Source organism: Larus michahellis, chromosome 5 (genome assembly GCF_964199755.1).
Source record: "Larus michahellis chromosome 5, bLarMic1.1, whole genome shotgun sequence".
NCBI classification, from domain to species: Eukaryota; Metazoa; Chordata; class Aves; order Charadriiformes; family Laridae; genus Larus; species Larus michahellis.
The window spans coordinates 85,560,138-85,631,361 of NC_133900.1; the positions used below are offsets into that span (position 1 = coordinate 85,560,138).

The 71,224-nt window shown below is 42.7% G+C and overlaps 2 protein-coding genes across 16 annotated transcripts; one reads left to right on the forward strand and one right to left on the reverse strand.

The window, feature by feature from the left end:
* Positions 1-5,250: 5,250 nt before the first annotated feature.
* On the reverse strand, positions 5,251-20,935 carry CEP44 (centrosomal protein 44). Of its 12 annotated transcripts, none has more exons than XR_012587144.1 (13): positions 20,818-20,916; positions 20,355-20,452; positions 17,269-17,416; positions 16,520-16,667; positions 15,404-15,550; positions 14,369-14,476; positions 12,795-12,926; positions 12,203-12,412; positions 9,353-9,422; positions 7,176-7,300; positions 6,877-6,914; positions 5,997-6,108; positions 5,251-5,538 (listed from the first exon to the last, which is right to left on the reverse strand). XR_012587144.1 is itself a non-coding variant. In XM_074588444.1 (13 exons), exons 4-13 carry the CDS (start codon positions 17,355-17,357, stop codon positions 6,051-6,053), a joined length of 1,125 nt encoding a protein of 374 aa, XP_074444545.1. In that variant the 5' UTR covers positions 17,358-17,416; positions 18,048-18,161; positions 20,355-20,452; positions 20,818-20,920; the 3' UTR covers positions 5,913-6,050. The 12 variants fall into 12 exon arrangements, 11 of the variants coding, with proteins under 11 accessions (XP_074444545.1, XP_074444546.1, XP_074444544.1 ...); XM_074588444.1 differs by lacking the exon at positions 5,251-5,538 and adding an exon at positions 18,048-18,161 and having other exon boundaries at positions 5,913-6,108; positions 20,818-20,920; XM_074588445.1 differs by lacking the exon at positions 5,251-5,538 and adding an exon at positions 18,048-18,161 and having other exon boundaries at positions 5,913-6,108; positions 17,269-17,413.
* FBXO8 (F-box protein 8) lies at positions 20,935-38,935 on the forward strand. Of its 4 annotated transcripts, none has more exons than XM_074588452.1 (6): positions 20,935-21,140; positions 25,701-26,037; positions 28,162-28,288; positions 35,481-35,599; positions 37,187-37,383; positions 38,162-38,935. In XM_074588452.1, the coding sequence occupies exons 2-6, from the start codon at positions 25,709-25,711 to the stop codon at positions 38,347-38,349; spliced, it is 960 nt and encodes a 319-aa protein (XP_074444553.1). In that variant the 5' UTR covers positions 20,935-21,140; positions 25,701-25,708; the 3' UTR covers positions 38,350-38,935. The 4 variants fall into 4 exon arrangements, with proteins under 4 accessions (XP_074444553.1, XP_074444555.1, XP_074444556.1 ...); XM_074588454.1 differs by having other exon boundaries at positions 20,969-21,140; positions 25,698-26,037; XM_074588455.1 differs by lacking the exon at positions 20,935-21,140 and adding an exon at positions 21,201-21,540 and having other exon boundaries at positions 25,698-26,037.
* Positions 38,936-71,224: the final 32,289 nt, after the last annotated feature.

Sequence of the window (71,224 nt, forward strand, 5' to 3'; positions counted from 1 at the left end):
ACTCCATTGATATTGTCTGGCTTATCACCTTACAGTTAAACTAAGGTTGAGAGAAGGATTTGTCCCATATTTTTATAATACAGCGTGATCACCTGCATAAAATATTTCAAGTGCCTCACATGTGCATACACGTTTATTACGCAATACCAAAGGTTTCCAAACATATTCCCCGAGGATTGGTTTTGCATTTGCCTGTATGCTTTATGGTCATTTTACATAGTAGCAGGGGAGAATTTTTTATTATTTATTTATTTTTTTAAAAACACAACAAAAAATATGGTTCTAAATACACAAAAAACGACCGGGGGGGAAGAAAAAAAGATCAGAAGCACATTTAATAGACAGAGCTATTTTAACACTTAAAACTGACCCAATTCCAAAAATGTAGATTCCCTTTAATCCTGTTTTCCATGTTTTTTCAAACACAGATTTGCCCCTTCTCAGTCGATTCAAGCATAAACTAAAGAAAGATGCAATAAAGAATTTTTCACGAATACGTACGACGGGACTCTGCACAGGACCGTCTTCCCTCGCAGCCCACCGGGAGCTCAGAGAGCACATCCTTCACCACTAAAACCCAAACTTGCGCCACTCTCTCTCCTGCTGCCCGGTGACACCACAGCACGCCGCTCCGGCTGGACCTTCGCACACCAATGCCTGTGTGCAGTGTCTTGAGCTGGATCAGAAATGACGTGGATGGAAAAGGAAAAGAAAACAACCAAAACACCCCCCCCCCCAGTACCCTTCGGGATGTATTTTCAGAGGTTTATACTCATGTCCCATCAGCTCCGAACCGCAGTTCACAGCACAGCCAGAGGGGAACGAGCAGCAGTGGGAGGAAATCCCTTAAGCTGCCAAAAACTTCAGCTTTGGGAAACTCTTCTCAGCATTCAAGGAAAATATTCAAGGCGCTCGAACGGCAGCTCTCTTAATCCCACTTCATATTTCAACAGGCGCTCCATCAAGTGCGGCCACACCAGGCAGGATGAGAAGGGACATGCAAGCGGGAAAGTTTACGAAGACCTTGCAGTATGTTTTAGAAATAGAATTGTGTCTTTGATTGAAATACCCTGGGGCATAATATTCTTTGATAACACTTTGCTAAAAATTAATCATTATAAACCTAACATCGGCAAAGTTATATTTCTGCTGATGCCGGAGCCTGTCATCAAAAGTTATTTTGCTTTATGGCATGTGACATTTCCTTTGCAATAACTAGAAAAGGTCAAGGGGAGGGGAAACCCAACACAGGTTGCTGTGTTAAAACATCGGTGCTCCACGCTACTGCGTCTTCTTGTTAACCCAGAATTACAGCAGTTTTCTCCCAGATAGTAAAAAAACCCCTCACTACTTCCAAATCAAGCATCTGCTCTGGATAGAGTCTAACGAGGATGAGGTTTGTAACCACATCTTTCTCTCTTCGACAAGGTCGTATTGAATAAAAAAGCGACTAGGTGTACTACGTCCCATGAAAGAAGCTGTAGGATGCTCAAGTGAAGGAATATCAGTTTTAGTATCACTTCTTTTCCCCCTTTGGAATGCTCAGGTTACGAGTGCTTTAACCAGTACCCTTGTGCTGATTGCATCACCCCCATTACCCTCCAAAAACCACAACAGAGGCCCCTATCGCACACAAATCTGCCCAGATACCACAGAAGCAACGTACTACCAATAAACAATTTTTGCAGATTTAATACCGAAGACATGTATTTTGCTGTCTGAGGGTTGTAAGTGAACTACTTTGGTTTTCCCTACGGAGAGTTAAAAAAAGATCCTAGAAAGAAACTGAAAAGGAACTATAGGTGGCATGAAGTTTTTGGAAAGATAACTGCAATGCCAAATAAATAATTTTAAGGTGGAATATATTACAACTGCAGCTGCTCAAAATGATGGCTAACTTCCAGTGTCAGTACAAGCAGCTGATAGGAAAAGCTGTTTTAACCCTGGTTCACTGATGATTAGTAAGGAATTTTAAGCATCTCTACTACACACATATTAGTAGCTTCTCATACATTTTGATCATCTTTTCTCTTTCTCCAGAAAAACTAACCTTTACAAGCCAAGAATTCACGTCTCAAACTTCAGTGTATCCATATCCTTGATTTTAAAATGGATATCCTTGAAATAAAAATGGATATAATAAATCCAACAAAAATGCCAATGAGCAAGGGAAGGGGGAAGAAAAAAAAATAGGAACAAAATAGCCATGAGAAAAAATGTGGGTTTCGTATGAGCAATAGGCTTTTAGGCTGGTTGTATCGCAGGCTGTAACAGCAACTTCAGCAACACGTAAGATTTGCTGCGGAGCCATCTGGGCAGCAGACAGCTATCCCCACAACTCAACACGCACTCTGGCTTACGGCGTTGTAAAGAATGGCTCATTTGAAAAGCTATCACCTATTTGATCTTCCGCGGGGAGAGAAGCCACTTGCATCAGGTTCAGCTAAACCGAAGTCACAACGCTACGTGCTACCAGCGGCTTAAGCTAAAAAGAAGATTTAAAAAAATTAATCTATACACAGTATTTTTCACATTGGAGTATTTCTTCAAAGCTCTATAATAAATATATCACATTGCCAGAAAATAAGAGCAACAAAATTATTTTTATATTGGAATTTAAAGAAGGTGGCTCTACTAATCACTGCTAGATTGATGGGGAAGGAAAACCAAGTAACCTCCCTCCCCACAGTCTTGAGTTCTGCTAATTATTCTGCTAATTAATTCCATGAGACACGCTCTCTTTATCGGAACTGATTTCAAGACTACAAGTATTCTGTATCAGGCAAATTTAAAAGAAAGTAAAACTTAAAAAAAAAAAAAAAAAAACAAACAAAAAACCAAAACATTTCCAGGCTAGGTTTCTTCTGTACCAGGTTTGCTGTGGGACTGGAAACTGAACTGAGCCTGGCACGGGACATGAGACTAAACCAGGACAGAAACACACGGAAGAACTCCAAGGACAAGTTTAAGAAAACTGGGAAGACATGTAAGGACACAGGACACGCTTCGTAATTAACGCGTCGAGCTTTGAATACCCTTCTGATGACGCAAAACAATTCCAAGTTGGCCACAAAGCCTGAAGCGAGCCCGTCCGGGACTCAGGTGCAGCCAGACCCGAGTCGTCTGCAAGGACCAGATCTTAAACATCAAACATAACACCATAAAAATATATATACATTCCAGTGTCATAACTGCAAGCATTTTCTTAGCATTTATGACTCAGCACTAGCATTCCGCAGCACGTAGCAGCATATACACGAGCTGAAAATATAACTAAGAGTTTATCAGAGTGCTTTTCAGTATGAGAGATCTGGGGGGAGAGAAAATCCTTCTGTTTTCTATAGCATGTTTTAATTTCGGTAATTTAAAGTGCATACTGACCTTAGATACGGCAGAGAAAAAAAAAAACTTAATGGGAATCCTCTAAGTTTTAACAGATTTAGAATCTTGCTAAAAGAATTACAAGTATATTTTTGTAGAAGCTTGTTTTAGCATTCTGCTTTAATGCAATTATGCTTCATCGTCCCACACACTGCATAAATACTTCCAGTTCTAGAAGGTGGAATTATTCTATGGATATTTACGGAAATGGAGTTGTCAGAACATTCTTAACTATAAAATTAATAATAAATATTTTTAAACTAACCATTAAATTCAGTAACTTTAAGAAGTTCAATGAATGATCTATAATCCTAGAGCAACAGGAATTTTTCCCGGCCATTGGCTAGAGCTAGGCCTGATAGAAACTATAGTGAGGAACATTCGCTGGATTTAATTTGCGTTTCGGAAGGTATCTAACGCTTCCTGTCACTCAGCAAGATCCACCCATCCAACTGTTTGCACGCGTAGGATGTCAGCTCTGACTGCTGTGACGATGCTGGATGCAGCGCTGCACCAGGAATTATTCAAAATCCTCTATTTTCAGTCTTGAGACGCGTATCTCCCGGCTCTGCTGAAGTTTTGCTGTGCCATAGACCCTTACCAGCACTGTTTCCAATGACGGAACTAAGTAAAAACAAGTTATAACTCACACATAAAGAGGGTCTGAATGCGCTATGATTTTTTCTTTTCCAGAAGATGGCCCTATCTTCCAAAACCAAATTTAATTTAAAAAACAAGAAAGCAAATGTAAAAGACCTTTAGAAAACCAGCTCTGCTGCGCCGGCAGTGAAACACCCCTGGGCTTCAGTCGGATCAACTGCCTGGGCCTGAAAAAAGAACAAAGCTTTTAATTACAAAGCCTGAATCCTGTCCTGCAGAGACAAGTGCCACATCTAAGCCTCCGGAAGAAGAAAAGAGCTGAACAACTCTGGATTTTCCATTTTGCAGTACAAAATAGAGACGATATTAAATCACACACTCACAGAAAGACCTTTTTCTAACACTTGCTGCCTCAATCAGATGCGTTCAATGATAAATCCCTGTAACTCAACTCATTTATATTGACTCACAAGCCTCCCCTTTGTCATAACATCGACAAACAGACCCATTGCTCTGGCTCCCGCCACAAACATCGTCAAATATCACACAGAATAATTATCTCACCTCACATAAAAGCCTCCTCGATTCCAAGGCAAAGAGGAAAAATTAAAGAGAAGTACTATTTCAAAATATTTGATCGTTACTGGTTTAAAGCAGTAACTTTAACTATACAGGAATATACTTTTTCCCCTCCTTTGGCGATTACTTTATATAGATTCCCACAAGATGGTGCTGTAGTCCTATTTTCTGGTGAATTGGTCAAACATTTAGAAGCAAACCTCATTTAATTTGGTTGTTAGGATAACGAACAGTGATTTGCAAGGTCTACTTTCAATTAAAGATCAAAGTGTGTTCACATCATCTAACCGTCCAATTTTTTATTTTTGAAACAACTGGCAAAGTAAGTTCTATTGCAAAAGTCCAAAACCCCTCAACTAACGTTTATGTAACTTAATGGATCACCGTATGTTCTTCTGTTTGTATGTAAAATAAGAGTCAGTTTATATTCCGTATGGCTATAGAAAAAAATATATCATAATTACTGTTAAAACATATAAATCACTTTTTACAGCATAATGTCAAACAGCTGCTTTCGCCTTCATTTGCAAACTCTGCCAAAAAAACCCACTGGTTTTGTGATATTAAAACCCCCAAAAAATCGTTTAAAGTGAAGCGAGTATTGATAGCACAAAGAAACCTTGCTGGGACAGGCTACCAATTTCCAGAGCAATAAACAAATAAATCTTATCAAACCTCACACATCTTGGGTTTGATTATACGGTTATGGAAGTCTGACATCTACTTGGGTCTCTAAAGAGGAATTTTAATACGGCTTCAAATCATAAAGATGTTGTGCATCTTTGTGTACTGCATGGTCTCCATCTGTGCTGCTGGTCTTAAAACGTGTTGGGTAAGAGCACTAAAACACTCAGCACATCTCCTGCACTCAAAGGCTCCAGACTTACTTGCACATTTTGGCGTTTAGGATCAAACTGACCCTCACTTTGTCAGTGTTAATGGAAGCCGTAATGTTTCGTGCCAGCTCAGCATGAAAATCTATATTTAAAAAACAAAAACAAAAAAAAACCTCAAAAAAAACAACAACAGCAAAAAAGATACACATTTGAAATTGCGTATTTAAGTTTTCATTAAGACTTATTCAAGGGTACAGATGGTACGACGGTATGTAAAAAAGCCTCTTGGGTCTAATACGCAAGTCCCAGCTGGAATGTTTCCAACAGGATGTAAACCACGGTCCTCAAGCCTGCACTTTAAAAAACATATTACTTAGCACACTGCTAACAAATGTCAACACAAAAATACACCGCTGTAATGACTTCACTTCACAAAGTGAGGGGGGAAAGCTATTTGAACAGTTTTTAAAACCAAAAATTGGGGGGGGGGGAATGAAATTAATACACAGATTCATTAAAAAATATTTATTCAAAGGAATAAAAGCACTGGTGATCGTTACAAATTTGATATATTAAAAATTTAATGCTGTACAAACATACATATTAGTTCCGATATCCATAAGTCTACGGAGAGAGGTCTGCAGACCTGCGCTTTCAGGTCTTCTCGGAGGTGTTGCTTGATGTTTTCAACAATTCTGAGGTTTCTTCAATTCTGAAAATAAAGTTTGTTTACACACACACACTTATCAAAATATAGTAAAAAAAATAGCTGACTCACCTTTAACTTTCTAATGAAGCCACAATACTAACAAGCAGCATGAAACCTTAAATTTCTTCTCATCCCTCCTCTGCAATCGGTTTGCATTTAAATGTCTACCACATCTCAATGAATTTTATGTTTACACAAAGAAAGAAGTAACCCACGCAATAAAATTAAATCACAAAAAAGGCTACAGCTTTTTTCAGGCCGGGCAAAGAAACATTACACAGCGTTGCATTTCTCCAAGTCTAACAAAAAATATTTTTACCAAAAAATGTCATTACAGATCTCGGGACTAATAGCAAATACACCTTAATACAGTGAGCACAATGCTTAGGCTGAAACTGGTTTTACTTTTCCCTAAATAATAAACAAGTTAGTTACTGCAGTTATTTTTTCAGGAAGAAAAGTTCCAGGGAATTCCTATCAGAAGATAAATAATATTCCTATTCCTGGTCAACCAGCTTCTGAACGCTCTTTAATCTCCAGTTAATACTATTAAGAATGCTTTCCATCGCTTTTTAGAAACCAAAACAGTGACTCATCCCACAAATCCAGAACTGTAAGTGGATTTATTATCCAGTGGGGTCAGAAGGAAATGCCACACCTGATGCGGAGACCTTTGAGGTTTGGAACACATATGTACGTTCTCTCTGTGCCTTAGTCCGGTACAACTCCCTCCTGGGAAATGAATTCCTCCTGCTCTTTCCTATTACTTACATTTTACTTATCCTTTCCATTCTTTGTCTTGTTGTCTCCTGCAATTTAAAAGTAACAAAGTTAGTGAACTCTTCAAAGCGAACATTCTTTGGATGGACTTTCAACCTGAAAAATTCGTAGAGAAAATGCGACTTTAAGCACTGTTTACATATCGAAAGGATTTTTATGAGACAGACCTAGCTGTAGTTTTGCACAGTTCCCTTGTTTTTCACTAGTAGTATATACAACTACAACTAATGCTTACTTGTTCTCTTGACCTCAGAAAGGAAACCGACTAAGCATTTGCCAGTTTTACTTACCTTTGAAATGCCTGTCAGATCACGAGAATTAATGGTCGCGGCTTTGGGAGATGGGTCTGTGGATAACAGTGAACTGCATCCAGCCGACTGATGGATCTCTGGCATCTCCTCCTTCCTCTCCCGATCTGTGGAGAAATACTCGGGTTTGCCTCACCTTTGCCTTTTTGCTCCCTTATTGCAAGGTCAGCTATCACATAGCTTGATTTACAGGATGTAATAACAGAAGAGAACGCATTGTTTAGAGAGGGGAAAAAGAAAAGCTACCGGTGAGGGTCCAAAATAGGCTTCTCATTTTCTTAAAACAAGGTAAGTGCAGTATATTATGTATAACACACACAAGACAAATTCCAAGAAGATTACTAGGAATGCTACCTTTATCCTGATTACAGTAAAATCAACACTTACGAAAGCCTAATTACTGGGTGAAACATTTTAGAGTCATTTCAAATAGTTTACATGATTTTTATTGTAAAGTGCCTGTTCAAACACATCTTTAATTTGCGCTAAGTAAACTGTCTTACAAGCAGAAGAAATATAAACAAAATAATCACCTTCTTGCTTAGCTTAAAATTTATATCAAGCTCTTGCTGTTTCCCTAGCTCTCCTTTGGGATAGGTTTAGCATCCACGCAGCGGAAACACTTTTCTTTTACATTGGGAAGGCTTTGATATTCTTTGCAAGTTTAAAATACTGTTGTCAGGGAACGTTTAAAATAGTACTGTTAGTATCTAGAGAGAAAAAGTGTTCCCACACCCCTATTCTTAGTGAGGTCACCATCTATGGATCGTACCTTTGGAACATGTTTAACTACATTACTCTGTATTTAAAAATCAATTAAAATTAAAACTTGTTTCCTCTGTACAGCTGCGATTCCTGAAGAGCACTACAACCAAAAGGAACAACGAAGCATTCCAAGTACCGCACATCTCAGGTAGAAGAGTTAAGATTGGCCGCACAATTTGTATGCCTAAAATTTCCTGAATCATATTTTAGAAATGCAGCAATAATAAAATCAGAAAAATTCTAGAAGTCTGAAAATATGGAAATTCTTTTTTAAAGGCCATCAGCCTGCTTGCTGACTATGAGGTCCTCAAGCATCAGTAACACACCACTGAACTTAGGAAAGGCAGTAAACACATTGCAAGCTTTCTAAGGTCTGTAAAAAGAAGGGCCCATTTCTGGGACTTCAAAATTAAAACAAACTTTGATATAACGAAGAAACTGCCTTCCTAATTTCCATGGAAACCGGGTTACTGACACTCCCTTTTAATTTCAATGCAACAGCCCAACACTGGACAAAAACATCTGATAAGTGAGAACGGGAAATAGAATATCCCCCTTACTACTGGTGGTAGGAATAACGGCTGCCATAGGGAAACAGGCCCAATTAATAAAGATAACGATGTAAGGTAAGGGCTATAGAGCTACCATCGAGGAAGAGAGAAGAATTACATATGGTCAGGGGAATGTTTTTAATTTCTTTCCCGCTTAAGGCTGTTCCATCTACTTCTTGTACGTTATCAAACTTAAGTTGGAAATGGAAGGAAAAGATTTTGTCTTGCTCTTCAAAATAAGAAAGTTTAGCAAAAACGCTTGTTGGATAGCTGCTAACTGCCTCTAAAGCAATGAGGCTACAGAGAACGTCCAGCACTGATTTGAAAAGCAACATGGATTATGAATGAAAAAGTCCTGATTTGTCCTGAGCCCCATTACAGAAGTAACAAACGTCATCATAGACGTAACACTGTTTTGATTATAACAACCGTATGGTAGCAAACATAAGTCCTGCTGTGCTGTTGAATAGCTTATTTTTAAAACATCATGATAACTGCCCTGAAGCGCAGATAGCAGTACTGGTTTTTAGAGCTTTAGCTATAGCACCTTAATTAAATCTGCAGCTTTGAGATTTTTAGTAGAGTTATTTGTAACTATTAATTACTATTGCTATATATTTTCATTAATGCTTTAAAGACTATTTATTTCAGTAAACAAAGCTTCTAAAAAAATAAAATACAAGCACGAAATGACTAGCAGGTTAATTTCTAATTTGCAGCATGCATTTAAATTCAGAGGTCACTAAAATTGCAATTGCCTATTTAAAACCCACTATTTTAGTCAAAGTCAGCAAGAAATGTTTAGTATACAATGTAAATAAAAAGAAAATCACTAATACTCACCAGGAGAAACTGGAATCCTACTACAAGTACATTCTTGACTTATATTGCTGAACTCTGGAGTTAAGTCTCTCTGAAATGCAAATTTACTGCACTTTAGACATACAACCTGTTTAAATCATCTTTTGATTGAACAAAAGTATATTTAAGTACTAATTATGTATGCATTTGCTACACCATCCAGGTATGGTGGCACTGCACGAATGTCTTTACAGGACTACAAGAATCCAAAATTTCCATACAGCTACTGCATTAAAAAACTAGTTTATCTTATGGGGGCCTTTTTAGTATCAATATTGCTGTTCATAAACAGGTCAAAACTTGGGTCCAAATATCTATCTAACCTGGGTGTGAGCAGAATGAGCAATCAGACTGTTCTTGGCCTGTGCTAACAATTACATCTTGACATTAGCTGCCATTAACCTTCACAAAATAAGCGTACTTTCTACTTCTGGCTGATATTCAGAAACGTACCTCCTCGGTCCTAATAAGTTAGCCTATGGATGAACTGAAATTCATTCCATTTAAACGCGTAGAAGTCAAGAGTCTATTTTAAGCTAGTTTCCTGGGGTCCTACATGAGAGCGGGCTCTTTTAAGAAAGGTTCTCAGTTTAACTCAATCTAGCTTAGGAAAGGTTAATCATAAGGAATGAGATAAAACTAACGTCATACTAACAATAAATGTTTTTGACTGCCATTTTCTAATTTCAAAATAAAAAAATCCAGACTTTTTTCACCAATGAGTCATCATTACAATTTGAAGTCTCAGCCTTTGGTAACGTATATCACTTTATGTACTAGAGTAACCATACCAGTTAATGGGAATATTATGCCAAGTACGTGAACGAGGGAGAAACAGAAGGTATTGTGTGGGAATAAGCTGGAAAAAAATGTAATAATGGATACGTCTTTTAAAAAAAAATTAAAAATATAGATATCTGCACTGACTACTTCTGCTCAGTTCCTTTCACTGAAATGGATTTGGTAGCTTTCAGACTTTCCCAGAGCTAAACGCACAGCTGCTGCTGCTTTGGCAACGGTGCAAGACAGATCTGAGAGTGTTCCCGCTACGCTGGCCAGAGGCCAAAGCTTCCCTGAAAAACGCAAGAGGAAGAAGAAAGGAGTAATTCTGAATTGCTTCTCTATCTGGGGAAGCACGACTTGGATGGAATTTCATGAAACAAAGAAGCAGCAATTCTCTGGCCCAAAGGATTATTTCTTGGCAGTTTTCAAATGCCTATTGCAAAAAAGTTAGGGTTTTGAAGACTTTTTTTTATTTTAATATAAAAAACAGCTTATTTTGCTTTGAAAAAAGACAAGCAACAATGCCACACACAAACTACATTTAAACTTGTTTCTGCAGATGACTTCTTTCAGTAACATGCAGTACAGAAATATCTTACTGGAAATTTTTGAGTGATATTAACGTTAAGTATTTTCCAAATGCTATTCCAAACCTTTGAACAACTGCAATAAACATGTTACTGAAGTAATAATAAGCCAAATTTACAGGAGTAAAAGAACAAGCTTGGTCTAAAATACAAGCTTGAGAATGTCAAACCTTATCATTTGAGCTCCAGCCTTTAGAAATAACCTAGTGCTCAGTCTGAACCCTTCTCCATGGCAAGACTTTGCACACCCAGCATGCTTTCAGGGTACACAGGGAAAAAAAACCACGCGTCTTGCATATAAGTATTGACGACATTTTCAAATTTACAGGGCCAGCACCACACACAGAGCTCCCGGTTACAAGTAAATTCAACATTTTTACAACTACAGAGAAAAACACAACACGGATTAACTGTTTTCCACAAGGGTTGTCGACTTCTAGAAAGCATCTGAAAGTATCTGAAGGGTACACGAGATACATATGCAAGTGTCTTTGAAATTAAGCGTGTGATCACAAAGTTGATGCGATGGTTCACTGCATCTCAAAATACTGACACATGTACATATATGAAACTATATAGTGTGCATACAAGGACTTTTCAACAGCATGAAAAATAATAGAGCCTTAACGCAACAAAATACTTGATTTGCTCTGACAAATATGCCAAATGTAGCCATATCACAACTGTAGGACTTTCACGCATTTAAAAGTGCGACGAACATCACAGACAAGAAATAGGAAAGCAGGGAGGGGGGTGCAAAAAGGAGAAAGACCATCAGTTAGGGTAGAAATTTCAAAGAGCCACAAACTAAGAATAGGACTAATAAAGAAATTCACTTTTCCATTAACCTTGTATTTTCTATCAAGCCTGCCATCTATGATTCTATGATTCTATTTTTGTCAATGTTAGTTATATAGAATGAAGACTTAATCTTCCAAAGGGAGTATCTGTATCTGATTAGAGTCTGGAGAATTAAAAAAATTCAACTGTATCGACAGCAACAACACTTGCAGGCCAGTAATTCAGAAATTCAGAATAATGCAGACCAGAATAAGGAAACCTTTAAATGTGTCACTTGCATGATGAAACTCTCAACTACAGAAACATTAAGTTTTCAAAGACAGCGTAATTAAGAGTCTTCAAAAGCTTCCTCCTACAAGTTCACTAGGAAATAACAACACACACAGTCATTACTAATGAAAATAGGCTTAGCTAAACCTTCTGTTTCTGCAAGGAAATGATTTCCAATGGAGAGCTTTGCTTCAGAGAGCATGAGGAAAACAACAAAATTTAACAGTTAAGAAAAAAAAATGCCACCAACTCCTTAAACAGCTCTTCCATTCAGATCATGCCTTTAAAATAGCGACAAAGCACACATCAGGAGGCAGGAACAGCAGAAACAGGCTGAGAAAATTGTGTCTGGGCAGTTTTTGGTATAGAAGAAAGCCTGAAGTTAACATACCTTTTTGGATTGCAACAACAGTTGCGTTTCAAGAAGCAAAACTCGACTCAACAAGTTATTCCAGTCCTTCTCATCTATGATCACCTTTCCCTTCAGCTTCTCTTCTAAACCGTGAAGTTTATCTTCCATCCAATCCAGCTTATGAAGCTTTTCCTGGCAATCAGCAAGCTGACTCTTTAGGAACTCAATCTGAGAATTATCTTCTGCGACCTGAAAATATGGATAAGAACACCTGTCCTCTACTTTCAAACAGATATAATTTACCATTTGATCAATGAAATTAAGTGGAATCTTCCTCAAGTTCAGTAACCACATTCTGCTACATTAGAAAATTGTTTTACTTTCAGAATTGCCATAATATGCCAATTTGTGGAACTCGGTTTTTAAAAGGAAGCGTTGAGAGAACTGGCTCTTGAAAGGACAGTACAATTTAACTGACTTTTTTCAACTCTTCCAATACATTTATTATATATCTATTAGTTATACTTAAGGAGCATCCAGCTATCTTGTTAAAACCTTTATGCCTTTAGAAAACTCCTCTAAGAGAAGATAAGAGCACATGCAGATGGCATCTTAAAATAAAAGTTCTTACTTGTTCACATTTCACTTCCACAACATCATGATCTAGGTGCAATTCTTCTTCTCTACCTCCCTGTGCTGGAAGGGGTAGTGGATGAAGGTCATCACCAACTTCATTTCCTGAGTGCCGTTCTACTAGAGGCTTCTTTTGAGTACGTTAAGGAAAAATAAAACCACTGATGTTACTCATTACAAGAACATTTCAATTCATCAGCCAAGTAACTGACAGAAAAGACCTACCATTTTAGTATTTATTTATTCAAATCTGACAATCTTATCCCAACTAGTTGCAAAACACAGAAAGCAACAGCAGGCAGCTTAATTTAAAAAAAAAAAAATAAATCATGTAGACATGAAACCATAAAACAAACATGCACTGACTTTATCACATGTACCCTGGTTCCCTTCCATAAAGAGTAATGAAGGCATTAGTGTCCTCTCTATTGTAAGGCTTGTTAGATTTCTAAGCATGAATTAGGAGGTATGAATCTCACTGTATGTATTAACATACGTACGGACAGTTCCAACACCAAAACCACCACTCAAACATTCAGGGGGAAAAAAAAAAAGTTTAACCAGGAAGATTAGAACTCTCTCTTCTCCTTGACAATTGTTGGCACAAAAGCGCTACTAACTACACATTTCATTTCCTTTGAATGCTTCCCTTAGAGAGAACAAAATAAGAGACAAATTTTTCCTTTCTTTCCAGGTGGATCAAGTCCTGTGATCACTGGCCGCCACAAACAAAAATAAATTACCTAATGATTAAGAAGCCACAATTACCAGTTTTGTGCAGCATCTTTACACTTACAGATTCCTAGATGCTTTAGTGAAGCTCAAACTTTCCACTTCTACAGAATTCTTAATACACTCACATACACCCCCCTTCAGTTCTACCATTCAGCAACCAGAAGTGCCAGAGAAGTCATTCCACATATTTTCTTTGTGAAGTTTTTCTTCAGTATTTTCCTTCTAAACAGAAATCACTGACATTTAATGGGCAGTCACAGTCCTAAAAGTTTTGTGCAATTTTACTTTGCATCCTTTTAGCAGAAAATATTAGGAAAGCTGTCTCTTCCACAGGCCAAGAGTAGCATAACGCATAAAATCAAGTGTTACTCTTGCAAAACTGAAGCCAAGAGGAATGTTACATTAAGAAATCTTTGCTGAACAGATTCAGACAAAAAAGTAGAGAGTGTTTTGAAAGCTATGTTGAAAACACTGCAATGTTAGGCCAAACACATCAATCTCCAAACAGGATATATATTCTTTTTCCAGTTGAATCTTCACTTTCCTCGCTGTCCCTTCATTTGATATAATTCAAACAGCAAACAACAGTACTAGATCATTCCCAGCAAGACTTTGAGATCAACTACTCAGCATAAGAGAAAAGCAATATCCTCTGTATTTTAGCTACTATTTCAGTCAACCACACTTTGAGAGGAAAAAAAAATTAAGCAAACAACAGAACAAAACTGGTCTGATCAAACATTAAAACCTAAACAAAAGCAGATATTCCAGAAAGAGCCTGACTTGGTACAAACAAGATTAACCTTTAGACATACAACTTAAAAACTATTTTCATACCTGTTTGGAATTCAGAGCACTGCCATTAGGAAGAGTAAGGACATTATCACAATTTGACCATACTTCACATGTAAAAGATTTGAGTTTTTTCCTTGTTTGGGATTTAACCTTCAAAGTAAAGAGAAAATATTATATATTACGCTTCTACCACAGGAATATTTTCAGGGGAGGGGGAATGGGATGACACATCCCATTTTCTGCAATCAGTAACAGGCAGGAATATTGCATGGCGCACACAAACACATGTAAACCTCTGCAGCGTAATAATGTCTAAAAATATTTAGGTATGACCCAAATTTACAGAGAAAACAGTTCTGGAAGTGAATGACATATTCATACACTCATTAATAGCTAAGCAAGGCTACATCAGAGCTAGTCATAAAGAGAAAAGGCAACTTGCACCAGAGTTTAAAGACAAACAAATATGAAAAAATGTGATTATGCCCCCTGAAGCAACAAATTAAATATACAGAAGTCCTGAAGACTGTTATAAACTCAAACAAAATCCTGTAAAATATGAAGACTGAAAATTCCCTTTAATAAAGCATACACTGATACACAGCATACACTGATGAAAAGTAATGCCTTAACAATGAAGACAAATATGATTAATGAAAATAATCAGATTTGAGATGTATACCACTGAAACACGAATACAAGTGTCACATTTTAATTAAACTTTACCAGAACTTCAACATATCAGATGGTTTTGCTTTGTTTTTAAATCTATCTGAAAAGTTTACCGAGTTACACAAACATTCACTACGTTAAGAAGTGTAAAAGAAAAGATACTATGTATTAGATTTATTTTCATTCTAATATATTTTTGTTTATACTACAAAGCATTGGCAGCTTCCCATCTTTTGTATACCTGATAGCGCTCAAGCTTGCAATGGAACTTTATACTCATTTTCCCCCCATTTTGACTATCAGCAACACCACACCTTCAAATAAACGGGTCATCAGCCTTCACCTGCAGCACCAGGCATGTCAAAAGACACTTATCTCATAACAAAGTTACTACTTAATCAGTACCTTATTCGAGTTACTTAATTCCTTATGTTTTTTCACCACACAGTTGATGATGTCACAAACAATCTGCATTTTTCTTTCCGCAAAGCCAAACTGAAGAAACTGCTGTTTTGTTAAAATTGGTTTATATTGAAATTGATCTCGAAGAACCTGCAACAAGGTAAGAGTTTGCTTCACTTTCAAAAATCACCACGCAATTTGTTGTAGAAATGGCATGCTCACGTTCTTAATTTTCTACAGTCTTTTCTTTCATTCTGCACTTCAGCAGTTAAACCTTTTCTCATTTGGTTATTTATATATTCTCAGCTGTTTCTTCCGACTAGACTTTCAACGTTCCTCTTCCAGAAACATTTCATTCACATCACTCTTCTAAAGTTTAACTCACAGTCTTAAGATTCATAAAATAAATGACTGTAGACATTAATATTTAAAAAGTTAAGAAGTTTCCGAAGTGAACGCACAATAAGAAGTTGTATTCATCTCAGCAAATGCGTCAGAGGGCTAAGCAAGGCTCCCACTGAGCCTCTTTGTAAAGGAGTCTCTGTCCTCCTCGGGTGGAAAATGAGTCTAAATAAAACAGTATGCGTTAAAAAAGCAAGTCACCTTTTATAAAAATGTGCTTATGGATATTTTTAATAATAGTTCAAAATTCTTTTCATTCAGTTAAGAATTTGATTCCAGTTTATAAACTGTTAAATATTATACTTTATATATTAATACGGTGTGGTATTTTAAAATAGCTCTATTTCTTAACTGTACTTTCACTACAATTATTGAGGTTTGCTGTGATTTTTTTGCTGGTTATTTCTTCTAAGGTCACATCTATAGAAGTGTAATATAATATTTCGGTATTGTTCAAAACTAACATAAAACAATGTGTTTCTGCAAGCGTGTCAAAACTGAGATTTGGCTAACAACATCCACCCTTATTTTCATGAAAATCTAAATAAAGAGTTGCCACACGGTGACTTACTACTCATCTTAAATCCTATCACAATTACGATCCACATTCACTGCCAAAAGTTTTCCCTTTCTAGTAATACTCATACTAGATGTTTCACTCTTTTGAGGCCATCCTCAAAACTCTGTCTCCTCTGCAAAGAGCATGAAGGGAGATACCTTATAAATAGCTTCAATAAAACGCAAGTCGCTCTTTGCTGTGAGTTCCACATCGCACTTCACCAAAAGTTCTGCGATATAAGTTGAAAAAGATGTAAAAGAATAGCTGATGATCGGTAAAAACGCAGCTGGATCACCCTTTACTAACCTATTGAGAAACAAAAGTATTTTACACAGCAGAAGATAACAAAAGCCTTTCATTACATGAATTCAAACATTTAACTTGAAAGGTGTTTTAATATCGCAGGGTGTTATATGCAAGTATCTCCTTCAAGTTTTTTTCCAGGCATATCTCATTCAGCAGCCTTTACTGTTTTCTGTAAAATGCTCAAAACAACATTTTTGTGACCCTCCTATAATTATAACATTGTCAGGTCTAAAGCCTACCAGCATTTCCATCTCAAGACTCAATACCATTTTTTCTTAATCTTTACAGGATGAGGTGTCCTGAAGAAAATTTTGGTAGCACTTACAAAGAAATTGTAAGAGAGATTAATCAAAGAAAAGAGAAAAACAGCAGAAGAAAACAGAGCAAGATAATGATACGCTTCAGGATTACTCTAAGGACTGCTCAGCACAGCAACACTGCATCTTTTTATCTTCCCGTTCACACGTATCAAACCCCAGCTTCCCCAGACGTATGCTCTGCTTACTCAGCACTGGCTGCAAGGCTCATATTTATACATATCTTGTTTACACTTCTTGCTGTCATCATGTATTAGCATACATTTATTCACGCTGCCGCTTACACTGTATAATCCACATCTCTTGGATAATTTAACAAGCGAAGTCCTTGTTCTATTTTTCTTAAACTTCCTTTTAGGTCTCCTGTTGCCATTGTTCCACATGCTATTCTTCTTTCAGATTATGAAATGTGTAATACAGTACATTCTCCTGCTTTAAAAAAAAAGATATACACAAAAATTACAAAATGCAAAAGAATTATCACTGAAATTCAAATGGTTTTGCTCCTCTTTTCTAGACACTACTATTTCCAAAGTGTTACCATTCAGCACAGAGCTAGGGCTCGATACTAATTAATATCAGTCATCATTTTCATTCATTCTAAACGGGATCAAGTAGTAATCCTCAATCCAATCAACTATCTAAGATCTTTATATTTAAAGATATCTGAAAGCTTATTAAGAATTTAGGGCTGACTAAATCCACTAAAACTGAGTGAAAACAAGTTTCTTTGCTCTTTCAAAGGAGCAGAAGCTCCGCAAGCAGTGAAAACCTATTGCATTTTTCAGTTTAGAATGCTTCTTACTCTTTTCTTCAGTTGGCCCCAAGCTCAGTGACCAAAACAGCAATGTTTGGGTGTGTAAACATCAGAAGGCAGGACTAGCAACTCATCACAGACGATACTTATCTATTTAGATGATCCATTAAATACACTTAAAATTGTTCAGGGGGGAGGGGGTAATGGACTGTGTAGATACTTCAAAATAGGTGCAAATTTATTTGGATGATAACCAAAAAGATCCTGTTTAACTTCTACACTGTAACATACAAGTTGAGAACCCACTTTTAATTTCTTGGGGCCTTTGATTCACAGAAGAAAGACTCATCTAAGGACTCGGTGCAAACTAACAAAAGGTACTTTTCTCCCTGCAGAACTGTCCTGCAAGGAAACTGAAGACTGCAAGAAAGAAAAAAAAGAGGGCAGGGGAGGGGAGGGGAGGGGAGGGCAGGGGAGGAAAAAAAAAGAAGAGACAACAAAAGAGAATCAGCAAACCATGAAATCATCAAATTGGTTTTCAGGTCTATCAATGGGATAAATAAGAACTGGTTAGTAAATTCTTAAATGGAGGAAGAGGAGACTGGGGAAAACAAACAAACAAAAACAACAACAAAAAAGAAATTGTCCTAAGAGATCTAAAAATACTGGCAACTCCTCCTGGCTGGTAGATAGTAAAAAGACAGACCTGAAACAGTACCTTCAAATATCAGTATTAATAATAATCTTAAAGAACCCTGTCTCTCACTCCATTGCTTCAAAATACATCTATATTTAGAGATAGCCTAAGAGTACTATTTACTGTATCTTGCACCTGTTTGTTTATAAGCAACCACTATTAGTTCTTCTCCAACACAAGTTTTTAAAAGCACAGACTGGATGACAGTCCAGCTCTTAAGTCACAACTGAAAACAAGCGGCCTGCACCTTAGCACTCTGGACAGACTGAGAGAACTTGAGAAAGTCCATTAGCAAACTGCCAAACTCAGTGTTTTTCAAATGGTTTGTAGAATAAACAAGGAAAAAAAAAAGAAGTATGGAAGTACAGAAAGTTGACACTTCTCACAAAAAGAGTTCTCCTTCCTCACACCCTTGAGATTTGCTTGTGACTGGCTTAATCCTCTACAGTATTTCCCCTAAAAACTGCAGTAAAAGTAATGATTTCAGCTATAAAGCCTTAAAACAGACATTTGCTGTTGAATTTTCTGCTATAACCTGGGAGATAATTGCCTGCCACTGTCTTCGCTGAATTTCTTTTCTTGCCAGAAAACAAATATGTTGAAGTCTACCAGTCCAAGCAGTGAAGAGGTATTGCCTGAAAGCCTATACATGAAGAGACACTCAAAATACAGAATTTCATGTCATTTCTCTTGCTGAGACATAAGATTCAGAAAAAAAACCCAAAACCAAATGCTCCAAAGAGATTATGTCTAGCCTTGTCAGAAATCAACTCTGATGGGTACTCCAATTTGCAGCTTTGCTATTTGATCCTAATCGTTAAAGCAATGAGTCTTTTTGAAAGGAACTTCTTGACCACACACTTCACATACAGTAAAAAAAAACAAAGTTACAGTTAAAGCTTGCACTCAAAATAGTCTGGGTTTGTGCATTTTTTTCCTTCTGTCTCTATGGTGTTTAAATCAGCAAGCTTCAAGATTAACATCTTCACATGTGTTCTGCCCTAGTTAAAGTATTTTCTTCCTATTTAATTATTAGGTTCTTCCTCTTTAATCATTGGATTCTGAGTTATTAGCCATGCTAAATATAAATACACAACACACATTGTTAAAGGCTAGGGGCAATTTAACATCAAATATTTGGAAACTGAGGCAGCTATTCTTCCTGCATTACCTTACGAAGTGATCCACCCTAGTTTTGCCAATTTAACCAGATCTCAAGACGAGTTTCAAAGAGTCTGACATAAAACTGAAGCTCTAATCTGCAATGCAAATATTCATAGAGGACACTCTCACAGGAATTCATCTAATCCTATAGGCCATTTCCCAAAAGTATCAATAATCCTTTCTATATCAGACCTCTAGATGCAAAAACTGGCAACTACCCTCACTACAAACTGAATCATAGAATGGTTTGGGTGGGAAGGGACCTTAAAGCCCACCCAGTGCCACCCCCTGCCCTGGGCAAGGACACCTCCCACCAGCCCAGGTTGCTCCAAGCCCCGTCCAACCTGGCCTTGAACCCCTCCAGGGATGGGGCAGCCACAGCTTCTCTGGGCAACCTGGGCCAGGGCCTCACTGCCCTCACAGTAAAACATTTTTTCTTAATATCTAAATCTGAAAGGAGATAGCTTAAGATATCATAAAAATAACAGAGTTAAGTTTGTAGAAAATACTTTAACATCTTGGGAAGGTAAACACTGTAAAAGTGGCACAAAATTTTTGCCTGCGTGAATTCATGACAGAGCAGTTACAGAACACCAGCTACCCAGAATAAAGTCAGGTACAACAAAGGTTTAAGAGATAATAACCCAGAGCTGCAAATGGTTTAAAGAACAAATCTCAAAATTACATATGGTATTCAAAGAACTAATGAAAAAAAAAAAAAAACCAAACCAAAAAAAAAGCATGCCAGTTACCAAGTATCTCGGTATCTCATGACCAAATGGAGAGCAGGCCTCCCCCGCTTGACCCCGGGGCTCAACGGCACAGAGGGGGACGGACAGACCGCCGGGCCCTGAGGGAGAAGTGGGGGGATGGAGAGACCGCCGGGCCCTGAGGGGGAAGGCGGGGAGACGAACAGACGGCCGGGCCCTGAGGGGAGCAAGGCGGGGGAACGGAGAGACCACCGGGCCCTGAGGGAGAAGGCAGGGGAACGGGCAGACCGCCGGGCCCTGAGGGAGAAGGGAGCCTTGGGCACCGCCAGGCCCTGAGGGGGCGGACAAACTCACAGCCCTTGATGGGGGGCATAGACTGCCGGCCCCTGAGGAGTCGGGTGGGCCCTGAGGGAGGGGGACAAACTCCCAGCTCCTGAAGGGAAGGGACACAAACCGCCGGGCCCTGAGGGGGTAGACGGGGAAGGAGAGAGCCCCGGCGGCTCACCCGTACACCCCCGCCTCCTCAGGCGCCCGCCGCCGCTCCCGGGCTCAGACCGAATCTGCCGCCGCCGCAGCCAACGGCCTCTTCCGCTTCCCGCGCCGGCCCCCCTCCGCGTGACGTCACTTCCAGCAACAACAGCACACGTCACACCTGCTAGGCAGGAGACGGGGCGGCGGCCTCCCTGCGCGCCGGAGGGGCCTCCCTGGCTCCCGCCGCCTCTCCCCGCCGCCGGGGGCTGCCCAGCCCCGTCCCGCCCGGCGAGGCCCACACGCACTGACCTAGGCCGGGCTCGTCGCGGCGGCGGTCGGGACCCCCAGCTCGCACAGGTACAGGCCGCCGCCGGGGCCCCTCAGGCGGGCGCGGACGGACGGGCGGCGCAGCCAATCAGGAGCCGGGGCCGTTGCGGGATGACCAATGGCGCGCGGGGGGCGGTGCCCGCGGGTCAGGCCCGCCGGTGGGCGCTGAGGGAGGGCGGCCCGGCCCCGGCCCCGGCGCGGCTCGGTTCGGCACGGCACGGCTCGGCTGCCTGCGGCGGGGAGAAGCGGGGCTCGGTGAGGCGGCGTCCCCTCAGCTCCGGAGGGGGGTCGGAGCTGTGCCGCTGGAACCGTCGGCGGGGTTGCCTGGAGCCGTGGTGTGAGGGGGAGCGGCAGGCCTCGGGCGCCCGTGCAGCTGCCATGAATGGGGGTTCAGCGATAAGATCGAAGGAAGGGACGTTTTCCTCTTGAGGTACTTGTGGTCGCACAGCAGCGGGCGTAGGGCTCGGCTGCGTGAAGTGTTTCCATCGAGGGTGTGTGTTGTGTTGCGTTTAACACAGAGCCAGGGGCTCACCACCCTCACAGCAGAGAATTTCTTCCTCAGATCTAATCTAAATCTCCCCTCTTTCAGTGTAAAAATCTATCTTACATTTAGCTTTTAGGATCCTATCGTGCTCTGACAATAACGTATTATGCAGTAACAACGTAACATGAAGAAGACATGCTTAAAATTGAAATGAGACTCTGACAGATATCTGACAGAGCCAGAGAAAATCAGCAATTTATAAGCAGGCTTGATGTTATTTCTACTGTGATAGTTATTACAGCCAAACTGTCAAGAGGTTTCAATTATTAGATGAAGTTATGTGATTGGAAGTTTGGAAACATACATTTGAGTGGCCTATTGAATCTGGAAATTGAAAATGTATGTTCAAAATAATTTAAAAAAATAAATGCTGGACACCATTACTTAAAGGGCTTTATAATAACAATGAGTTTACTCATCTTGTTTTATGAGTGAGTTCTCAAAGCATTCATCATGGATTGCTACAAAGCTATAAGTAATTGCGTGATGGGGGAAAATAAGATGTGATTTAACACATGACATATGAGCTGCTGAATTGCTACACACATATTAAAGCTTGTGGATTTCTGTCAATTGGAAAATTTTCCAGTTGGGACTATATATTTTTTTTTATCATTTTTTATCTTTAAAAAGACTTTTGAAATGATTTCTCCAGTGCCATCATCTGTATAAGTATGTGAATACATTATGAGCAGGCTGGTTTCTTGAATGATATAGTATTTTTTTCTCTCTTGGAGCAACTTTCTAGTGCTAAATAATTTAGAAGTGATTATGTTGTTGGTGATGTATCGCAATTAGCTTTTGCGTGGCTAGAAAAACCCCTTGAGCGCCAACGAAAACTGTTGATATTCTTGTTAGCTCAGTATTCCTCAATGGAATGTATTGTGTGAACAGGAACTTCTAGCTGAATATTACAATAAAGATATTAAACTAGCAACTAAAATTTGCATATTTGATTTAGGGCTAAGTAGCCCTAAGTAGCAAAACTTGGTCCTCTGCAACCACTACAGAATTCTTTACAAGTAATGCATATGGAACAGAAAGATAATCTGGCTTTGAAAGAGGTTTGAAAGCTATTATAAAATTGCCAGATGCTTATCTGATAGCATAAAATTCACTTGATAATTCACTAGGCACAGCCTTTCTATGAACTGTATCTGATAATGCTGCTGGTCTTTCTCTCTAGTCTTTCTGGTGTATTATGATGATGAAACTTGTCACAATATGATTCCTAATGATCTTCAGAGCCTTGAATTTCCTGTTACTCCTTTTTTTTTCTCTTTTGTTTAAACTGTGCCCAGATAATTAGTATTTTCAGAAGTTTTTTAACACTTGTGAGTTAACAAATGTGTATAGAAATGTGGCTCTGTTATAATGATATAAACTAATGTCAGAAAAGATGGCAAAAATGCTAGCAAAATTAATTCCTTAATTTATCTTACAAAAAGTTACTTCAACAAAGAGATTTCTACGTTTAACAGAACTTCCATTTCTCTCTACTTGACATACACAGTTTACGTAGAATAGGTTCTCTCATTTCATCTTTTGTAAAATGTCAGGTTTAATACTGCAACATTGTCATATTTTTTGTTGCTGATTTCTATTGTTTTAGTGATTAAGGACTCGAAATAATGATGAGGAATTACAAGCTGGTTTTACTCCTGGTTCTCTCTGTCCCTGAAACTGGTATTTTGCTGTTTGGCTATTTTGTCATTTTGTTTAGAGTCAATGCTGTATTTTCAGGCAGATTTTATTTTCATTTTTACTGAGAAAGTGTGCAAATTCTATTTGAGTTACAAGTGTATGTATAAATTTACATCTTTCAAAACCTTAGATTTTCTTACATAGTTGAATTGAGAGATCATTATTATTACGTCATTCAGGATCATCTGATATCTTCTGAGAGTGAACGCAGCCTCTAAATTTGGCATCTCCATATTTGAAAGTGTAATGCTTTGTTGGCAGCGTTCAGTTTACCCACAGGGGTAAGGTCAAGAATTGGTTGAAGCCTCTCAATATATTTGGAGATATCAGTTTACTAAGTACTGTACTTCAGTAATTAACAACCTTGCATACAGTGCCTGGCAAAATGGGAACTTTATCTTAATCAAATCCTCCAGTGCAGTGATAAAGCCCCTTTTGAAATGTTGTATTTGCTCAGGAATATTCCTTATCTGCTTTTTTCATCCTTTAGGACAGTCTCCTCTCCTCCTTCCAGCCTGTGGCTGTTACTGCCTACACACACAAACTCGTTTTTAGCTTGGTGCTAAAAAAAAAAAGGTGGCACTGAGCAACTGCAGCTGTGGGAATATCTCTTTAAAAAAAGTTGCTACCTCTTACTTACATCTAGCTAGATGATGAAAAATAAAGGCAGAGTTCTTCATCTTGTGAAGAAATACGCTTTATCTACATCCAGAAGTTTCATAAATTACTTGCAAATGCCAGCATGAATTACCTGTTTCATCTAATTGCTCATCCTTGTCTTGCCACTTTTTAAATGTGGTATAACTTTCTCTTGTGAAGCAACTTTACCGGTAGTCCTAAGGACTTTTAAAAATTTTATGCTGGTCTCAAGAAAATGAGAATACCTTCTTTATGCATACATTCCTGCAGCCAATTGTATATCCTATTTATGGCATGACTCAGTAAGCTTTTTTTAAAAAAACTGATAATTATAGCAGTTGATCATTGTTTAACCTGCCTCCGTATGATAAAAAAAATTAAGCCAAATATATAACTATACAAGAAATGAGAATAAAAATAATGATGAATCTATGTAAAATCTTGTATGTAGATAAATTGAATATAATGCATATGACTACAGTTTCTTCTCAACTGTGGCCTTATCTAGAAATTAATTCCTGAACGTCCCCTGAATGGACGCTTATGCAGATAACTGCTTCAGCAGCCACCTGAACCTGGCTTTGGTCTACTACCACCTCGATTATGCTTTTTTTTTTTTTCCCTGTAATTTCTGTAATTTCTCCATTTTTGTCCTATAATCACTCATTGCATCCATGGCTTGCTTCTTTCTGCTTATGTAGAACAATTTCCATTCATGTCTAACCTTTAACAGTTTTAAAGCCCATTTTTAATTCCCTGTGCTAACAGAATATAAATAATTTCAAATACATGTGAAATCCTATCAGACCAGGCCGTAAGGGTTTCTTTATTGAAGTCAGCATCGCAAACCTGCAGATTCCAAGTATGATCACTTTAGTGATCTGTCATCACAGCAAAGGTTGAAAAATAAGATAGATCACCATATATACACTACCTGTGATGGGTTTAAGATGACATTCCTATACTGAATTAATATGATTTATTGTACTTTGATTTTCCCCCTTGGTAAATACAGACAGTTCCTGAAATTTGAGTTGTGGCATTCAGAATTCTTGATAACTGTCTAACGTTCAGGATATGTTCTTTTATTACTATCTGCAGCAAAGTTTGACAAAAAATAACAAGCACAGTGATAAGTAAGATACAGAAGCCTTATCATGAAGCTTTTATGCTGCTGTGCAGGAAAGCTTGACAAGATATTTTGGGTGTTCAGAAACAAGAAACTGAATCCTTAAGGCATTATCATTGAAGTCACTAAGCTATGTCTTAATGTCAGTCACAGCCTAATTTTGTGTGCTGCCCACTACTTAGGACATTTTCATTTCTCCTTACATGTTACAGTGCTTAACTGACTCCAGATAAGTTATTTATATTAAAGACTGAAGATAATAATTCCAAATGTTCTGATGGTTAAGGCTTCTTAACTTGCATAGGACATAGATACATTTCGTACTGCTTGCAGAGTGTTGTTGTTAATTTTGCATAGAAATTTTTGAAAAAAACTTCAAGGTTTTTTTATGGGTTTTTTTATCCAGTACTTATTCAGTTGCTCCATTAGAAACAGATTACATCATCAGCGTAACTTTGATAAAACTCACTTTTTTTTTCTATTCAAGTCAGTCCTACAATTTTCTTTTTCCAGCGTGTCTTACAAGTATTTATAAGTAGCTGTCAACATTTAATTTGGATTTTATGTCCAGCAGGCTCGCAGATGGGTCAGGGACTCTGGAGAGTTGCTAGGAACCAGCAACTACAACACCAAGGATACGACGGACAAGGCTACCTGACCAGAGAACATGGTAGGAGGATAGCTACTAACAACGTTCCCAGTACAAGCCATCGCAAACAAGCCCAAGGAGGCATCGACATCTACCACCTGTTGAAGACAAGAAAATCTAAAGAACAAGAAGGATTCATTAACCTGGAAATGCTGCCACCAGAGCTTAGTTTTACCATTTTGTCATACCTGAATGCAACTGATCTCTGTCTAGCTTCGTGCGTCTGGCAGGATCTTGCTAATGATGAGCTTCTCTGGCAAGGGTAAGCAAAAAAAAAAGTATCACCTGGACATAGTAAAAATAATTATTAGATTTTAAAGTTCTCTCAACATGTGTTTTTTGTCATTATAACCTTAGCAAAGGTTTCCTAAGTTAAATGGGATTTGACATGAATATAGTTAAAAATGTGTTATTCTGGATTTCTAATTACTGTCAGATATTAGTTGAGATTACTACATACACAAGTGTGCTTGGTACGAGTGTGTATGTGTGTAAATACACACCTGTTTGATATATCATGGGGAAAAAACCCAAGGACTTGTTTTCACTTTTGTATTAGCTCAAAGCACATCTCAAATGTTTGTATTATTACTTCTCTGAACTTCAAATGAATATCTGGCTTGAGCAAGCAAACCTGTTCAGCTGAAGCTCCAGGCAGAAAGGGATGAGAACTCATCTGCTGTATTTGTCTCAGAGCAAATTAAGTGTATTGTTTTTCGAAGATGGTGATGGAAGGGGAAAAGGTCAGCTCCTCAAATGTGTCAAGTGGAAACACATTTATATATAACATATACAGATTTAGTTTGTCCAGGCAGTAATTTTCTTTGGTAATTGGTGTTTTACCACATTAGGAAAGACTCATGAAATCATACTTATTTTTAGAGTAGACAACCAGCGGAACTTGTATCTTCTTTCACAACATATTCTTTACCCCTTAACTTAGCAGACAGTGAGCAGTATTGCTGTAATAGTTGGGTGGTTGTACAGGTCCTGTTTCTTTTGCTTTCATTGTGCTCTACGTCTCTTCCTTCCTCATCTATTTCTTTGCCTCTCTGCATTTGAATTAAGCAGCCTCCCTTCCTATTATGCTTCGTGAACTCAGCAATAGCATAGTGCAGTTGTAACTTCTTAATCACAATTGTTCTGCTGTTGGGCACGGTTGCCTTGGCAGGACACAGGAATTCTAGTGAAGATCCTGCTAAGTTGATGTATATCAGATAGCTTGGCAGTTGAGTATGCGTTGTAATGTACTCAGTTCTGGGTATAAAAACCACAGTAAATACAAATAAATTCCCTGGGCCAAAGCTTGAATACTAGAGCTTCTTACTTGTATTCAGTATATATTCTTAACATACAGGGGGAAAAAAATAACATATTTTCCTCAGAGTTCATCTTGGGAAATAGCTCAGTCATTTTCAGTGAGATCTTCCCAAATAGTCAGTTCAAAGTATACACTTTTATAGTGAAAATGTGTCCTGATTTAGCAAATTAATAAAAATCCCAAATTGCATAATCTCTGTAGACATCTTAGTTTTCAATATTCCACACGTATCCGATGTGTTTGAGTTTAGGCATTGGCAGGTCCTGTGGCTGCAGTTCTGAACTCAGTCCAGGTAGGACCCACGTCTCTCCCATGTCTTCAGTGGCTGCCTGCTGGGTCCTAAGCGTTGGGCCTAATTATTTTCAACACAGATGTGTTGAAGCAGAGCTACCAGTTCTATAAGGAATCTAGGTAACAATCGGAGTGCTTAGAAAGAGCAAGGTCAAGGGAATTTCAGATGGTGTCATCAAGGAGACTGATGAAACTGAGACAGGGAATCAGGGTGGGATAGAAGGGAAAGAAACTGAGAAGTGATGGGAGATACAGAGGGATGGGGCTGGATCGAATAATTACGACTGGTGAAGACTGGAAAACGGACAGTCAGGTGGAAGAGGACAGACAGGGAAAGCAGTGAGTTAACGGCATCATTTGTGCCGTTGTGGTGTCCCACTCACTGCACTGCTGGGGCACAAGAAAAACACAATTTTTTATCCTGTTGTACTGCTGCAGGAGAACAACTTGTCCCAGTTACCCAGTGTTCAGATGCCAGGAGTGCCAGAGGTCTCAGCTGTGTGGATGTCGTTACAATGCCACCTACTGGGATATGTTTCGAGATAGCACTCAAATACATCAAAACCCGCATGAGAAGAAAACGATAATCATATAAATGAAGACTTTAGCAATGCACATGCAAAACGCTTATAAACTAAGTGTTACGAGCAACCTGGATCTAACTTTTCCTGTAGTTTGAGTATTTGGCTTTGCACTGTTGATTGCATTTTGCTTATGTAAAATACATGAAATGCAGAAAAGAATTTTGATAAGAGACTAATTCTGTTTTCATAGGTTGTGCAAATCCACTTGGGGTCACTGTTCTATATACAATAAGAATCCACCTCTAGGATTTTCTTTTAGAAAATTGTATATGCAGCTAGATGAGGGCAGTCTCACCTTTAATGCCAACCCTGATGAGGTAAGTGAACTGTTGTTATAAACAGTTAAAATAATTGTGATTGTTGTTTTATAATTATAGCCATATTAAAAGCCAAGTTTTAATAGGTGTTTGTTTTACTGTAGGAATGGTTAATACCCAGTTACAGCCCTATCCTGATCTTTTTTTGCATATGCCACCTGTGCACATCATTTACATGGCTTGCCTCTTAATTGCTTTGTACAGCGGTCTGACCTACGGATGCCAGAAATTCGTAACCACGTATTGACTTAGGAACGAGGCAGAGATCCTAACCAAAGAGACAATGGTGAATTTAAAAAGGACAATAATATGCTCACATAAATTAAAATGCTAAAATGCTTCTGCGGAGTATGAGTTTGATCCCACTTCAGTTAAAGCAGGATGAGGTATAAAATAACACCAATTAATTCTATGACAGTTATGGTTTCTTGTAAGGGATTTTTACATATGTCCACTCTCAAGGAGCAAATCTTGAAATATTATGAAAAAGATGTACTGCTGAACTGTCCTAATGATCAGTATGATTTGGTTTCTGTGGATGGTTTTTATGCATAATCTATCTTCATACTGTATGAAGACAACAAATATTTATTTTCAAAAAATACCCCATGTCAAACTAAAAGGTTTCCATTTATTAATTATTTTAACTAACTGGAAAGTCAGTTTCTGCTTTCATTCTGTCACCTTTCAAAGAAGAAGAGAGTTTGAGAGTAGACAGCTTTTGCCTGGGAGATATGCAGTTAACGCCCAAGAGAGAGTCTTTTGTGTACAAAACCAGACTCCTGCTCCATGTTTCCTAGCACAAGACGGTACACGGTACTGAACGAAAAGTAGCATTAACTTCCTGAGTTATTTATACATACACAAGGAAGTGGTAATTGAATAAATCCGAAGTAGGAAAAGGATTGAGAGACATGAAAAGATACAGTTCTAGGAGCCGACAGTTCGCTCTGCTGATATACAGAAAACATGAACTCGCGGCCACGGGTGAAATAAATAAAGCAGTCTTGTGAATCATTACAATAATGTGATTTTTGTTTAAATTCTTGCTTTATCTCATATTCTGCTTGATAAAGAAACCCACTTCTTTTGTTAGTCGCAAATTACAGTATTTTGTAATTTCTCTGGTAGAGCTCTGACTTGAACTGTGATGTGCAGTGCTGAAACATCAGAATCAGCACCTTGCCTCTGGAGTGATTAGCATGGATTTTCAGCAGGATTTTAGTGAATTTAGTAATAAATGTAAAGCTTTTCAAATGAAACACAATACTTAGGTAACTTAAATGTGTTTTCAAGAATATATTAGGTTTTAATTGGTAATAGCTTTGTCCACCCAGATTTTTCTTTGTCTTCCAATTTGTTTTAATGTAGTTTTTCACTTACTGTCTTAGTTAATAATATGTTGTTATATTCCAACGTAATTTAAAGTAGTCTTGGTAGGTTTAAAGCATTTGGAGCCATCACAAAAGGCACTGAATAAAAGTTTTGTTATTTTTAAAGGAACTTAAGATCTGCAAATTAGAGCTACTTTACAGTATACCTAAATTAGATATTAAATTTATTGTGCGACACTTACTTCTTCTGGGTTCATCATGGTTATATTGTACAATAGTAGTACAAACCGTCTGCTTCAGGCCTAGTGAGAGACGAGAACCTCAGCGTATCTCCTAAGGGCTTCTGTTCCTCTCTCCCTGTGGAGCACCATAGCCTGGCAGGAATCACTCAGGGCCTGAGTTCCAGGAGAATTCACAAATACCATTGCTTTTCTTGTTTACCACTGTGATATTGGCAGAATTATTCTTATAAGGACACTGTGACTGAAATTTATGATATGACATTCCACTATTACAAATTGCGTCTCGAATTTCCTGCCAAACTCTGCTTTACATTTGATAACAGACCTGATCAAATTACTGTAAAAATAGGAATACTTACAGCCACAGGAGCAAGATTCTCCAAAGGACACGTCCCATGTCATGAAAATGGGTAACCAGGCTCCACAGCAACAGCTCCAGAGCTAGCGGTGGCTCACGGGGTAGGGAAGAGCATCTACACACTTTGTGGTAGGATTCTCTGGTTAGCCATTGTTGTGTGCATGGTGTTGTGATATCTGCCGTAACTTCATGTATTGGTTGTGTGCATGAGCTTGCCTAATTCATAGCAGGGGCTCACATTCTGCTGAAAGGATGTGCCTAATCACATTACACGTAATCTGAGAAAAAAATACGCCACTGCATGTTTGGTTTCTCATTACTTTTTTTGTTTGTTTTGTTTTTTTCCTATGGCAGCACCATTGTAGCCAAGATTTTGGAACTTCGTTTTTGTTCCTTTGGGGAAAGGGGGTGATTTAGTGTTAGTGTTAACACTTGAATATGAATATTATGTTGTTTAATCTGCCTACGTGGTCTCTGCTGTATTTTATTCTAAAGAGCGTATGGTGTATGTGAAGCGTTTCTCCTGCAGTGCTCATTTCATATCTCATACGCTTATGACTCAGAATTTGTAAGCAACCAGAAGTTATTTCCCACTGTTTTGTATGCTGTTTCTAACTCCTACAAAATATTTTGTCAAGTTTATTACATGGAGCTATGCTATGTAGTTAAAATTGGAACTTAAGGTGAAAAACAGAATCCTTTGGTTAGGAAAAATGATCTAACTGTTGTTTTATTCCTATGGTAATGATTCTGACTGATTCTGTTTAATAGCATTTATTTTTATGGATCTATTGGAATCTGGACTGGACTGAAATTCTGAGAGTTTAATAAGGTCAGGATTTCCTTTACATAGCATAATAACAATAAAGTACAGTAAGACAGTGCTTATACTAAGCACTTTCCGCTCTTCTGATGGTCTCATTCGTTACCAACTGCCCATACTTTTGGCCAGGGAGGTCAGTTTTCTGACCTTCTCTTGATTATAAATTAATTGTTAACCACTTGCATAAAGCTACCTTACCTGACTTGTAATTATAGATGCTCTTTAGAGGATGGAATATTTACCATGCTGTGTATTTCTAAGCAAACTATTTCAAAGTGATATACTAAGCAAGACAATTTTGAGATGCATTGATTTATCTGTCCTAAGGATATTAAAAGTATGTGTATGTTGTAGAGGGAAGTTCTTTTGTGTGATCTATCTAAAACGTTGGAATGGACCAGACAGCTGAAACCTTTTGAAAACACTATTAAAGCCAGAAAACTTTAATCTTGTAAATTATTAGTTATGGATTCTAAGCAACATGAAAATATTTCTATGTTCTACTTGTGATTTCTGCCATCATAAGCGCGTATCACTGAGAATGTATCTTAAAGACATACAGTGAAAAAGACACTGTTTGAAATGTGTTTTGTATCGTGTCCACATTTGTCACCAAATGACTTGATTAATAACTTAGGAAAAGAATCTTAAAAACTTCTGTTAGCAATATTAGAAAAAAATTAGAAAAAACATCAGTAGTGCTCATTTTGTTCCAGAAGATACACCATGAAATATATTAACATACTGCATTTCCCTCGAAAAATGGGAATAGTAGTACCATACATGTCTAATTATTATTTACTGATAAAGTTAGTGTTACCTAAAAGCCCCAATTAGAAATTGAGGCCCTACTATGCCGGATACTGTACGTACAGAATAAAATGACAGTCGCTGCCCCCAAAGAATTTATCTCAATAACTGAGCTAGTATTTAAACTTGAATTCCTGTATTTCATCAGCTTTTGTTTAAGAGTGGTTTAATTTGGTTGATGATCAAAATGGTCTTTTTTTAATACAATACAGGCTAGAAAAAAAATGAGCATTTTGTGTTGATACCTATGTAATCCTACCAAAATGTAAAAGCATGTAACTCGTAGAATTATGAATCGCCTAAAAATGTTAATATGCTACTAGTGATTTCCTTAGTCACCTTTTGTACAACCATTTATGTGAAATTCGAAATTTCAAATATTAAGTGAAATTTGTCTTTATTGACAAGTGTATTTGTCATTTATTTTCCTGCATTTCTTTTAAATGCGCATTAGGTAAAAATCTTAATTGTCTCCCAACTGTGACTTTGCAAACAATTCCGTTTAAATATTAAGAAGAGAAATCACGTATATATGTAGAAAAATACTGATTCTAAAATATCTGTGCCATTAACTTGGAATATGTGGGGTTTGATTTGTACGCATATCTAAACAGATGTCAGAGGCAACTACAAAAGGTTTAATATTGACTGTGGTACTGAAAAGCTCTGAAAGTACTCTTAGAAGGGAAAGAAATCAATGCAGAAATGAAACCAATACTAAAAAAGAAAATTTTACGGTTTTGGCTCTCCCGTGTGGATTAAATGAATGGAAAAGCTCTTGGGAACAGGTGGAAATGGAGCGAGGAGTGTCAGGGCTGTAACAGAATAGGTTGGTAAAACAAGCGTCCTGTGACTGGGAAGAAAGGAACACTTGTCAAAAATAGCATGTTGAAATACAACGAGTGGCTTTTGTTGTTATAATTAGTCTATAGTTATGATTGTTATTTGCATATATAATTTACACCAACACTTTCATACATTAAGATTTTATCCAGAGCTGTCTGAAATTCAGTGGTAAGATCTGCCTTCAGACAAATCTTTCCTAAGAGAACCACCAGACGACCGATAAATAATCTCAGCCTAGACTTCAGTAGCGTGTAGGGCTACTTATTGCAGTTAGTATACCTGCCACAGGCGACCATTTTAGCTACCAAAAGGGATTTATTTGAAGTGCAGGTTCCGAGAGGAATTCAAGGCAGTGTTTACCGTGTTAGAAAAAGCAGATTCGATGACAATGCCATAAATAAATTTGATTTGCTGTGAGCCAAAATTTAAGAATTTTACAGAGAAATCAGGTTTCTATTGCTGCAAAGTATTTGTGGTTGCTTAGGGGGAAATAAAAAGCCACTAAAAATGGTGGCATGTGCTGAAGTATATTTTATTTATATCCTGTTTATTTGTGAAGAAGATGGGGAAAATGAGTAACGAGGCTGCAGTCACAGAGAAAGAGGTTGTCAAGCATTAGGCGTGGGGGCGGGGAGAGAGAAAGGGAATTAGAGACAGGGAATAAAAATGCTTTGCAAAGGCTTGGTAGTCTGTCAGGTGAAGATCCTACCTTGAGTTGAAATCAAGCGCATGAAAGAAGTTGCGGCATTTACTGTCAGAGAGAAACCAGCCCATTGTCTGTCTCAAAAAAAGGTTATTTTCAGGCTGCCTCATCTATGGCCTGCCAGGTGGTTTTTGGGTGTGTTGTTAAATAATTGCAGCAGGAATGCTATGTAGACTTCTCACCAGGCGTCAGTTTGTATTACCTTAAGCAGATACTAATCACTGAAGCAAGTGCAGAAATCTCATTAAGTCAGGATATATGCAAAGGAGAGGTTCTGCTGCTGGTCTTCTATCAGGTGCCAGAATACTTGAGGAATTAATGGGCAGTTGATGTTCATTTTGGTCTCCCGTTTTTAGTTTCCTGTTTAGCTCTAATTCAATAAAGTACTTAACCTTGTGTTGTCCGTCTATATTATGAACAAACTTAAATATGATCTAATTTGGAATTAACTGCCAGCTTATAGTGCAATACATGTTTCATTAAGGTCCTAAATAAAGAGTCTTCTTAAAAACAGGACCTAAAATTGCCAGGGGGTTGGTTTTTTTTTTTGTCTTACCTGTATAAAACCTTTGTAACTTTATTTATTTTATAAAACATTAATTTAACAAAAAAATAAATGCTGATTAACTGCTATTTTCTATAAATATATAAGCAAAAATTATGGACTGGTAAAACCAGCTAGATAACGTTACAGATGTTTGTTGGCATTTCACTCGTGTTATGGATATCTTAAGCATATATTCTAATTTTTTTTTGCTGGGTGTTAACGGAAACTTTGCTTTACCAATCCACTTCATAAAACAACTCTCCAAACCTGCACTCAGTCCTTTATTTCTTTTTTAAGCAAAACTGAAGAGCACTGGGAAGTTAGTTTATGCACTGAATGACAGGTGGCCCCTACATCTTTATAGAGGTAACGTAAACTCAAAGGGCAGACTTGCAGAATATTGTGAAGTCTGGTAGCAGGAGATTAATGAAAAACTGTTTCAGAAGTATTTTAAAGGTGATTTAGGTTGTGGCCTCGGTACATTATCCTATGCAGAAGTGCACTGTCCTACACGTTTTGCAGTATTTGGACGTTATGGTGTAGCCAAGAGCTACTGGACTTAAGTATTTTGACACTTCTCTGGAACGAGAGCTCAGAGCCACTCCCAGCCCCCGACAGATTGAGTTGAAACTAGTTGCTTAGTTATTCTCAGGTTTAGATTTTTGTTGTTGAAAAACATGAACTTTTTTAAAATCCGTTAGCTTGGGTTTGATTTCTGAGGTCACAAGGAAAATAGTTTTATGCTTTGGGATGCTTCAGTGAACAGAAAGAATCCAGAATATCACTGAAATATTTTAAAATGAAATTTGGCTTCTGTATTCTGTAAGAAATCTGTGCTTGGCAAAGTGTGGAAAATTCTTGAAATTGTAATAGGAATATAAAATACACACAATTGTCCTATCTTTTTAAACTTTTTTTTGTGTGTTAGACACAGTGTTTTTATTTATGTGTATGCATATTTATATATGTTGATATTTACCTCTGCTTTGAAATCAGCGTGCTTGTGTTTATTTGCATTATTACACATTTAAACAAATGCATTTAATGCATCTATTTGAATGTGGTACATCGTATCCATGTGAGAGCATTAGTGTTTTAATGGAAGATATTAAAGACTAAACACATTATGGCTAAGATTTTCTTAATTACAAAAGTTACGAAATTGAAAGTTATGGTCCCCGCAGCATTTTAAAGACTATTATAAAGTATGAAAACCAAAATACTAGCCTACACTGTAAAGAAATTATTAAAGAACCATCATGTTTGTGATGGGGTTCATAATTTTAAATTTCCTCCTATGAGTATATGTAAAATCTCAACCATAACAATAAGCTGTTTCTTTGCATTTGATTTATACTTTTAGAGTGTATTGTGCATGTTGAAATGTGGTTTTGAGGAAGAGGAATTATTCTGAAAAACAAACCAACTAATTTAGTAGGATTATGTTCCTACGTTGCCAAGTACGATACTTGTTCCTAAACACATGATGAAGATTAAACATATTTATACGTACCTGTATTTTATCTCAGGGAGTCAACTACTTTATGTCCAAGGGCATACTAGACGATTCGCCGAAAGAAATAGCGAAGTTCATCTTTTGCACAAGAACGCTAAATTGGAAGAAGCTGAGAATCTACCTTGATGAAAGGTAATTTGAATTTCTCTTGAGACATTTCCTCTTCGTTTTCAGTGTACAGCACCGTTCAACAATACTTTGCTTGTATTGATGTAATTTTGAAGAGGTAAAAATGCAAGAAAATGCAACTAAGTAATGCTGCTGCTGAATCTGAGCACGTACTCAGTTCAAGTATTTATGTGACTATCACCCTTTATGAGAACCCCTGAAAATACCACCTATAACTAGTCAGTCTCACATCTGTGCTTTTTCTGCATTTTTGCTGTTCTGGGCATAAATTGGTTTGAAGTTACAGTGAAGTTACAGTGCTCGGGATAATCTTTGTGCTGTATGTTATTCAGATTTCATAGATATTTTGCTGCTTCTTTTTTTTTCCTATCTTGTATGGGTGTTAATCAGAAAAAGCAATTATCGCTTTACCAAGTGATTGTAGCGTTTTAACTAATGTTGAATCATCTAATCATCACTTGGTTGATCTTTCTCAAACGGAGGTCGCAGCCACCTCCTAGGGTGCTGTAGAGCATCCTATGGGAGATGGCACGAGCTGCAGCAGGGAGCCTTCTCCCTGCTCGAGCATCCTCTTCTGCCTCCACAACGCTTTCTCTCGCCCTCCAGGATACCTTCAGGTTGGGGTAGAGCAGTGTCAGGAGAGAGGAGCACCAACACGGTCAAGCCAAGTTGAGAGAGGAGGAGAGTAATAACGACCTAAATAGGAAGAGCAGAGGGACAGCAGCGCTGCTAGCAGGAATCCTCTCCTGCATCCCATCCTCCTGTACCACTAAAGGAATAAAAGGAGTCATTCCTTAGTGCTATCACCACTGACAGCCCTGGGCTGTAGAACTTCAGATTATCATTTTTTTTTGGCAATAGAAAAAATTACAAAACCATTTAACGCATGAGATTACAAGTTAATAGTAGCAATCCCTACTGCCATTCGTCTTCCCTTCATAAACAGTGTAATCAGGCACTAAAAAAATAAAAATGAGGGTTCTAAATGTTGAAACTCCCCTTTTAGTACTGAAATGTTTAATAGAAAGAGTAAACACACGAGAACATTCCTTGGTTCACTTCACATTTGCTTCCAAATGTCCTTCAGATGTCTCTTGCACATCTGTTCATGTAGACTAGTCTGAATCCCTTAGATGTTTCTGCGTTTGGTGGCAGAGCATCGCACCCTGAGGGACTTAGACTTTAAAGCGTTTTTCTGAGCCTGGTCTTAACAAGATGCTCCTGTAACAGCTTCTACTTAGGCACCAAAATGTGTGGCACACGTGAATCTGTTCCCTTTACTGTCCTTTTTAATGGCTTTGTCAGGCAGTTTAAAGGAAGCGAAGCTTCTGTGTAGACTATAATTGAATAGACACATAAAGAAACTTAGAATTCTGATTAATGTATATTTTTATAGTTTTTGGCTACTATTGTGTCTGAAGAACGTGTGTTTCTATTACCTTTGTGCCATTAGTGATTATTTGTCTTGCAGCAAAAACAAAGCTCATAAGCTATTCTAAAGCTTTCCTTTTTATTTTTAAAACCTGCGTTTTCATATTTAAAAGGTTAAAAGAAACTTCTCTAACGATGTGGGATTTTATATTCTACCAGGCGAGATGTTTTGGATGACCTTGTGACGCTGCACAACTTCCGAAACCAGTTCTTGCCAAATGCACTGAGAGAGTTCTTCAGACACATTCACGCTCCCGAGGAGCGTGGGGAGTACCTGGAGACTCTCATTACAAAGTTCTCCCACCGATTCTGCGCGTGTAACCCTGATCTGATGAGAGAGCTCGGCCTTAGCCCTGGTAAGCAAAAAAAGAGCTTTGATTTAGTGGATTGTTTCTTTCTGGATGATGCTGTTGTTCATGGTCGTTTTAAAATCAGCACCTAAACACGTATTTCTGAAAGAACAGCCGTGGCTTGGGAGGGTTCAGGATCCAGGCACCATCCCACTCGGGTTGAAAAAAACCTAAAAGTAACATACAGATTCTTTTCTTAGACCTAGCTGATAAGCGGGGTTTATTTTCGTGTTGTCTTTCCTTCGCTTTTGTCGGTGCTTAAGCTCTGTAGTGTCTCTAAGTTCCCTCTTGCAAAGACTTGCGCACTTAACGTTTTACCCTGTGGACAGTCCTGCAGAAAAGAGAGGGGATGTTGGGCCTCCCTCAAGTTAACGAGCAGTTCTAATTGAGGGGGAGCCGGGTTTCGGCAGTGGGACTGCTTACATACTTAAAGATAAGCTACAGCAGGACGTTGGCCTTAGTTTACAAGAACTTCTAAAATCTGTTTAAATGATGCGCATAAAGCCCTGGGTGACTTTGGGATAACATCGAAATATGAAGAGATTTGTAAATACTCATTTGGCAATGTGCTGACATTATTACTTGGAAAGTTGCTGTATTAAATTTTATTTCACTGGGATACCCTTTTGAGTTGTTATGTATGTGTGTGTGTGTATATATATATATATATATGAAATTATAAACCCAGATGATGAAGACCATAAAGGTTCTTGGACAGGGAACAATAATGATCACGGTTTCCTTTTTAATTTTTTTTTAATTTTATTTATTCTCTCCTGTCTAGATGCAGTTTACGTACTGTGTTACTCTTTGATTCTCCTTTCCATTGATCTCACAAGCCCTCACGTGAAGAACAAAATGTCAAAGAGGGAATTCATCCGAAATACACGACGAGCTGCACAGAATATTAGTGAAGATTTTGTAGGGCACCTTTACGACAACATCTACCTTATCGGCCACGTGGCTGCCTAAAAGCACAATTTGCTAGCACTTAACATTTGTAATTTTCAAAAACTACATCAATTCAAGAAATTAATTATTTTGTAGAGATGGGGGTTATTTTAGTGCTGGTCATTCTAACCTCTGTATGCAATCAGAGTTTGTGTGTGTAAGTGTGTGTATGTGTAAACTACCTTTTCTATCTATTTACTGTGGGAATGGAAGGATTTGGAGATTTGTTTTTCATAATTTTTTTAGTTTTGCACAAAACAATGCCATTAGTCTGACACGGCCATTTACGAATGTTAAACTGACATTGCAGTCTAAGCTGACAAAGTGGTGAATCTGTGCGTTAGACCCGCTTGAAACTTTAATAAGTTCATTCTTTTTAGAATACCGTGTAATGTGTATATATTTAACTAAAGAGATTTATAATCATAATTATTTTATTGTAAAATATTTTAACTAAAATTTCTCCTTTTATCTCTTAAAATAGTGTTGTAAGTCTTTCTTTTGCATTATTTTTTTTTTTTTTACAATGCTGACTACCTCAGGTGCATAATTTAGAGAAACATTGGTCTGAATACTGCAATAAAGTTCATTCTGGGAGGTGACAGAACACTTGGAAAATATCTAAGCTGATAATTAATACTATATTGACTAACTTATATTAGCATATTGCCAACCTGCTGTTCACTCAACTGTAGAGAAGATTACAGCCTCTATTTTAGATGAACCCCGATGTCGCATAGGGACAGCCTAAGGAAATGGTGCAGTTCGCGTGGAGAGCGCGAAGCGATGTTGCAGCCACGGGTTACTGGGGACAAGAGGACAAAAATGGTTGCGGTCAGGTTGTGCCTTTTGTTTTCTGAAGCGGTAGAATATTAGTGGTGCAACTGCTGTGCGTGTGGAGGAGTTGAGCGAGCCTTCGCCTGGTTTTCGCGTTACTCGTAGAGCAGTGCTTTTCTTAAACTGACATAACGTGTCGTTGAAATCAGAGCTGTTCCTCGTGATGTTTGTTTACATAATATTCAGCTATTGCTATCGTGTGGATTCATCACGGTGACGAGGAGATTTATCCTTTTTCTCTAACACACCATGAGATGAGGCAGGAAGATATTCTTAGCTCTGTTTTACAGATTAATCTGATTTTTTTTTTAAGTAGGAAGCTTATGGCAGAGCCAGGAATTGAATGCAGGTCATACCCCTCATAGGCACGCGCTTTGCCCACGCTGCTGCTTTCTGTTTGGCACCGAGGGGGGGTTACATGTATCTTAGATAGAAAAGCGATGGCAATGACAGTCCACATAAGGGCTACATAAAGGACAGGGAGAAAAAAAATTTAGCTACTGCTGCTACTTCAGCTGTTTAGTACATTGTAGCTCTGGTCTACGTGCAAAAATGCACCTAGAAAAAGTTGTATTTTTTTTATTGCTTTTAATTACCTTTATTACCTTTAATCAAGTGTAAATGCCCTTTGTATTTGTGTAGCAGCCACAGCCAAAGCCAGGAATCTTCCAGACAGGTTTTGCGCTATCGCTGCCCTCTCCCAGGGTGACTTCTCACCGTTTCACCCTCTGTCATTTCTTACATTTCAGAAAGCCCAAGGACGCGTTCCGCAGCGGTCACTTAATCCCAAACACGGGCTAAAGAGCGTATGGCACGCTGGGGAGCTTTGGTTAAGGCGCGGGTATCTGGTCCTGCAAAAAAAAAAAACAAAAAAAAAAACAAACAAACAAAAAAAAAAAAACAAAAACAAAACAAACTACAAATTGGAACACATTTTAACATAAATTGTAAAACTAACAGTAAGGCTGAGTGTCTCTGTGCTCCTTAAAGTGATTTTTCGGGAAGACTGCAAGATATCGCTTTCTAGAAAATGCCCCTCAGAATGTATACACTTAAATAGGAGAATCCAGTGCATTTTGAAATTACTCCTAATCTTATCAGGAAATGTTTTCTTCACAAACCACAACCACAGAGCGAGGCCTGATTCTCTTCTAACTGGTATTTGCGGGGACATCAGGGATACTGGTCGTGATTTTGCACTGATCGGGAAGTACGGGTTGTTAATCTGCGTTTCTCTTCATTTCCAGCTGCCCTCGGTTCCCATCCTCAAACAGATGCAGAACAAAGCCTCCGGGCAGGCACAACGTGGTTTCTGTGGAATAGATGAGTACATCACAAAGTTTAGAAAGCTTCAAGGCCGGTGTAACAGCCAAGACAATAAATTAGAAACAGGGTGATACAGTTAAGGTTTCGGTAAGATGCAAGTCCAGGGGAAGAGAACAAACCCAACCCAAACCAAACTCACGTGCAGGCGGCAGCCTCTGATCCTCGCCCAGGGTTCTGCAGAGCGTTGGATGATGCCCAACGTTGTGTTACCGACTCGGCAGCAAACGCGGCACGCCAAGGGTGAGTTCCCATGGATGTAACCGAGAAACAAAAAATGCCGATAGACACTTCTTCTGGCCTTTTTTCTTTTGAAGTAGTAATTTTATTTTTTTTTGTATTTTAAGAATCTAGACTTTACATTAATTTAGGCAATTTTCCATTTAAAAAAAAAAACCAAACCAAAACAGGTTTTAAGCAGGTGTAACAATACTCTTACAAAGCGAGAAGGATAAAGTTTGAATTCTCCTAGTCGTCCTCCAAAAGTCCTCTAAAAATGAAGTTTTGGGCAGTGGCTTCTTCAATGCACTCTCCACGTATGTTTTAGAAGACAATAGCGGTAGCTAGTTCATTGCCCCGAGTGTCACCAAGGGCCCTCATGGGCGTGGTGTGGAAATAGCGGCTTGACCAGGCACTTGGGAAGTCTTGGACAGAGGATCCCAAGCCTTATTCTGGTCCTAAAAGACACTAAAGCTGGTTCCGAATGGCCATTTCGGAAACGTCACTGACTTTTGTATACACAGATGTGACAAAGTCAACTGCTCTTTGGTCACCGGTGGGTAACGGCGGTACCCGTGTCCATACACAGCGTCACGTCATCCAGCCCGCGTGGGGCTGTGTCAGTTCGAAGACTCATTGTGTTTATTTGAGGAATGTGGTGTATGTTACGTATTCGTGTGGCTTAGTTACAGTCGGTGTCCGATATTCTTTGTTTTCTCAAAGCTCTATTTCTGCCTGGAATACTTTCCATTCAGACTCTAAACAACAGATTTATGCAGCGTTGGCTTTTCCAAATAAATCAAAGCCGCTCCAACACACACAAACCCAGACAATTGTAAGTTAGAGACACGGTTGTCAATTTTTCAAACGGGCAAGAAATTCTCATTCAGGAAAAAAAAAATCAATTCGTTCTCGTCATCGTTTCCCTCCCACCCCCCCCAGTGGAAAAAAGAAAAATTATAAACAGTTTAAAAATACAGATTTAGGAAAATAAACTGTCTAGCTGGGCAAATAAATGTTGCTGCTTCCTCTTCAGTGTAGTGCAGTTCCTTAATGTTCTTTGCATAAACAACTCTCCCAACAGGAGTTGCTCTGTTTTGAAGCCGTACCAGTTTTGTTCTCTGTGTAAGGGCGTCGTTGTGCAATCCGATACTTTTTATAGTTCGGGTTTTAGAAAACAAGTATTAAATTATTTTAAGTGCCCAAGCAAAACTGAGGTCTACCTACTTGATCATGCTAAAATGTCAAAATAACAATATTAAGCGTTTAGAAAAGTCAAATTTAGTTGCCTTATATTGGGTTGGGATTTTTTTTTTTTTCTTTTCACATATTTCACGGAGGCATCAAAACTAATAAACATTAGGGCTGATGACTTGTTCTCTGCTGTTGTAAAATCTACCACTGTTAAAATGGACAAAGGACAGACTTAAAGGATTTCCTGTGTCTCCCGTAGGCACGGTACGGTTTCATTTTGCCTCAAAGAGAAATAGTATACAAACTTTTATAATCTACTTATGACAGTGATTTTTAGCAAGACGAAATTTTATGTGATCTTCTGGTATTATTTATCGGATGTTAGAAGTTAAGACTCGCCATACGATGGGTGTAATTAAATCAAAACGGGCGAGTTGGGATTAGGTACAGAAATGGACGTCTACAGAGAACAGGCTTTGAAGAGATCCCGCTGCTCCCTCGGCATTTCGCCGTTTTTGCTGGCGGAGATGTTAGGAAATTTGCGGTTTTCCTTTCATTATTCGTAGGAGCAAACTCGGAGAAGAGATGGATGAGAAAATATTAACCCGGAACAATTTCAGTCCCTCTGTGAAATTTTCTTCCGTTAGAAATGAACTGTCTGTATTTGTTTTAAAATTCAAAGCAAAAAGCTGCAATTCATTGGAAGGCCGAAGAGGTGCACGTTTTCAGAGATGTGGCTCGCTCAGAGCTGCTGTTACAGAGCAGAGCAAAGCAAAAGGGGCTTTTCACATTTCTAGCAATCCAACAAACGCATTATTTTTTAAGCTGAAAAATAGTACTTACTGCAGGCGTGACAGAAATCAAGCGTATTTATCTCGAAAGCAACGTGCTCAGGGTACCAGCTCATTTCAGAGAGCGTATTCGTTTGTAAAAGTTAGCTTTCTTCTTGGCAGCGGTGGAGAGGAATGTTGGATTTAATTTAAAATGATTAATGAGATTTTGTCAGGCTCCCTGCCTTCCCCGCCACTGCAGTTTGTCAGCACAACAACCTGGGAAACCCGGACGCCGCTCTGTCGCCCAAAACAGCTTTCCAGGAAAAAATAAACCCGAGTAACTAGTGCCAGGTACATGTCAGTGGTATTGTCTTTCAGCTGCTGACAGCTTAACTCGAAGTCGGGACATTTACACATTCTGAGGAAGTGAAGCTCATTTGTTATTTCAATAGTTGCTTTGACAGTGGGTACCAGCGGCAGCTGCAGTTTTCAGAGCAGGCACAGCCTGTACTAGGAACCTCGTGGAAAATCCTATCGTCCGTGGACACCAGAAATTCTTTAAAACGGGGAAAAAAAAAAAAAACCTGTCAAAGCTGGTTCAGGTAAGTTTTTCTAGAGAAAGAGCATCTCTGCCACCCGTCTGGGTTTTGGCTGTATTGCTCGGTGGGACTGGGGACAGGGACACGTGTGCCAATGGCCAAACCCGGCCACGCTTGCAGTCCTGTTCCTGTGTAACCGTAACATCGGAAAATGGGCAATTCTTTCAAAATGTCACGTGGAGCTGTTGGAGCGGGGCCAGAGGAGGCCCCGGAGATGCCGGGAGGGCTGGAGCCCCTCTGCTGTGGGGACAGGCTGAGAGAGCTGGGGGGGTTCAGCCTGGAGAAGAGAAGGCTCCGGGGAGACCTTCCAGCCCCTTCCAGTCCCTCAAGGGGCTCCAGGAAAGCTGGGGAGGGACTCTGGAGCAGGGAGGGGAGCCGTGGGACGAGGGGGAAGGGTTTTACACTGACAGAGGGGAGACTGAGATGAGATGTGAGGCAGAAATTCTTGGCTGTGAGGGCGGTGAGCCCCTGGCCCAGGGTGCCCAGAGAAGCTGTGGCTGCCCCATCCCTGGAGGGGTTCAAGGCCAGGTTGGACGGGGCTTGGAGCAACCTGGGCTGGTGGGAGGTGTCCCTGCCCAGGACAGGGGGTGGCACTGGGGGGACTTTGAGGTCCCTTCCAACCCAAACCATTGTAGGATTCTATGATATTGAAAAATATTAATGATTTGCCTTTTTCGCTTTCCTTGTGGAAATTTGTTCTCTTGGGCTACAGCTGGAGCATTGTGTTCTCTTTACACATGAAATGCACACAAACTGAAAAGAAGGCTTTCATTTCAAAAGCGGCCTTCCCCTCCCAAGAAAACACACCTTTAGGCATCAGTTCTAGCCACTAAAAAGGATTAAAAAATCCTACGAGGCTTCACAGAGATGTAGATGGTGAAAAAGGCTTAGTACTGCCCTGCTACACCAGGCAGAACATCCTCCTTAGCACAGAATGACAGAATCCCAGGTTGGAAGGGACCTCGAGGATCACCGAATCGCAGAATGGTTTGGGTTGGAAGGGATCTTAAAGATCATCTCGTTCCACCTCCCGCCGTGGGCAGGGACACATCGTCTGGTCCAACCTTTCTTGTCACAAACACGGTCTAGCCGAGATGGCCCAGCACCCTGCCCACCTGAGCCTTGAAATCATCCAACGATGGGGAACCCACCACTTCCCTGGGGAGATTATTCCAATGGCTGATTGTTCTCAGGGTCAAAAATTGTCCTCTTGTGTCCAGTTGGAATCTCCCTAGGAGTAACTTGAACCCATCACCCCTTGTCCTTTCCGTGTGACTCCACGCAAAAAGGGAGTCTCCATCCTCTTTGTAGCCACCCTTGAAATGGGCACGTGGTGACAAGGTCTCCCCTAAGCTCCTGGCGGGGCGTGATGGCACAGGTGTTCTTGGCAGGAGCTATTTTTTATGTGGTGGGAGAAGTACTGTCGCAACTGCAGTTTCCCTGTCTTCCCGTCCGGAATTCAGACTAAAGGTCATGATTACGCGTACCGCAATTGAGATATATTTCTGTCACTGGAGAACTTCTTAAATGGGCTTCTCGCCTTCTGCAGCGTCAAGCCCCTGCGTGACAAAAACAAGCAAGGAAGTCAGGGCACTGCTTAGAAGCGCTCGAGAAGCGCGTCTGTGTGGGAGACGAGCAGGAGCCTCACATTAAATGCACATTCGGTGTAAGGTATTTCTGTGCTCCGGCTGGGAATGCGTGTCAGTAATTGTCCTTGTTGCTGTTGCAGCCGTCGAGACTGTGAGAGCCCCTTCTGACTTGTGCCAGCAGAAGGTGGCTTTGGGTTTGGGTGGGTTTTTTCCCTGGCTTGGCAGTAAAGTTACAGCAGCCGCAAAATGTTCATCTGTCACAGTAAGAATGCGGCAACAGGCGCTTGAATCTTTTTCCTTATATATAAGGTTTAGATATGTAATGAAATGTAGCAGTCACATGGTTAGTAATCAGCTTTCATTCTTCTTTTTTTTTCAGGTTTTTCAAAATAAATGTATTAATTTATTATTCCCTTTTCTTGACATTAAGTGTTCCCAGCGTGCATCGTGCTGCATAACATACACTGGAAATCACAGCACTTAAAGGCCTCATTTGAAGACTTAAATAGTACCTAGAGTGACATTGTGCCGACTTCCTATATAAAGTAGATTTTATTTGAAATAATAAAGACCCTGAAACGTATTGAGAATTCTTTTAAACGAGTAATACTCAGTAATATTAAGTTAAATTGTTAAACATAAATCAAGATGTATGGTCTAGGTCTGAAGACCCGAATTAGCAAAGGGGGAGGGAAGCCAAAGCGAGGCCTTTTCTTTGTTAAGACTTTCCATTAAAGGTTTTGTTAGAACTAAAACTGCGTTAATTGTCGTGCGGGTCGGGACAGGAGTTTTGAAGAGGTGAGACTTGCAGTTTCCCTTAGAGGAAATAACAGAAGTAGGTAACAGGAGCGACAGGGGTGGGCAGTTAAGGTGTGCTCTCAGGGACAGCCCATGGTTTTGAAGCACAGTTGTTCAATTGCACAAAAGGAAGAGAAACGGGAGCCCGCGTGGCCAGTCCTACGGCTTTCTGTCAGTAGCTTCAATCTCATAATTGTTCCAAAACCGTCCTCAAATTAATTCCGTGAATGTTGATTAATGATCTTCAGCCACTTTCAGGAGGATTTTACATAGGATAGGAAATAACTCCGGGGAGGCTCGGCTGCGTTATCCGTACAACGCACCCAACAAGACTCACCCCAGCAAAAACCTGGCCCCACCGCTCTCAGCAGCAGGGGGGTGACTCCTGGAGCAGAGCCAGGCTGTCGCTGCGGTTTGGAGGGAGTAAAAGCTTAGAAATCTCTTTAATGCCTTCCCCCTCTGACAGAGCCGTGGCCTCGGCGCTGTGTTTTAGCTGATAAATGTCGCTGCATTACCACCTGCGACACTGCCCTCTTCTCGAGGCCAACAGGTTTTGGCCAACCTGCTCCCGGTAAAGCAGAGACACGGAGGCGGGTTGTTTCTCCGGAGGCTTTGTGCCTACCGCTAGTAGCGCAGTCACTTCAGCCGAGCGCCGCTTGCGGCAGAAAGCATCGAACCTCGGAGAAAAGAGAAATAGCGAAGTGCGATGCCCCTGGCGCACAGGAGATGGGTACAACGAAGCGCAGGGTCCCGCCTCTACGGGCAGGGCAGAGCACTGGGCTGAAAGAAAAGGTGTCTTGGTGTTAGTGATCTGTAACTGAATTTCCTCAAGTGCCCTTTCGGTTTCACCCCCTGGTAGCCCGTGTGGCCAGCAGCCTTTGGCGAGGCAGCGGCATTGCCTGCAGAAGTAACGTCTTCCGGCTCCAGAGGGATTCGTCACCTGCCGTATCAATACTGGAAGTTCTGCTCCAAGGCTGGAGAAGACCAGGTTGGCCGGGGGGCGGCGTGGGGTTTTTAAAGTCAGGTCTGTGTATTCTGTGTATTGTGTACTTCTCCCCCCCCTTTTCCTCCTTTTTCACTTTCTTCATTTCAAAAAAAAAAAAAAAAAAAAAAAAGCTTGCTTCTATCATTCTTCACAATCATTTATCTTGGGGGAAAAAATTTGAAAAAAAAAAAAAAAAAGACAGACTGTGAATCTTTGAGAATAAAAAAAATGTATGAGCTCTCGCAGCTTTTCCGTAACTTTAAAATGCCATTCCTGTGGTTGCCAAGGGGTTTGGCCAATAAAGATGGTGAACTTCACCTGAGCCCAAACTGCTCCATCGATATCCGAGAGCAGAAGAAACTCACAACTACCCGCCCCAGAAGGCTGGAACTGGAATTGGTGCCACTGTGCTTAAAAAAAATACCACATCAAAGTTATCAAACATTTACCGAATTTTTACCTGCTATTTTAATTATTGTGATTTTTTTTTTCATGCACTCTTTTAACTGGAAATTGACAGTTAATACTTTTATCCCTCGTTGTGTCAGCGTTACCCGCCATGGATCGAGGCGAGTTTCTGCGAAAGGACACCGCGGTACGTCTCCGGGGACGGTAACACTTCGGGTTCAGAATAATAAAGCAGGGAGTGATGGAGCTCTCCCCGACACGGTGGTAAGGGTAAATCGCTATATAAAAATTAAAATGACCTTTAAGCGAGCAAGTGACGTGGTCTTTTCTGAACGCCAGTCCTTACAGTGCGATGTAAGCAGACGAATAACCCCGTCCCTATTCTGCTGACGATAAACATCTTTAAACGCGTGCTTTTAAGTTCCTGAGAAGCCAACGAAACCAACCGCCTTCGCTAATTGGGTCTGTCACCAACTGCCGTCGCTAATTGTGTCTGTCAGCCCCAGGCAGCGCGGCCCCAAAGCCACCCCCGCGCCCCCCCCGGGAGCAGGGTTTGGCTCAGGCTCCTGCTGTCGTTCGATTTGACAGATGACAACCGTGGGGTGAGCGTCAGTTTAATACCAAGTTTATTCCTGATAGGAAAACTGGCGCAACAAACGCGGGAATTGCACCAAAAGGAGAATGCGCTTGGTAACGGCTCCGGAGGGGCAGCGCAGCCACGAGGTCTTCCCTGAGCATCCTTCCCCCCTGCTCCGAGCATCCTCCCCCTCTCTGAGCATCCCCCCCCTCGTCGAGCATCCTCCCCCTCTCTGAGCATCCCCCCCCTCGTCGAGCATCCTCCCCCTCTCTGAGCATCCTCCCCCCGCCTCTGAGCATCCCCCCCCTCGTCGAGCATCCTCCCCCTCTCTGAGCATCCCCCCCCCGCCTCTGAGCATCCTCCCCCCTCGCCAGGCATCTTTTCCCCCCTCGCTGCGCATTCTCCCCCCTCTCTGAGCATCCCCCTCTCCTTTGAACATTCTCCCCTCCTCTGACCATCCACCCCCCTCCTTGCTGAGCATCCTGCCCCCACCCCTCCTCCCGCCCCGAGCATCCTCCCCCCATCTCTGAGCATCCTCCCCCCATCTCTGACCATCCTCCCCCCCATCTCTGACCATCCTCCCCGCCTTTGAGCATCCTCCCCCCTCACTGAGCATCTTCTCCCTCCCTGGGCATTCTCCTCACCTTGCTGAGCATCCTCCCACCTCTCTGAGCATCCTCCCACCTCTCTGACCACCCTCCCCCCTCGCTGAGCATCCTCCCCCCCCCCAGCCAGAGCAGCCCAGTGCTTTCCTTGGAGCCCAGAAGAAGGGTCCCAGTGCCGGGTCGCGGCGACATTCGAACACCCCCCACCATTCCCGCACCACCAGCCTCTTCTCTGCTTCAGGGAGACTCCGGATTTCCACCACCTCAGAAGCTGCCCGTCTCTTCCCAGTCCCGAAACTGGATTTTTTCTCCTGAAACTGGGTTTTCTCCTACCTTGACTCGTCGTTATTCTCTCTGCGGCTCCTCTGGTTCACACGCGTCCTCCCGCCAGCAAAAGGCTGGTGTCAGAGAGGGGCACAAGCTCCCTGCTGTGCAGAGCTCTCAGCATCAAAACATCATAAAAAAAAAAAATACAGTGCATTTGCAAGGACCTATCCCTGGCTACAAATATGTTTCAAATTAAAGTAAGACTAGAAATGACTGCAACATAAAGAAGACTCTGCTGACTAGAAAAATCTGGGAAACTCATGTCTTTTCCAGATCTCTCTCTTGCACTGTATTTTAAAATGAGCAGGTTTCAGGTTTTTCAGCCGTGCATTCTTGAAAGCGTGCCCCTGACTGTAAGCATAATAGCATTTTTATTTTTTTTTTTAAGTTTTCAACTTGCTTAGACACTTTTTTTCTTTCTCTTTTTTAACATTTCCCTTGCTGGTATTAAAACATGCAACGTAATGCGTCTTCCCAACAAAACCTCCTACTTTTTCCCTGGGATTTCCTGACTTTGTGGGGATCTTTCTAGGTACAGTTGCTTTTAGAAAGGCTTATAGGAAAAAAAAAAAAAGAAAGAAAGAAAAGAAGTGTAAATATGACAAAGTTGACAGGGTTTATATGTATATATGTATATAAATATGTGTATATTTATATGTCTGTATTTATGCCTGTGCCGCTGGGCTGCTGCTCGCCAGTGTGATTGATTGATCGCCCCCGAAAGGTGTTTATAAAACCCGGCAGGTCCCGAATTTGTGCAGATGTGGAAACACCCCAAGAAAACCCAAAGCGCCCCGTTGGCTCCGTCCCTGCGGGCTCCCGGGCGAGTCCCGGGGCCGCGGTGGCCACAAGGAACAACGCCGAGCCCGGCCGGGCTCCCAGGGGATGGGGGTCCCCCTGCCCCGACCCCCCCCCACCCCCCGGGGGTCCCATTATCATCATTTGCTCCCAGTGTAAGGGGGATTAAAGCGATTAATGAATGAAAATAATTTAATGATCTTTCAATTTCGTGCTGGTTCCAAGCGGGAAGGGCGAGGGGACCCTCCCCGGAGTAACGGAGACGGGGGTTGTGGGGGCTTTTGGAAGGGTTTATTTTTAAAGGAAAGGAAGAAAAGGGAAAGGCGGGGGGGGGGGGGGGGGGGAACCCCCGCAACTGTCAGTTGTTTTCCAGACACTAGATTAACGCTGGCCAGACCTTTGCCGGAACGCGACTGTTTTCCAGTGGGTTTTCCGACCCGTAATGGTTTGTTAAGTCTCAGCGTCGAACAATGAAAGCAAAATAAAAAAAAAAAAACTAAAGGCTCGGGTGCTCTGGGGTTTTGTTGCTATTTCGGAGGTGAGAAGGTGGAGAAAGTGTTCTGTGGGTTTGTTTGCGTTGTTTTATTTTGTTTGGTTTTTCCTGTGACAAGCAAAATCCCTTTATTTCATCATTTGGAATGAAGCCATAATCCTGCCGAAAGGATTTAAATATTTAAAAATAGCAGACGGGTTTAAATCTGATAAAGGGATGACCATTTCTTCCGTCTCTTTTCTTTTTCAAGGAAAGTGCTCTGAACAAGTGACAAAACATTTTGGTGTGTGTGTATATATAGAAATATGTCTCCATATATCTATACATGCACACGCTACAGCTACGCCGTCATTTATGGATCTTTATGAATCCGTACCTCAGTCTCTCCTGGTTTCCTTTGCACGGATAAAATTAAGAGCTTAGAAAAAAGGTAAAAATTCAGAGGTTAATTAGTCGCGAGCACCTCCGCGTTCTTTTCTTTCCTTCCTTCCTTCCTTCCTTCCTTCCTTCCTTCCTTCCTTCCTTCCTTCCTTCCTTCCTTCCTTCCTTCCTTCCTTCCTTCCTTCCTTCCTTCCTTCCTTCCTTCTCTCTTTCTCTCTTTTGTTTTTTTTTTTTTTTTTTTTTTTAGGTGACGCGGACATTAACTATACATCGATACCCAGCCCCCCACGCCCCCCCCCCCCGCGGTGAAATCCGCACGGTGGCGGCTCCGCGACAGAAGGCGGCCGCCGGCCCGGAGCCAGCGCAACCTGCGCTCCTTCACCCCACGCTGGCCCCGCCGCGGGGGGCGGAGGGGGGCAGGCAGGGCAGGCAGAGGAGAGCAGGCAGAGCTGAGCAGAGCAGTACTGGCAGGGCAGGCAGGGCAGGCAGAGGAGAGAGGAGCAGGCAGGGCAGGCAGAGGAGTGCAGGCAGAGGGCAGGCAGGGCAGAGCAGGCAGAGAGCAGGCAGAACAGGGCAGGCAGAGGAGAGCAAACAGGCAGGATGGCAGAGCAGGCAGGGCTGCCAGAGGAGAGAGGGGCAGGCAGAGGAGAGCAGGCAGGGTGGGCAAAGCGGGAAGGCAGGGCAGGCAGGGTACTACTGGCAGAGCAGGCAGGGCAGGCAGAGGAGAGAGGGGCAGGCAGGGGAGGGAAGGCAGGGCAGAGCAGGCAGAGGAGAGCAGGCAGGGCTGGCAGAGGAGAGAGGGGCTGGCAGAGGAGAGCTGGCAGGGCAGGCAGAGGAGGGCAGGCAGGGCAGGCAGAGGAGGGCAGGCAGGGGAGGGCAGGCAGGGGAGGCAGAGGAGGGCAGGCAGGGGAGGGCAGGCAGGGCAGAGCAGGCAGAGGAGGGCAGGCAGGGCAGGCAGGGCAGGCAGAGGAGGGCAGGCAGAGGAGGGCAGGCAGGACAGGCAGGGGAGGGCAGGCAGGGCAGGCAGGGCAGGCAGAGGAGGGCAGGCAGGGGAGGGCAGGCAGGGCAGAGCAGGCAGAGGAGGGCAGGCAGGGCAGGCAGGGCAGGCAGGGGAGGGCAGGCAGGGCAGGCAGAGGAGGGCAGGCAGGGGAGGGCAGGCAGGGCAGGCAGAGGAGGGCAGGCAGGGCAGGCAGGGGAGGGCAGGCAGGGCAGGCAGGGCAGAGCGGGAGGCTGCCGGCAAAGTCACTGGAACCAGTCTGTTCGTTTCACATGGGCAGAGACGGCGACACAACCCGCCCGGCACAGCCCGGGAACACCGAAATAAACCCCAGTTTCCCCCCGGCGGTTCCGGCGCTGGCGGGGCAGGAGGAGGAGCCGCCGCCGGAGACGGGGAGGCACCGCGCCAGAGCGCGTAACGCCTTCTCCTAATGAAGCGTTTGGCAACGGGCGGATCAAAAAAGGAAACCTTGTAGGAAGAAGTTCAGGATCCGCAGGGGAGAAAAACCTTTCCCGCCCCCCCCCCCCCCCATGCAGACGCGAAAATCCCGACAAAAATAAGGTGTCTGCTCCGCTCTGCGCGCAGGCAACGCTGCGCTTCGGTTCGAAAGGTTCTTCTGAAGCCGCAGCCGGGCCCTGCGGGGCGCTGGTACTTTGGAAACGGTGGATGTCTCAGGGTGAAACTTCAGCGTGGAAGTTCCTTCGATGCAACGCGGAGGGAAAACCCTTCGCGTCAGGAGTTAGTTTTCGGCTGCGAGAGAAGTTACTGACTTCAAACGTTTTTTCTTTCCTCTCACAAAAAGTCACTGCCCTGCTTCCCTGCTTACCGAAACGTTTATCCCGGCAAATCCCAGCCTAAATCCCGGCACTCATTTGCGCCTTTAGCAACCACTCGTTGTCCCGCGCAGCTCCCGGTGTCCGCGGGGGTCGTTCATGCCACCCGCGGGAGGGGCCGCTGTCCCATTCCCGGTAAAACCAGGGAAAACGGGCTTTTTTTTTTTTTTGCGACGGCTTTTTGCCCGCCTGGGTTCCGGATCCGCCGTCCGCGCCCTTTTGGATCTTTACGGACGGTAAAAGCGCTCCGGGGCCGCGGAGCTGCGCGGAGGGAGCGGGGGGGGGGGGAGTTCGTCTGCCGCCGTGGGACGGACGGACGGACGGACGGACAGACGGACGGAGAGCTGCGGGGTAGGAACCGACAGACAGACAGACGGACAGCTGCCGGGGAAGGACGGACAGACAGACAGGAGCTGCCGGGGAACGGAGGGACAGACGGCCAGGAGCTGCCGGGGGACAGCGGCGCTCCCCGGGGGTGCCAGAGCCGCCCCCGGCAGGTCCCTGCCCTTCAGAAAACGCCGCGAGGAGGGGAAAAGAGAAGGAAACCCCCCCAATCCCCCCCCCCCAAACCCCTCAAACAAACAACCCCCCCCCAAACCAGCCCCACCGACCCCCCCGACACTGCCCAGACCGGCTGTACCTCTGGTGCCGCCGCTCTCCTGCCGGCGGGGCGGGCTCCCCGCGGGGCTGTCGCTGTCACCGCGCCGTCACGCCGTCGCCAGGGACCGGCAGAGGCTCCCCGGGGCCCTCCCCGTGTCCCCCCCGGCCCGCCGCCGCCACCTGCGCGACAGCCCCCGGGGGGACCCGCCGGTGCCGAGCGTCCTCCCCGCGTCACCCCTTAGGGGACACCCTCCTCCTCCAGCGGGACCCCGGAGGGTGCCGAGGGGTGGCCTGTCCCCCCCCACGCCGTGCCGGCGAGAAGCCGCCCACCCAAGTGGGGGTGCCCGGGCCCAGCCCCGGCCCCGCCGAGGGGGGGTCGGACCCTCCTCTGCCCCGAAGGGTCCTTAAACCCCGCGGCTGCGGCCGGGGGCGCGGGGGAGCGCGGCTCCTGCCGGGCACCGGCGAGGAGAGAAATGCAAATAACTAACTGCTTCGGGAGCAGGGAAAAAAAAAAAAAAAAAAAAAAAAAAAAAAAATATATATATAAAAACCAGCACCAAAACCAAAAATCCAAAAAACAAAAACCAAGCAAAAAAAAAAAAAAAGGAAAAAACCCACCAAAACCCAAAAAGCAACCAACCAAAAAAAACCCAAAACAAAACAAAAAAAAAACCAAACAAAAAAACACAAACAAAAAAACCCAAAGGAAAAGAACCACAAACCAAAAAACAATCAACTAAAAAAAAAAATCCCCCAACCAACCAACAAAAAAACCCCAAAAAACAACCAACCAAATAAAACCTCCCAAACAAAAAAAAAAAAGGAAAAAACCCACCAAAACCCAAAAAGCAACCAACCAAAAAAACCCAAACAAAAAAAAAAACAAAAAAAACCCAAACAAAAAAACCCAAAGGAAAAAAAACACAAACCAAAAAACAATCAAGTAAAAAAAAAATCCCCCAACCAACCAACAAAAAAAAACCCAAAAAACAACCAAGCAAATAAAACCTCCCAAACAAAAAAACTCCAAAACAAAAAAAACCCAAACAAAAAACAACCAAAAAAAAAAAACCACAAAAAACCACCAAATAACAAAAACCAACCAACTGAAAAAAATATCTCCAAAACCAAAAAAACCCCACACAACAAAAAGCAATCAATAAAAAAGCCCAAAACAATCAAACAAATAAAAACAGAACCAAAAAACAACTAAAAAAAAGGAAAAAGCCACAAGCAACAAAAACCGCTCAAACTAAAAAACCCCCAAACCAAAAAACGTCCAACCAAAAAGCAACTTAAAAAAAAAAAAGGAAAAAAAGAACAAACCGAAACCCATCCAACTAAAAAAAAATCCCTAATACAAAACGAAGAAAACCCAAAAAACAACCAACCACAAAAAAAACCCTAAACAAAACAAACACAAAACCAAAAAACAAAACAACCAAAAAAAAAAAAAGTAAAAGAACCCCAAAGCCAACTAAAAATAAAAAAAGAAGAAAAGAAAAAACAACCCCACCCCAAGAAACCCAAACCCCCCCAGAAACCCAGCCCAAGCCCGGGGCTGCAGACGGTGGATCCGCGGGGGGGGGAAGGGCAGAGAGCCACAGATACGGGCACAGACGGGCCGGGGGGGGGGTGGGGTGTCCCTGACCCCGGGGAGGGGGGGGGCGATGAGGGGATCTGCCGCCCCCGGGGGCTCCAGCCCAACCCCCCCCCGGAACGCGAAAACCAGGAATATTCGGAGGAACCGAGTGGCGGGGGGGCGGGGAGGGCTGCGGGGGGGGGGGCGGATCTGGCTTCGGTGGTGGGAAACCTGCCGTGAAAAGCTGATGAAAGGAAGCGTCAGGGGTTTTTTTTCTTTCTTTCTTTTTTTCTTTTTGTTTTTGTTTTTTTTTTTTTTCCCCATGGGCGGCAGCGGGGGCAGCCCGGGCTGCCAGCTGGGGGCGAGGGGCAGCCAGACCCGCTCTCACGGCGGGGGGGGGTGGGGGGGTGTGTGTGTGTTTGGGTTTAAACTGGGGGCTTTGGCGAGCGTGTCCGCACTCGTGTTTCTCTGCGTAAAAGCCAAAGGGTCAAACGGGGCTCCAGAATTCTTTACGATTTGGGGCAAACTCCGCAGCTGCCGAATTCTGAGCCGCTGCGACAAAGGGCTGAAAATGGCTCGCAGGAAAGGGCTGTTTGGTGTCTCTCGCCTGCGCCCACGCGTTTTTTCTTCCTGTCCTTATAATCCCCCCCCCCGAGTAATTGCCCAGACGCAGAGGACGACGCGCACGACCCGACCCTTCCACTGGCACCATCGAGCGGTTGGCGCTGATTCGCGGAACCAGGCTCTCGCTCGACGGGGCGCCCTGGGCCCCCGCGGGCGTTCGATCGGTCACATTGAAAGTCAAACGCGAATCACCTCCTTTCCCTTCCCGCCATCCCTCCCGCACCCCCAGTAACGAGTAACAGCTGCAATTAACAGCTCCGGTTTAATGGCCGATGGTATTCTCCCAGCGCTCTCCGCCGCCGAGCTGCCGTTTGCAGGTTTCGGTGTTGCTACCACACGCGGAACAACTCGCGAACGTTTCTTCTCTCGAACGCGGCCGCCCAAGCTCCCCTCTCCCGGCCACCACGGGGAGCTTTTCCCCACCAGTCCCAAACCAGTTGGCGACTGGACAGGGGTTACAGCAGCCTCCCCCCCCCAAACCCCCCGGCTGGTGGCTCCGCGGGCGGTGAAATCAGTCCCATTCAGTTGTTTCGGTAAGTAAAAAATCAGGCTGTTAACAGACCTGTCCTAAAACTGACTTAAACGTGCACGTGTGTGTATTTCTAGCAAATATTAGTGATTTTTCTGATACCTCCCCTGTGAACATCTGTATATCGTGGACGCGGTCAGAAGCATCCTTATAACTGGTGTATAATATTCTTGGCATGCAGGTGCACGGCTGGGTTTTCCAGGACCGGAGAGGCCGCCGAGGCTCTGTTTAACGTCACCGCCACTGCCCAGCGTCGTTTGCGCGCTCCTAATTAGACGGCGCCGTGTCAGAAGAGCGATGCCCCCTCGCCTCCCTCCGGCCCAGCGCCGCCGGGGCTGCGCAGAGCGGTAAGAAAAATGGCTGTAAGCGTCGCCCGCTGGCGTCGTTTCCCACCCCTCTCCGTTTCCCCACTGCCGGGAACCGTGTTTTGAGAACGCGGTTTTCGTGTGGAAATACGAAGCTCGTCGGAAAAAAGTGTGAAGCTAATTTATTTTTATAAAAAGATGCGACCGTTCGCGAGGTGTGCAAGTGAAAGCGTTTAAGGTGATTGCTTCGAAAAAGAAAAAAAAAATAAAAATCTTCTTACTCAAGTTCTCAAATTCCCGTTTTTAAAAGGAAAGCGTGCGTTTCGTTTACAAGGTCACTTCTGAGGTTTACCCGTGGAAATGGTATTGGATAGAATCTAATGCAAGACACCATTTAAAAATAGTTATCACACCTGTCTGTTCTGCCAGCCCCATTCCCCATTCCTGGTAGGCACGGGCTGGAAGTGTATTTCCCATTTTTTAACAAGTGGATTGTTTGCTGCTCCGGCAGCTATGGACTCAGGAAAAGGGAATTTTGCCCCAAGAGGTGCCACAGGAAAGGATTAAGTTCACGTTTCATTTACAGGTTCACTTCTGGTGCACTGAGTAAACGGAGGTTTGCTTACGGCACCGCTCTGGGATTCCTTGCTGTGCAGGCAGCCACGGACTCGCTGAAACGGAATTTTGCCCCGGGAGACGCCGTGGGTGCCCCCCTGCCTCCGGAGGGATCCCGCCGCTGCTGCTCCATCCTCAGCAGCATCAATCCCGAGCCCAGGTCCTGCGGTTCGGGGCAGGGACCGGGTTCGGCGAACAGCTGTAAATCCCAATGGCTCGGGGAGGAATCCTGGGGGAGCCTGTCCTAGGAGAGGCGGAGGGAGCCTTTTCTGGCTCTGCCATCGGAATGGGAAGTTCCCCGCTGGCCGTAGTGCCGGGGGAGGCACTGGCTGCCGGGGGGGAGAAGGAGCTCCTGGGGCAACGGGCAGGGCCAGCAGTTTGCTCACAGGAGAAATGTCATGCCTCATAGAATCATGGAATCATGGAATCGCCCAGGTTGGAAGGGACCTTGCAGATCATCGAGTCCAACCATCAACCCAACACTGACAAAAACCATCACTAAACCATATCTCTAAGCGCTATGTCTACCCGTCTCTTAAATACCTCCAGGGGTGGTGCCTCAACCACTTCCCTGGGCAGCCCCTTCCAATGCTTGACAGCCCTTTCCGTGTAAATTTTTTCCTAATATCCATCCTAAACCTCCCCTGGCACAACTGGAGGCCGTTTCCTCTTGTCCCATTGCCTGTTCCTTGGGAGAAGAGACCGACCCCCACTACGTGTAGGCGATTACCGTGTTGGTCTGGCTCTCCAAAATCCGTAGGTTGCCTTCTGTTTTTCCAAGAGTCCGGTCAGAGGGACCTTCCTTCCCCCCGGGTGGCCCCGGCTGCTGCTGCTGGGAGCGGGGCACGGGCACATCTGGGCCCGCCGGGGGGTTCCCCGAGGCTCTGGCAGGGCAGGAGTGTGTTTTGCTGCCCATCGCCCTTTACCGCGGCATTTCTGATGGGATCTGCTCCCTCACCTCCTGGGGTGGGACCGTTGTGGTTCCTCCTCTTGCGTCTGCTCGGCTGGAATATGCAGAAAAAGGGGGTGGAAATTTTAGAATAAGGATGAAAGCCATTTTCACATATTGAATTCCGACATTCCTGCTTTTACATGCTTTGGAAACACGTTCTGTGGGCCTTGGCGTGAGCTGGGTGGTGAGCTCTTACCCAAAGGAGAGCATGAGCTGCTGAAGGACCGTCCTGGGGGTAGCCCATGCCGAGCTGGGAGGACGGCGCGGGGATGGGAGCTGGTCTGCGCAGTCAGACGGCCAGAATCACAGAATGGTTTGGGTTGGAAGGGACCTTAAAGGCCACCCACTTCCAAACCCCTGCCCTGGGCAGAGACACCTCCCACCAGACCAGCCGTGAGTCTCCCTTCGCCTAAGCCAACGATCCCACCAAACGCCTCCGGAGCCCTGGCTGGAAGGAGCACGTCTTCTTATTCAACGCTTATTAATTTGGCCGTCTTGCGAACCGCCGCTTTGCGACAGTGACTGTGCGCCTCCGGAGAACAGCAGGGAAAGGGGTAACGCGCCTAAAAGCCGCGCAGTTGGCTGCTGAGCTCTATTCGGTTCCGCCCCACCCCCACCCCCGGCGATGGGCTCAGTGCGCACGGATTTAGGGACAGCCCTCAGAGGGGGAGGTGGCATTGGGACAACACAGGGCACCGCTGAAACGGGGCCACGCTTTGAAGCGCTCGGTTTCTTTTTGCGTGTACGTTGCGGGATATTTTTTTTTTGAAAAAGCAGCGTTGAGTACTGCCCTACTGCCAAAAATGAGATATTTCGTTGTTACAAAGTCGGGAACACCGTTAAAATTAATCCATATCCCAGAGAGGCTCAGGTTTCGGCTCTGTTTCACTTAACAATGACTGATAGGAGATCCAGCCCCCCTCCCAAAGCAGGGTCTGGGTGCCAAAGCCCGGCCCCGCGCCAGACCTGCTGTCCAGGGCTCTCTGCCCTCTCAGACACCCCGAAACGCAGCCATGGTTCGAAGTATCCAAACATTCTACCTACCCTGAGCTTGGCCATTCTTTTTCCTGGGGTACCTTGACCCGTCTGTTTGTCCCTCGCCACCAGAGTTCCCCCGTGGCGTGGCAGCGAGGAGAGGAGAGAGCTGCCGGACTTTTCCTGCGATGAGATATGGGAGTATCGTTAGGGATGCTCTGGGACACCTGCCGCAGATAAATCAGCCTTTTCCTCATCTTCCCGAAGGCAGAAACCCTCTTGATTTGGTGCAACGCTCACTACCCAGATACTCCGGGGCGATTCCTAGGAGGGTAACATAAGAATTCATAAAACCACTAAATTTTGTGTGACTTGTTTATGGCAACTGAAACCTGTCTGTGGGGACAAAACCTAAAAGCCACAACTATGGACTAAGCACAAAAGTTTTAGGATTTATGAATCACAGTTCCGGTCTCGGATGCTTGATTCTGCTTTCAATTTGGGTCCGTGTTACTTCAGTTCCATAACTGGGTATTTTTTTGATTCTGAAGTTTCCTGCATACCTTGAAATTTGACTCTGAATAATCACAACTCAACCCTGAGCCCACCCGGGACTGAGAAAGTGTCAATTTCTCTGCAGGAATTCCCCGAGGTGCCTCATCCGAAAGACATCTTCTGGTCACTGCTGGATCGAGTCCCTCATCAACTGCAACCGGGTTTCTCCCAGAAGGACCGCGCACGGTCGTGCGGTCGTCGCCAGAGACCCAGGGACTGGGAGAGAGAGACTCGGTGCCTCTGAAAACTGGGAAGGCACGAATAAAAATTTAAAACTTTAGGAGAAACCACAATTTCTGTATTTAAAATAAATTTGAGATACGGAGTAGAAGCCACAGAGTTACCTGGCCTCTCCGTGGAGTAATTTGGCTTATGAATCATAAAAAACGGAGCGGTTTTGTCCATCCCCAGGCGAGGCGAGTGGAAATAGGTGGGGTTAAAGACCCGGCCCTGCCCCCCGGGGCCCCGCTGGCCGGCGGGTGCTTTGGGATCCTGGAGCTGCACCCCCACAGGGAACGTGGGCGCAGGATCCCACCCCACGGCCCGGCTCCCGCAGGCACACGCGTGGCTCAGCCCCACCGAGACCCGAGCGGAGAGGCGCTCCTTACCCGAAAAGCATCTCGCCGAGAGACCCAGAGGCGGCTATTCCATGGATCGAAAATTCCTGAGGGTTCCTTCCACCGGAGGAGGGCGGAGGGAGCGGTGAGGAGCTGGGTGAAGGTTCCGGCAGCACCACAGTGGCTGGAGAAACTGTCGTGGTCCTACTTTGGGAGAGAGAAGGCAGAGCACCAGATGGCAGCCGACCAGATGAGCCGAGGTCGAAACAAAAGCCCTGGGAAAAAAAAAAAGGAAGAGAGAAAAAAAAAAGAGCAAAAAAGAAAAAGGCAGCAAAAAAAAAAAAGAAGAAGAGAAAAAAGAAACAAGAAAAGAAGAAGAAAAAGAAGAGGGAAAAAAAAACAAGAAAAAACAAAAGGGAAAAAGAAGGAAAAAAGAAGAGAAGAAATAAAGAAAAATGAAAAAAGAAGAAAAAATAAGGAAAAATGAAGAAGAAAAAAGAAAAAGGAAAAAGGAAAAAGAAAAAAATAAGGAAAAAAGAAAACAAAGTAACAGAAGAGGCAAAAAAAAAAAAAAAAGAAGGAAAAAAGAAGCAAAAAGAAGTAAAAAAATAAAAGAAAGAAAAGAAAAAGCCAAAACCCTAAACAGGGAACTGGTCTTTTAAGGCGACACAGATTTCATTGAGAGGCGTTTAAAAAAACCCCAAAGCCCTCCATGCTGTCCGCTGCTTTTCCAAAGGGCACGTTTCCTCGGATACCTGCCCCAAAAGTCCCGCGCAGTGTTACCTACCTTAAAGAATAAAGAATGAAGAATAAAAAAAAAAAAAAAGAGTTTTCTTCCAGGGGAGTTTGATGTGCTGCTTCGCCGGCTCTGTCATTTTTCTTGTCTCTCTTCATAATCCCTACGTAACCCAGAAACGGGCAGTAAAAAAGGGAGACCCTCTGCTTGTTTAATTACTTCCTGAAAATTTGACAACTACTACTTCGGCCTCATTGGATAATCTACTTTTAAATTGCCTGGTCTTTCAAAGACAGCATAATTATTTGAGTACACTTACTTCCCTAGCTATACATCATGCCTATCAAAATTAAATGCTTCCAACATACCATTGCAGCGTTTTACTGTTTCACTTCTGTACTGCATTGAACAGTAAATTGATCCTCTGCTTCCTTTTTAACAAATTTTCCTACCTTTTGCAGTAAAGCAGAGTTCCAAGTTGGATTTTTTTTTTTTTTTTTCCTCTGATGAGGGAATAAAGTTATTTAAAGAACGCCAGCAAGATTTATAAAACGCAAAGCTTGGCGGCAACGTTTGTGAAGTTTCAAAGTTATTTCCTTTATTTCTGGTTAAAAAAAAAAAAAAAGGCTATTTCATGAACACAACATGAATCTTACAAAATACGTAAGCAGATGTAACTTTATGAGTTTACAGTTTTGCTCTAGGTGTAACCAGAATAATAACTGTTATCTTGAGAGAATATGTGTGATTTTCCTCTGAAATTTTGTGATTTTTTTTTTTTTTTTTTTCTCTGAACAATAAAATGATTTCCAAAAATGAAGAATAAACAATTTGGCGTACTCGTTGAGCAGCCGATTCCACCGGCATTTCAACTGGCGAACGCGCCCATTTTTCAGAAATATTTAGGAATGTTATTTTTTCTGCTTCTCCGCCACCAGAAAACCAAAACCGCCCTGAGCGATACGTATCGGTCCGTCACCAAAATGCGCACGAAGCGCATGTTCCAGGGGCCCGTGGCTGCAGTGGCGGGGGGGGGTCGTGTTTTTCAAAGGGGAAGGTTTCCCCAGGCAGCACGGGGAATTTCCCTGGGGGGAAACGGGAGGCGACGAGCACGAACGCAGCCCTCGGCATCGCTCCTCAGCGTTCCCCTCGCAGGATACGCGGGATCGGGGGGGGCGGGTTGTTGGGGTTTTTTTTTTTTTGTTTGCTTGCAGCGAGAACATGTCGCCAAGCCCCGTTTTCGGCGGCGGGGGTGGTGGTGGTGGGGGGGGGGGGTTTGTTTGCAGGAGCGCCGGCGGGTGGGCGCGGGTGGAAGAGGCAGCACATGTGCGCGTTGGCGTGCGAGCCAACGGAGCGTCTCCGGCACATCTGCGGGTCAACCCAGCCCCGGCAAAGCCAAACGCAAAGGAGGTAGAGGAACGGCACGTAAAAAAAAGGAAAACGAACTGTACCCCCTTCCCCCCCCCCCCCCCCGTCTCGGTTCTAAATCATCACAAAGACTGCAATATCCTGTTATCTATTGGAGTAACATCATATACAAAATAAAGAAACAAATGTTGCCCTTCTGTGACGGGAGATGATAAAAGATTGATTCATTAAAAAGAAAGAAAGAAAGAAAGAAAAAAACAAACGAGATAAGAAATATGTTGTTTTAAGCCCTACTCAAGAAAAGCGCGGGCTGACATAACTTTCAAGCAGCCCAAATTTCTTCATATTGGCCCTTCCTGATGTCTCGCGGAGCACACGGCGCAGGCGGGAGATGAAAGACGAGCCAAAGCCATTGGATGGCCCGTTGCCACAAACCTGTTTCTAAACCGCGCTGTTGACCCAGCGGAGAGGAGCTTTGTACGCCGGTCGGCGATTATTTGTTCCTACTACAGACCTAAAAAAGACTAAAAAACACCAACCGTCTGCGTTCTTGGGGAGTCGATAGCAAGCGCCTTTCACCCTAAGGCGAGCACACCGCTCACCGAGGATTGGTGTTGATGTAAAACATCTATCCAGAATGCCTCTTTACTTCTGTAATTGTGACTACCTAATGGCAATTAGGTAGATATTCGGACAGCAAAAGTGTCAAGTTATAACATTAAATGATAAGAAAATAGTGACACCACTTCAGACACCAGCATTTTTAATTTAATGTTAAAGAATTAAAACCAGTTGCCTACCTGTTTCTAAATTTCTTTTATTACGGATTTCATTGATTCACCAGATAAAGTTTCATCCTCTCTCGTACCCTAAACACGCTTACAGGTTCAGGAAATATTCCAAATGGCAAATCTTACTAGAACTTATGAAACCTTTGCAGAAATAACATATAAAATAACAAATAGTATGCATAAATAATTCCTACCCCTTCCCCTCCTACAGGATCGAGGCACAACGACGCATGAAAAGAGAAAACTGACGCCCAAGAAAACATTTCGGCACGACCTACGGAGCTCCCAAGGACAGGCTCGAGGCCAGGAATATTTGCAAGCTTGGGGAAAAAGTGCCATTAATCAACTCTGTGTACGTTAAGAAATGTTACAGGTTGCGGCTGCCGAGCCAAAGCAGAGTCTGTGCCTACAGCCGGGCTCCGAGGGTCTGATTTCCCCACCTCGGCCAGAGGTTCCCACTGGTGCCCATGGGAAGCGTCCCGCGCGTCTGGAGATCACGGTACTTAGCAATGGGTTGAGTAAGGAGTGTGTTAGGCAGAAGGCACGTTAAACGGAGGGAACAACCCCCCAAATCCCGAGACCCCAGGGCTTTCGGCAGCCTGGGGATGCTGCCGCCACCCATCGTTGGTGGCCGTTTTCCTGCGGGTGGCCCAGGAACAGCTTTAGCTCTTACCCCAGGGTTCAAGGGCGCACTCAGCTTCTTGCCATTTCCCGATTCTGTATTTTATCAGCAGCTTAGGGACGGCATGTGTAGATTATCCTAAATTCTTATGGAAAAAAAAGCAAAGCTTATTTCAACTAAAAAAAACCTGTTTAAATTTAGGTGATTTTGATTGTAGTTAGTTGTTTTTGCTTAACCATCAGCAGATTTGGAAAATAAAGACATCTCAAATTTCTGTAAAAAACATTGAATCTAAATGCTTTTATTCAGAAGAGTATTCCATAACATTTTTCACCGCACATCCCATCCTTGCTGAATATTCCAGGTCAGAATAGTCACAACAGAATTAAATCACTGCTCTGAACTGAGTCGTGCTCATACAGTGATTTATAAAAACGGATTAGATCTTAAAAATCAATCATTCTGAATGAAAGAATTCCAGGTGACATCCCACCTGGAATTAATATCTAATTAAGTACAACAATCTCTAAAGGGAACCAAAAAGCGCCCTTCTTCAGTAACTTAGGCACATGCATCTTGTATTTCCAGCTTTTCTTAAATGATACAGGAAGCGTTATACGGTAGCTGCCAGTCAAGTTCTGTGCTTTTGTTTCTGTCTCAGTTATAAAATTCCTGTTACACTGAGGTGCCATTTAAAATAATAATTAACCACTCCTAAACCTCTCATCCATCTTAAAAACCTTGTACTAAAACCAGTTTTCAAATAGAAGTTTGGCCCAGAAGTTCTCGAAAATACCTGAAAAAGAAGTTGTTCTGACAGTGGTTTACGGCATACAAATTTTTAATAAATAATTTTTAAAATAAACACATTTTTAATTTTTTACTTTTTTCCAAACCAACATTCGCTTTCTCTTTCCCGGTTTTGTATGCTCTTGATTTGTTCTTGAGGTGGTAGAATGTTTTTTCCTGTCCTCCCCTCACACCGCTTTCCTGTAACGGGGCACGGCAGACCCACGGCACCCGCCGCCTTCCCGACCCGCCGGAATCCGGCCTCGCTCCAGGCAACTCCTCGGGGCGAGGCGGGGGGAATCCTCCCTTCCGGGCAATCGGCTTCCCGACTCATCCCGACGGAGCCGGCAGTTTGCAAAGCAAGTGCTTTTGTGAGCGCTATAATGTTCCGCTAGAGGTAGAGTGCCATGGAAGGAGAAACGCAGCTACTGCAGTCAAACAAGTTATTTCCTTATTCTTAGAAAAATAAAATAAATAAAATAAAATAGCTTTATAAGCAACTGTAATTAGCTCTTTCGAAGGATGGGTGATTTTGAGACAACCTGCAATAAAAAAAAACCCCAACGGGCCAGAGACTCCTCTTCCCCTGAAGAGATTTCCTTTTACTCATTTATTTTTGACTTTGAAGAAGGGTAGGAATTATTTCCTTAAGAAACCGAGCGCAGATCAAAATTAACACCGTACATTCCAATTATTATCAATTCATCGGGGAATCAAAAGAGTTGGTATCTTTTTAATTAAAATATTTTTTATCAGATAACCTAAGCCTCCAAAGCCATATATTTGATTTTAATTAAAAAAAAATTCTGGTTGTGATCATTGCTCAGAATTAATATACCAAATAAAATATGGGAAGAAAGGAGGTAAGGGGAGGTTATATAGTGTTACCTGATAAAAGGAGACAGTAATATTTAAAATGAGGTAAGTGTTACACCGATTTATGATGTATTTTATCTTCTGGAGAAACCCTAGTTTATCGTAGTGTCGTTCAGCTTGAAACGTCAGCTGTATATCTTTCTGCTTTTGAATGGAACTCCAGGTTGAAAGGAAAAGGCTTGCAGGGATGTGATGTATAAGCAGATCAAAAGCTTGGCATTTTTTCCGGGATAATTCACTTTTATATTGAAACGTTTTTGTTGTCATAAATACATAAATGTTATAAATACCTTCTAAATATCCTGGAAGAATATTAATTAATAACACTTAGCGTGCCTCCCATCTCCACGGCGCTGCACAACCAGCTATTAATCAGAAAGGCTGAAAACGTTCCTTTTGTTTTAGTCCCCGCTCAAATTATCCTGTAAACATCCTCATCCCACCAGCGCCAGGGTTTGTATTTTTTCCTTCCTTTTGAAAACAAAACAAAATACCTTCATTCATAGCCTGCTTTCCTTTGCGCCCCTGGCATATTTATTTGTACCAGGACTCTCGCCAGCATGAAAGGGATTTAGTTTGTAAGCAAAGAGGAACGCTTGTGTGGTGGCCTTGGAAAGAGAGGGCCCAAGTAGCACCGTATTGATAACGGATTTAATTTCAGAATATACTCTCGTAAACTGTAAATCAGACTCTGCCTCCGCTGCGGATGTTTAAACAGGGCAAAATCCTCCTAGATCTTGTGCTAAAAAAAAAAAATAATATACACACAGAACAAAAATAAAAAGCTCCCAATACCAATACCAGTTCCAATTCCAATACCAATACCAAACCAGCAGGGTTTGGTAAAAAATTTTAAAAAAAAAAAATATCCCGAGCAAAAAAAATCTCTGCACAGGAGATAGAAATGCTCCAGCTTTTAACGACAGTATTGAACGTTGTGTTCGTTTATTTTATTTTTTTTTAAACTAAAATTATAAGCCGGCCAGGATCCAAGAGTTGCTATGGCTGAAGGAGGAAGGATGGCACCAATCTGCGGATGAGCCGAACTTCTTTTCTTACCTCCCACCGACTTCCAACCACCGAGGCAGCAACGCAAGGTCACTTCGTGGTGACGGCTCTCTAAACGTGCCGTTGGTTCCCAGCTCCCGGGATTATACCAGCGGACCATTTGACGCTCAAAAAATCACACCAAAATCGTGAATGGCTGATCCCAATGCTGGAGGGCATTTATCCCTCCCGTTTCTGCCTGCACACCCATACATCCAATGCAGAACATATTTCTGATTTGGATTTCGTGGATTTAGTAGTATACACACACACTTCTAAGAATTAAATGATGGGAAAAAACCATGATGGTCTTCATTTGTAGTCGCAGTGGGTTATTTTGCTCTGTGTCGGCTAAGCCAGTCCCCCTGAGCACCACTGTTTATTTCCATTTACAGCAATTTGTAGGGTAACGTATAGTTGCAGTCTAAGGATTATAGTTGCCTGACACAATTGTCAGCACATTTTGTTCAAATAGTGCCAGCCAATGAAAGACAGCCAATGAGACCTTCCACTTCTCATCTTTAGAAAACAACTTTTGGTCTAGGTTACAGTAGTTTTATCCGTTATACCGTTCGTTTTTTGTATCTCATAGCTTGTTCCCAGAGTAAATGGGATAATAGCTATTGTAATCCATAAACCATTAACATATTTGCCTCATGAGAATTCAGTGTCTGGGCTGTATACTTTAGTGTCAACATCTCGGATGTAAGTAAGTAGAAGAAAAGAAATCACGACTAAACCAGAAGGATTAATTTTTATTATTATTACTCTTTTTTTTTTTTTTTTTTTTTTTCAAAAAGCCAACTTTTTCCAATTAAGGAAAAGAAGAAACTTGCATAAATCTTCCAGGGACCTCAGCTCACAATTTAAGCTCGTTATGGCGGATAAGGAATTAATGGCTGTTGAGCACTCGTGTGCGTTCTGGGGATTTAAATGAGCATAATTCAGACATGTAGGACAGCAGGATTTCATTTGCGCATATGCCATCACTTAGCTTCTCATCACAGCGACTCTTGGATCCGTTGGGCCCGTTCCAAATCAAAGCAGCGCAAAAGGCGTCTCCGACTGACTTTGGGAGCTTTGGCTTTGGCCCACTGGAGCAGGCAGCTCTCGAAGACATTTTCCGACCTTGTCTTGGCCAGAGTCCTAAACACATCAAGAGCTTGGAACAAATTGAGAAGTGCCACTCGGGGCTTTGATTTTTGTCTGTTAATCTTCTGCCGAAGGGCTCTCAGGTTCTAATCGGAGTCGTCGAGGCACACACCCGGGCAGATGCGCACACATGGATGCACACAAAGATGTAGAGTGTCAAGTCTAATTTAGGAAATTAAGTGTATGCTTTTCTGAATCCCTTACTGGATTCTGAAAAGGAAAAAAAATACTTTCTTTGAAGTCTTCTCCAGACAAGAAAGATCCTTGAGAGACCCAAACCGGAGCACTGACCTAGTTCGTCACTGAACGGCCAACGAGAGAGAAGCGTGTAGGGATCCCTCCATCCCTCCGGCAACGGGTCCCGTCAGAGAAGCATCTCTTTGTCTGCTCTGTGCTTAGTTTCCATCAAGCCAGGAAATACACAGAACTTTGCAATATTTGATGGTGCACTGGCAACAAGTTACAGTTTATGAAAAATACTAAGAGAAAGCAATTATAAAATAGGTATTTGTACAGGAGCCCAATTACTAAAGCTTTCCCTTTCTTTTCCTCTTTCAGAGAGAAACCGTATGCATGTCTACCCCAATTAAAAAAAAAAAAGAAAGAAAACAAATACATAATCAGGGTCTCTTTTTTGCCAACAGGAGCAGGGTGGGAGGCAAACGCGCAGGCCAAATTGCTCCTTTGTAATTAGTCAGGCTCTACAAATTATGAGGCACTCCAACGTGCACAGAACGGTCAAAAGACACCACGGATCACCGGGGAAATGGAGAATTTAGCCCTGCACAATTCTGAAAGGGTTTTGATCTCACTTTTTTTGCATTTTGCCATAGCGTGCTCTTTCTCTCCTTGGTTTTTAGTAGTCGTTTCTTCATCACCCCCCCAAGCCCAAGCCCAAAGCCCCGACATTCAGCACCAGGGTAGATGTTGTCAGCCCCGGCTGATGTCCCCCATCACCAGTATTTTACAGAAGGTGACCCCGGAGTGGAGAGAGACGCTGCCATTTACCCCGGGCAAGCGGGAGAGCAGGAGACCTAAAAACAAACCCAATTCTCACGACTCCCCTACCCAGCGGCCGAGGGTCTGCCTATATATCTGTATTTTTCCAGTCGTATACTGTGTCCTCAGAATCTGAGGGCAGAAAAGAGCCGCCTTCATTTCAACCCATTTGGATTCCAAGGAAGAGAGACGTTGCCGTGTGTTTTCTGTGCCCGCCACGCTGCCTCCGGGGCGACGCGCACAATGACCTTACACAGCAGTTCACATCCATCATCCATCACCGCGGAGGGAAATCAAAACAACTGACTCTCTCCCGCCTCCTCTGAAGGGCTGCCCTTGTTCTGTGCGGCGTCCTCAGGAAAGAACCGGTGACCACGCCAGATTAGAACTAAAAAAAAAAAAAAACCCCCCAAAACACCCTCCCCCCCCTCCCTGGCCAAAAGCCCCAACCCTGGCAACGTGCATTTGCAAATCAGTTGCAAGAATGAAGTGGCTAAAAAAATGAATAAATCGACTTTTCTTCAAGCTCAAAGGCCTATCTAACGCCTTTGTGACACCAGGTGAGAAAGCCCACTGAAATACCTCAAGTATCCCATTCAGAACAGATTAAATATTAATATATGCACACATTATGCCCTTTTGCGTGTAAAAGTTACATTTTTTTCAGTGAAGATGGCATTTAATACAGATTTCTTTCCCCTTCCAACTTCTCTCTTCACCTCTCAATATAATAGTCCAGGATCTTGCAAAAGAATATTATTACTTACCAGCACAGGAGAAATCACGCCCTCTCTCAGCTTGCAGCTGATAATGAAAACCTCCCTCAGTCTACTTGTCAGTCCAAAAAAAAAACCAACACAACCCACCCCAGAACCCCAAGTATTTTTTACTCACCTCCCAAAGTGAGTGAATAAACAAATACGACACAGCAGGTTTAGCGATAAGAAGTCAACGAACTGATAAAACCCTCGAATTCTGAAGTACTGTTGCTATCACCAGATCTAAACGGGTTTTGCTAAAGAGCTCCCCTCCTTTGGCGAGAGACGGGAGGGTGGAAGCTTTACAATAGCCTTCAGTGCTCCTTGACAAATAGCAAAAAAGCTCAGTGGAAATGTTCAACTCCTTTATGATTAAAAAAACAAACCTTTAATGTAGTTTTTTGTTTACTGTGTCATAAGTGCAGCGTTGGAAGTTGCTGCCAAGGAATCATTGGAACAGGCATCGCTAAAGCAGTGTCAGCCAGCCAGCTCTTTGAAAACGATTCAGTTCCTCTAGCCTTATGACTAAAATAATATCCAGTGGCTCCAGCTCGAAGCCTGGTTAATACATCTGTCCAGAACACATAATTACTCGGTCATAACATTCCCCCGGCCACCAGCCAACAAACCAATCAGCGTTTCTCCCTAACTCACTAGAATTTTTGCTGTGTCAAACTGTTTGATCTCTAGGTAGTAAAAATGCAAAAAATGGAAGGACACTGCACTGGAAGGTTTTAATTTAGCATAGTTTCTCATGGAAATTAAATCTGAAAAGAAACATGTTTTTGTTGACATTGCTGAAGTCGAGACCTTCGTTCTGCTTCGGGAATGAGATTGCCGTATCCGTCTTGCAGTTTGCTGCTTATCTCTTCACCGGCTAATGTTCTGCAACGGAATCTCACTTTCATTAATTGCTTTCACAAGGAAACTGGTGTTTATGAGAAAAGTGAAACGATACCAGCAAATTTAAAAGGCCGTTCCATGTGTAACTCCCACGGAATACGCCGCGTACGCCGTGCGTGGAAATGACGCTGAAAGAGGTGAAACACGGTCTGGATTCACACAGACACTCCTCTCCACGCTCCTCTAAGCTTTGTTTGCAAGAGTACAGGTTTAATTTTCTGAGGCTGAGTTTTGGAAACTCTGATCCAGATCCTGAGGCGCTGGAGTCAATAACAGCTTTCTATTGATGAGGACACGGGATGGAGAGAACCGAAGCCTTATATGCACTTCCCATCTCCTGAGCCAAAACCACAGCCCGGCGAGCACCCCGTGCACACTTCAGAGCAATTCAGTCTTTCCTCTGTACAGATACGGTAGTTCTAAAATGACAAAAGAAATTGCCAAAAATTCTAAAGTGAACCTGGGCAACACCCTTAAATGCGCAACCTCAAAGAACCCACATCGTTTCCAAGACCACAGTATATTTATTGCTCACGTGCTGTAGTTTTACACGGTAACCTTTTTCACGGTGTCTGTTGACCAACAAACACCTTTAGCTCACGGACGATATTTAGAATTTAAAGGCACTGCAGGAATACAGCTAAAGAACGACGCACCTCCCCTGTGCACGCTGAATAGCCGTCATTTGTTCTGGTGGATAGAACAGTAGAATCACAGACTGGTTTTGGGTTGGAAGGGACCTTAAAGCCCCCCCAGTGCCACCCCCTGCCCTGGGCAGGGACACCTCCCACCAGCCCAGGTTGCTCCAAGCCCCGTCCAACCTGGCCTTGAACCCCTCCAGGGATGGGGCAGCCACAGCTTCTCTGGGCACCCTGGGCCAGGGGCTCACCGCCCTCACAGACAAGAATTTCTGCCTCAGATCTCATCTCAATCTCCCCTCTGCCAGTTTAAAGCCATGACCCCTTGTTCTGTCCCAGGAAACAAACCATTTCCCTAATTTCCCTCACAAGAACCACCGCAGACAGAGACACATTGGCTGTGTCCAGACCGGAGCAGGGGTGAGGACAGTACGGTGGCCCCACTCATCCCAAAGAGGGAAGGCTGGAAGGACGAGGATGTTGGGCTCCCCCTGGGTTCTGCTATAGGTTTTCTCTCCGTAGGTGAAAAGGACACGGGAGGAGGAGGGCTTGGGAGGATCCCTCTTTCAGAGGGAGCTAGGATGTGGTTGGAGTTGACTTTCAAAGGCGATCGGAAGCTTTCCTGATTTGGACTTTGCTGTTTATTCCTTATAAATACCAAATCTCTCCGATTCAGCACCTACTCCGTGCAAAACTGGAATTCTAGGGATCCAAGCAGCATATTCTGAATGTTTAGCCTGCAACAATACAGGGATAGTTAAATATTTCAAAGGTCCCTAGATTTCTTCCATGAGCATTAATAATAGTATCACACATTTCAATATCGACAAAGATTTTACGCACTTGGGTGTTAGAGAATCTGCGGCAGAACTGCAAAAGGGTTCGTTATAACCACAACAGGTGCCAAGGCGTGACGGGCTTCTTGTCACATACAGCAGCTCCTGCTTGAAAGCACCCTCCCTTCCCTGAATCTGAACGTTCAAACTATTACACCTAAAAGCAAAGCCAACACTTCCCAGTGCTTTGCGCAAAATGGGAAAACGTTGTGTAACTTGTGTCCCCCAGGGGATACTTAACGAATATTAGGGCTGACGGACTAAGTTTGGGAGCGCCAGAATGAGGTCGCCTGAATTCATGCCACCGACCCCCAGCAGTTGCCTCTGTGCAAACGCACTTTTATCCAGCTT

What these genes read in the sequence shown, in the direction of transcription:
- CEP44 (XM_074588439.1), bottom strand. Translation starts at nt 17,357, where the DNA reads ATGGCAACAGGAGACCTAAAAGGAAGTTTAAGAAAAATAGAACAAGGA. An exon ending in AGAGATGTGGATTATACAGT is followed by an intron (nt 16,668 to 17,268) that starts GTAAGCGGCAGC and finishes GTTTCTCAATAG; the next exon opens with GTTAGTAAAGGGTGATCCAG. An exon ending in ATGGAAAGGATAAGTAAAAT is followed by an intron (nt 6,109 to 6,876) that starts GTAAGTAATAGG and finishes CTTTATTTTCAG; the next exon opens with AATTGAAGAAACCTCAGAAT.
- FBXO8 (XM_074588452.1), top strand. Translation starts at nt 25,709, where the DNA reads ATGGGTCAGGGACTCTGGAGAGTTGCTAGGAACCAGCAACTACAACAC. An exon ending in GATGAGCTTCTCTGGCAAGG is followed by an intron (nt 26,038 to 28,161) that starts GTAAGCAAAAAA and finishes CTGTTTTCATAG; the next exon opens with GTTGTGCAAATCCACTTGGG. An exon ending in TTAATGCCAACCCTGATGAG is followed by an intron (nt 28,289 to 35,480) that starts GTAAGTGAACTG and finishes ATTTTATCTCAG; the next exon opens with GGAGTCAACTACTTTATGTC.